The sequence below is a fragment of the Sus scrofa genome, chromosome 17 (genome assembly GCF_000003025.6).
Source record: "Sus scrofa isolate TJ Tabasco breed Duroc chromosome 17, Sscrofa11.1, whole genome shotgun sequence".
Taxonomy (NCBI): Eukaryota; Metazoa; Chordata; class Mammalia; order Artiodactyla; family Suidae; genus Sus; species Sus scrofa.
Genome location: NC_010459.5, coordinates 35355307 through 35425614, shown reverse-complemented (window position 1 = coordinate 35425614; position 70308 = coordinate 35355307). Strand labels below are relative to the sequence as shown.

General features: G+C 48.3%; 1 protein-coding gene and 1 long non-coding RNA gene across 13 annotated transcripts; one reads left to right on the top strand and one right to left on the bottom strand.

Annotated features, from left to right (window-relative positions):
- On the top strand, positions 9817-59476 carry BCL2L1 (BCL2 like 1). 12 transcript variants are annotated; one of them, XM_021077300.1, is made up of 3 exons: positions 9817-9951; positions 11445-11949; positions 57812-59476. In XM_021077300.1, exons 2-3 carry the CDS (start codon positions 11575-11577, stop codon positions 57947-57949), a joined length of 513 nt encoding a protein of 170 aa, XP_020932959.1. In that variant the 5' UTR covers positions 9817-9951; positions 11445-11574; the 3' UTR covers positions 57950-59476.
- On the bottom strand, positions 43998-51075 carry LOC106506650. Its single transcript, XR_001302085.2, has 3 exons — positions 50915-51075; positions 48727-48860; positions 43998-44396 (listed from the first exon to the last, which is right to left on the bottom strand). It is a non-coding gene; the product is annotated as an uncharacterized LOC106506650 (long non-coding RNA).

The following is a 70308-nucleotide window of genomic DNA, read 5'->3' as shown; positions in this document are numbered from 1 at the left end:
CTTATCGGGCATTTACCATACTCCCACCACTGTTTGAAGTACTTTGCACATATTAACTTATTTCATTCTAGCAATAACCCTATGAGGTAGGTAGTGTTATATTTCCATTTTATAGATTGAAGAAATTGAGACTCAGAGAGGTTAGACAACTTCTCTAAAGTCACGCACTTGGTATGTGACAGAGCCAAGATTCGAACCCCAGAAGGCCAGCTCTAGAGGCCAAAACATTAACCATTGCTCTAGATTGCCTCTCCTAAACATGGATGTGTGTATAGAGAGAAAGGTATGGAAGAATTCACAACCATTGGGAACTTCAGAAAGGAAGAGCTAAACAGAACTCATGGATAGAAAGGATAGATAATGTAAGGTTTACCTTTATATTTTTTTAAAGAGGAGTTCCCGTCGTGGCGCAGTGGTTAACGAATCCGACTAGGAACCATGAGGTTGCGGGTTCGGTCCCTGCCCTTGCTCAGTGGGTTAACGATCCGGCGTTGCCATGAGCTGTGGTGTAGGTTGCAGACGCGGCTCGGATCCCGTGTTGCTGTGGCTCTGGCGTAGGCCGGTGGCTACAGCTCCGATTCGACCCCTAGCGTGGGAACCTCCATATGCCGCGGGAGCGGCCCAAAGAAATAGCAAAAAGACAAAAAAAAAAAAAAGAAAAAAAAGAAAAAGAATATATCCATGTATTATTTGTGTGCTTTGAATGTTTTTTTCCACTTTTTTTTCATCTTTTTTTTTAGGGCCGAACCCACGGTATATGGAGGTTCCCAGGCTAGGGGTTGAATCAGAGCTGTAGCTGCTGGCCTACACCGCAGCCACAACAACAAGGGATCCAAGCCGCATCTGCAACCTACACCACAGTTCACAGCAACACTGGATCCTTAACCCACAGAGCAAGGCCAGGGATTGAACCTGCATCCTCATGGATGCTAGTCAGATTCGTTCCCACTGAGCCATGACAGGAACTCCTGTGTGCTTTGAATTTATTATTTCTTCTTTTTCTCTCTCTCTTTTTGGTCACCCCATGGCATTTTTAGTCATTCCCAGGCCAGGGATTGAATCCGAGCCAGAGCTTCAACCTATGCTACAGCTGCAGCAACACCAAACCCACTGTGCCAGGCTGGGGAATCGAACCTGTGTCCCTGCTGCTACAGATCACTGTCGATCCTGTTGTGCCACAGTGGGAGCTCCCAATTTATTATTTCTTATAACAGAAGGGGAGAGGAGGGGGAGCCAGTGGGGTAGAAAGTGATTCCTGCTCTTCAAACTCAATATTTAAAAAGTGAGAGACCTAACCTCTACTCCTGCCCCTTCTAAATCTTCTTCACCCCGTGTCCACTCTCCAACCAGTAGTCACCAGGCCAGAAATCTGGACCTGCTTCCAAATCAATGGAGACCTCCTACTTCATAGAGAACAGAGAGCTGTTGGTCATTGGCTCTGCGGGGCAACAAAACCCACAAACACCTCCAGGTGAGGTGGCCGTGATCACCCAAGGATACCCCTTGGAGAAGGTTGCAAGTGTGAGCCACTGGTGACCATCAAACAGATCTATCTTCTACAATTCCCTTGCAATCAAACACAGGGAGCTCTGCAAGTGTCCTGGTCTCTTTGTGGCTGATGCGGAATCTATTTTGAAATAAGGATTACAGAGATCTCAGCACACAGTGATTAAAAGCAACAGACTATAGCAAACAACCCAAGTATCCACAAGCTGATGAGTGAATAAATAAAATGTTAAGTTCATACGATGGAATAGTATTCTTTAATAAAAGGGATAAAATACTGACACATACAACAACATATATGAACTTGAAACATACTAAATAAAAGAAGCCAGATTCAAAAGAACAAATACTGTATGATTCCATGCATAGGAAATTACCAGAATAGTCAGTAGATTCGAGACAAAATAGGTTAGTGGTTGCCAAGGGCTGGGGGACTAGGGAGATAGTGACTACCGATGCAGGATTCTTTTTTAGGGCCGCATCCACAGCATATGGAGGTTCCCAGGCTAGGGGTCAAACCAGAACTACAACTGCTGGCCACAGCCACAGCAATGCAAGATCCCAGCCATGTCTGCAACCTACACCACAGCTCACATCAATATCGGATCCTTAAACCACTGAGCAAGGCCGGGGATTGAACCTGCAACCTCATGGTTACTAGTGGGATTTGTTTCCGATGTGCCACAATGGGAACCTGCAGGATTCTTTTTTTTTTTCTTTTTCTTCTTTTTAGGGCCGCACCTCTGGCATATGGAAGTTCCCAGGCTAGGGGTTTAATCGGAGCTGCAGCTCCTGGCCTCTGCCACAAACCAGAGCAATGCAGGATTTGAGCCGCATCTGTGACCTACATCACAGCTCATGGCAACACCGGATCAATCCTTAACCCACTCAGCAAAGCCAGGGATCAAACCTTCATTCTCATGGATACTAGTCGGGTTCTTAACCTGTTGAGCCGTTACAGGAACTCCCAGATTCTGTTTTTTTTTTTTTTTCTTCAATAAACTCATCTAAGATCAATGGTATCAGGCTCAAAGATGCCTTTGTCTTCTGGGAGTTGAAAGAAGGAATCTCTTGATATTCCAACTTCTGCATTTGCAGTGGGCCCTGGTCTAGGTCAAGATACTTTAGTACTTTTGATACTTTTCTATTTTTTTAAACTTTTTTGTATTGTAGTATAGTTGACTTAGAATGTCATGTAAGTTTCAGGGGTACAGCACCTGATTCAGTTATACATCTACATATACATGTATTCTTTTTCAGATTCTTTTGCCTCACAGATTATTAATTGAGTAGAGTTCACTGCGCTATACAGTAGGTCTTTATTGGTTATGAGACTTTTCCTATTTTAAAAAAATTTTAGGAGTTCTCTTGTGGTACAGAATTTTAAGGACCCAGCATTGTCACTACTGCAGCTTGGGTTGCTTGCTGTGGCATGGGTTCAGTCTCTGGCTGGGCATTTCCACATGCTGTGGGCACAGCCAAAAAAAGTTGTTAGATTACAAAAATTATACATGCTTATGGCAGAGTGAGAATATATGTGCTATACATTTATTACTTCATTTAATCATTGCGACACCTGGTAAGAGTTTATAAAGGAAAGTGCTATTATTTCCAGTTTCCAGATGGAAAAAAATTCAGGGCTTGAAAGAGGTGACATGACTTAGAGTCACACAGTAAAGATTTACAGCCAGGTCCACCAGGGTTTGTAAATCTATATGAAGTAAAAAGTGAAAATGCCCTGCGCGTCCCACCATACCCCACTGCCTATACAACTCCTCAGTTAATAAATCAGTGTAAAACTAATAAAATAAAATTTTTAAAAATTAGTGTTAAAAGATAAATGTGGGAGTTCCCGTTGTGGCTCATTGGAAATGAATCTGACTAGCATCCATGAGGACGCAGGTTCTTCCCTGGCCTTGCTCAGTGGGTTAAGGATCTGGTGTGGCCATGAGCTGTGGTATAGGTCACAGACGAGGCTCAGATCCCACGTTGCTATGGCTGTGGTGTAGGCTGGCAGCTGTAGCTCCAGTTCAACCCCTAGCCTGGGAACCTCCATATGCCGTGGATGTGGCCCTGAAAAGACAAAAAAAAAAAAAAGTTAATTTAATTTAAAAAAAAGATAAATGTGAATCTTTCCAAGACTTATAATGCAAATACAAATCCTCATATATCTATATCTATACATACATGCATTTGTATATTTGTTTATATGTTTTTAGTTTTCAAGTATTGCTTTCTTATTTATAATATTTAGAAAATAATAAAGAAAAAACAAAAATGACTATAATCTTAGCCTTATCTTTTTCTTTTTTTTTTTTTTTTTTGGCTGTGCCCATGGCATGAAGATATTCCTGGGCCAAGGCTCACACCAGAACCACAGGGAGTTCCCGTTGTGGCCCAGTGGAAACAAATCCGACTAGTGTTCATAAGGATGCGGATTCGATCCTTGGCCTTGCTCAGTGGGTCAGGGATCCAGCGTTGCCATGAGCTGTGGTGTAGGTCACAGACACAGCTCAGATCCTGTGTTGCTGTGGCTGTGGCCTAGGCCGGCAGCTATAGCTCCGATTCGACCCCTAGCCTGGGAACTTCCATATGCTGTGGGTGCAGCCCTAAAAAGGAAAAAAAAAACAAAAACCTGAGCCACAGCAGTGACAATGCCAGATCCTTAACCCCTAGGCCATCAGGGAACTCCCCATAACCTAGCCTTTAGAGGCAACATCTCCACTATTAGCATTTAAGTGTATTTCCTTCCAGTCTTTTAAAAACTGATTTTATTAGATATTGAATAGATACAAACATAAATATATATACGTAAAATATATGAAAAGTATAAAGAATAGTGAGGAAGCACATTCTGTATATATAGATGTACAATTTAATTTAATAAGAACATTTCCATTCTTTTTCAAGCTCCCAATTTTATCCTGTTCCCTGGTTCATCCTCTGTCCTCCCCTGTTAATGTACAAAGGATATCTTGAATTTTGTGTTATTTATGCTTTTCCCACATGGATATATTTCCCTGTTTATTGCTACAAAATATAATGACCCCCAAATTTAGCAGCTTAAAATGACACACATTATTTTATATGGTTTCTAAGTGTTGAGAATTCCGTTTAAGAGAGTGGTTCTGGTTCAGGGTCTCGAATAAAATGTGTAGTTAACTCTTGGGAGTAGTTATCTGAAGCTTGGTGGGACAGGAGTGTCATCACATGAGTGTTGGCTGGAGGCTTTGTTACCGAGACAAACTTGAGTCCACTGACCCACGCTCAGTAAAGCCAATCTACTGACATCGGACTGTGTTGAAGGAAAGTGCAGCATTTATCTCAGGGCACCAAGCAAGGAATCCAGGCAGCTGGTGCCTGAAAGGCCCGAACTTCCAGAAGTCTCTCAGGTAAAGGTTTTTAAAGATAGGATGGGAGACAGAGGTTATAGAGTGGGTGATCAGCTCTACAACCTCTGATTAGCCCAATCTTCTGATTGGTTGTCATTGAGGTAACTGGGGGTCAACATCATTAACCTTATGGTTCCAACCTCAAGAGGTCTGCATGCCTATGGCAGCATAGGTTAAGTTCTTCCACCTGGTAGGGGTTTCAGTATCTGCAAAACAGCTCAAAGGACAAGGCTCAGAATATTATCTTGAGCCCTTGAGGAGGAAAGTCCTTGACCTTGTTTAATGGCTAAACTATTATTATCTTTTTTTTTTAAGGGCTACAGGTGCAGCAAATGGAAGTTCCCAGGCTAAGGATCTAATTGGAGCTGCAGCTGCCAGCCTACACCACAGCCACAGCAATGCCAGATCTGAGCAGCGTATGTGACCTACACCACAGCTCATGGCAATGCCGGATCCTTAACCCATAGAGCAAAGCCAGAGATGGAACCTGCATCCTCATGGATACTAGTTGGGTTCATTTCCACTGAGTCACAACAGGAACTCCTTTTGTCTTTATCATACTGATTTCCCAACCTTTTTTCCTATTTAGAGTTGAGATCATGTCACGCATCTAATTTTGTACACTTTTATTTTCACTTAACATCACACCACCAGCATCTCTTCATCATCTAAATCTCAGCAAACATGTTTTTTAAACAGTGTTTCCTAATTTAAAAAATAGTTATGTTTAGATAATACACAAAAGCATAAAAAAGAAAATCATCCATAATTTGACTAAGCAGATGTAACCAAATTTTTGCATTCTGGTATAATTCTTTCTACTGTATTTTGCATGTAATGTACATTTTAAATAAATTAGAATAATTCTCAGTATAGTTTTCTAACCTTTCTTTTTTACAAACTGTTACGTTTTGAGCCTTTTCCCACATCATTAAATATGTGCGAATTTAACCCATTTAAAGCATCACCCTATTTATTGAACGTCTCAGTTTGAATTTATCTTTTCTGTGTTATAAATAACCTTGTCTGAACATCACTGTGGATAAACTTGGGTTGCATTTCACGTCTTAAATCTGAATCCAAAGATTATTTCTCAATGATCTTTTAAGGCTCTTGATAAGTGTTGCACAATTCCCTTCCCCAAAGGCCCTTTCTATCTCCTCAAATATACATCTCTTTATGTCCTTTCTGTTTAAAGAGGCTGGCTGGCTCCTCCAGTACCTACTTAGTGTCTGCACACGTGGATACACATTTACACTCAGTCCTCTCGCCCAATTTACTTCTATGACACCTCCAAACTTATGTTAACGCTCCATTCCTCTGCTCAGGCAGTGGCTTCCACCTAAAATGCCCCTCACCTGCTTTGTCTCCCAGGCAAAATCCTAATCTCCTTTTAAGGGCCAGTTCACTTAAGCCCAGGTCTCTGGGCAGAGTTGATCCGCCCTTTGCTGGCCTCCCAAAATACATAGTAGACATCCTTGATGAAAATTTTTACATTGAAATGATTGTGACACCACGGGTTTTAAAAATGGAAATCAGATCCTGTCCTGTATCAGTTTAAAATCTTTCCATGGAACATAATAGAAAGTTCAGAAATTGATGTAAATACACTTGGTAATATAGATACTGATAATGGAGACTTAAGTGATTTGGGGAAAGTTGATGATAGTGGGATAACTGGGTAGTTATTTGGAAAAAAAAAGGATGGACTCCTGCCTCACACCTCACACGGAAAGGAATTTATGATGGAACAGAGATTGAAATGTAAACTATGAAACCATGTAAAAAACTAGAAGAAAACAAAGAATTATTTTAATAATATCAAACTAGAGGTTTTCATAAGGATGTTATAGAACCCAGAAACCGCAAATGAAAGGATCATTAATTAAAATACTCAGAAAATAAGTTTTTCAGAGTTCCCGTTGTGGGTTAATGGTCCCGCTTGTCTCTGTGGAGGCCCCAGTTCCATCCCCAGCCACGTGCAATGAGTTAAGGTTCCCATGTTGCTCCAGCTGTGTCTTGGATTTGATCCCTGGCCTGGGAACTTCCATATGCTGTAGGGGCGGCCGAAAAAGAAAAAAATAAATAAATAAAATAAAAGTTTTTCCATAGTAATAATAAGCTGGAAAACCATTTACAACTTATATGCAGGGAAAAAAGGATAAACATACTACAAATCAATGAGAAAAAAGTTCAACAAAGACCAAGTGAAAAAAAGGGCAAATGAACACAGAATCCACCAGGTCAAGACTGCCCCCTTAAAAAGACTCATAAATATGGAAAATTGCTCAACATTACTCTTTTTTTTTTTTTTTCCCTGCCTTTTTAGGGCCGCACCCGAGGCATATGGAGGTTCCTAGTTTAGGGATCCAGAGATGTAGCCGCTGGCCTACGCCACAGCCACAGCAACACCAGATCTGAGCCTTGTCTGCGACCTACATACACCACAGCTCACGACAACGCCAGATCCTTAACCCACTGAGTGAGGCCAGGGATGGAACCTGCATCCTCATGGATACTAGTCAGATTTGTTTCTGCTGAGCCACGACGGGAACTCCCTCAACTTTACTCTTAATAAAAATAAATGAAAAATAAAATCCCTCCCAGCTTTTTGTTTTCCCATCTGATTGGCGAGGATAAAAAGGGTTGATAACACACGGTGTAGTTCAGGATGTGAGGAAATAGGCAGTCTCATACTTTATTGATGGGAGGACAAACTGGTACAACCGCCGTGTGGAGCACTTTGCCAACATCCATTAAAACAAAACAAAAAGAAATTCACATACTCAGTTACCGGTAATTCCACTTCCAGGAATTTACCTAACAGATAAATTCCCACATATGCAAAATAACAAATGGACAAGTTATAGCTTTATTTATAATAAGATAAGATTGGAAACTACCTAAGTGTTCCCAAAAAGGGGATTAGACAAGTAAATTATAGCCTATCTTTATAAAGTGTGTTAATTTAAAAAACTGAGGCCATGGGAGTTCCCATTGTGGCGCAGTGGTTAACGAATCCGACTAGGAACCATGAGATTTTGGGTTTGGCCCCTGGTCTTGCTCAGTGGGTTAAGGATCCGGTATTGCTGTGAGCTACAGTTGTAGGTCGCAGACGCGGCTGGGATCCCGAGTTGCTGTGGCTGTGGTGTAGGCCGGAGGCGACAGCTCCGATTCGACCTCTAGCCTGGGAACCTCCATGTGCTGTGGGAAGTGGCCCTAGAAAAGGCAAAAAGACAAAAACAAAACAAAACAAAACAAAACAAAAAACCCAAAAACTGAGGCCAACTGGAAAAGCAGAGCTCAGCAAAAAAAAGCAAGATGTAGCAGTGTTTATAGCAAGCTACTGTTTGCATACAATATTGAGTCCTATAAATTTGCTTGTGAATACAGTGACCATCTCTGAAAGACTACAGAGGAAAGGGCTTAAGAATGGTGACCTCTGTTAGGGGAACTGGGGATTGGAAAGAAGGGGTGGGAAGAAGACTTTTTGATTCTCTGCTCTGTGGTATATTTTTCATATCTTTTTTATTTTTATTATTATTTTTTCTTTTTAGGGACTCAGCTGCAGCATATGGAAGTTCCCAGGCTCAAGGTCGAATCAGCACTGCAGCTGCCAGCCTATGTTACAGCCGCAGTAATGCCAGATCTGAGCTACATCTGCGACCTACACTGCAGCTCTGGCAATGCCGGATCCTTCACCCATTGACTGAACCCAAATCCTCATGGACGCTTAACCCGCTGAGCCACAGTGGGAACTCCTCCAATATCCTATTTTTAATCAATTAAATTACCACAAAATTAATTGATTAATTCACTTCCATGGTCAACTTTCCAACCAATGACCTCTCATAACACATTTGCCCTCCTTTGGTCACACTGCTTCTCCTTCAGCTTCTAAAACATCCCAAGATCTTCCTGCCTCAGGACACTTTGCGCAAGCTATATCCTCTGCCTAGGCTGATGTTCTCTAAACTCTTCCGACGGGTGGCATTTCCTTACACTTCAGATCTTCGGTTCTAAGTTATCCCTTTGAAGAGGCCATCCCTGGCACCCTACACAAACAATTGAAAGAACACTTGAAAAAAATGACTCTCTTGGAGTTCCCACTGTGGCTGAGTGGCTTAAGAACCTGACTAGTATCTGTGGGAATGGGAGTTGGATCCCTGGTCTCACTCAGGGGGATAAGGATCCAGCATTGCTGTGGCTGTGGCGTAGGCCAGCAGCTGCAGCTCTGATTCGACCCCTAGCCAGGGAACTTCCATATGCTGCAGGTGCGGCTCTAAAAAAAAAAAAAAAGAAAAAAATGTCCCTCTTCCTCACTGGGCAGGGAGGGCGAGGCTTACATCCCTGACCACCCACTCTAAAGGAGCACCTCTTTCTTCACCCTCTTTACGACAATACCCTGATTTGCTTTGTTCAGAGCACTAGTCACTATCTGAAATTACCTTGTTTGTTTTCTTAGTTGTTTACTCTCTCCATCTCAAGGGTTTAAGCCTCTATGAAAACATGGGCCGTGTCTTGTTCCTAACTCCATTTTCAGCAACCCAAACAATAAACATTTGCTAAATGAAATTATGCAGCATGTACCATAGACTTCACAAAGAACAACTCAAATCAATCACAGTAACTCAATGAGGGAGATTGGTTTTTACTCACATTACGTACGGTTAAGGATAATCGAGACACAGCGGTTGAGTAACTTTCCCAGTTAGCAAGGTTGGAATCCCAGACACAAGATTCTTGCCACGACGCGATGCTTTTTCGACATATAAACTAACCAGTGGATGAAACTGGCTAAATGAATGAATGAATGGAAACGTGAATGTAAACGTTTATCCTTTTTTGTCTCCGGATTCCCCAGCTCTACCGCAAGGGGGCGCTCTCGCCAAGGTCTTGACGCCAGTACTTAAAGGCGCGCACTCCCCTTGCGTCTCGGGCTCGCGCGCGCTGCCGCGGCACCGGAAGTGACTGAGGTTGCAAGTTCCCCCGGTCTCTTCAGGGGAAACTGAGGCCGGCTCGTTCGGAAGAGACAGCGCGAGCCACCAGCCAGGTAGGCCGGCCCAGGTCCGCGGCGCAGAACTCTGCCGCGAAGAGCGGTCGCGTCTGGAAACTACCTGGCCGATGAATGGGGGATGTGGCCCCCCATGGCTCGCGGGGCTCGCAGGTGAGAGCGCCGCCTCCCCTGTGCGTGGCAGGCGCTGCGCCCAATGGGAGCCCTCGCCGTCCTGCTTCCGTGCCACCTGGGCTCGCTGATTGGCCGCGCTGGGGCGGGCCGCCGGGGGCGAGACCCCTCCTCCCAGAAAGGTCTAGGGGGCGCCCCAGAGGGAGAGCGGTTGCCTAGCAACGGGGCGGTGGCCGGGCGGGTACCCGGCCTAGCGCGCGGAGGGAGCCGCGAGTCCGCAGCCCACCCACCCTGGGCTCGGGAGAGGTGCAGACCCCTGCCTCTAAACCCTCGCCAGGGCGCGAGGAAGCCACCCTGGGCCTGTCCACAGGAGAACGTGGTTTCAGCTGTGGGGGGGCCTCGAGGAGGCCTCGCCCATTCTCCCTGACCCGAGGAGAGGCCCGGCGCCTCACCCTCGCCCAGTCTTTGTGCCGGGCGCCGGCGGCCATTGTGTCCGTGCGGGGAATGGAGGACCCGGCAGCCCCCCACCGCCACGACCAGGGCCTTTGGGGAATTCAGAGAAAGCCAGCAGCGTTTCTGGGGGGTCCCCGGCTTTCCGCCTCCCTGAAAGGCCCGGGGATGGCCTTTCCGAAGTCAGACCGCAGATACGAGGCAGTTTCCCCCTCCCTCCGTCCCTCATCGAAACCTTGAGCCCCATTGAGAAGTCCCTTTAGGGTTTCAGTAAACCTCACCCTGGGCTGGTACTTAAATAGAAGAAAAACAAAAACTAAATCTCACACCAGCCACCTCCGGGAGAGTTCTCCTGGCTCCCAGTAGGAGGCGGAGAGCCAAGGGGCGTGCAAGAGCAAGGGGGCTGGGCTCCCGGGCCGCGGCTGCTGAAGCGGCCGCCCTCGATCTGGGCGATGGAGGAGGAAGCAGGCGAGGGGGCCGGTTCCTGAGCTTCGTAATTCCTGTATCGCCTTCTGGGCTCTCAGTCTGCCGGGTCGCATGATCCCTCCAGCCGGAGCTGCTTTTTTTGCCAGCCGCCGCGAGGCCGGCTGAGTTACCGGCATCCCGGCTGCCACCTCCTCTCCCGACCTCTGATACAAAAGATCTTCCGGGGGCTGCACCTGCCTGCCGGTCGCCTGAGACGGATTTGAATGTAGGTGGTGCGGGGGTGGGGGGTGGGGGACAGACTGCCCATGGGGGTGACTTTCCGAGGAAGACATTTCGGAGAAAAGGGGGTGGCTGAGGCTTAAAGGCCGGTGTGATGATTCAGAGCCCACTGGTGCTTTCAATTTGACTTTATTGAAGTCCCTTGGAAGCCAGACCCAGACCTTCCTAAGAGCCACAAAAGACCCCATTCTGGTACCTGGAGGGGGAATGGATGTTGCAGGGTAAATGGCATGCATGTTAATTTTTTTTTTTTTTTTTTTCTGAAGCTCTTTCTCTCCCTTCAGAACCTTATCTTGGCTTTGGATCTCAGAAGAGAACCACTAAGCAGAGACCAGACTCAGTGAGTGAGCAGGTGTTTTGGACAATGGACTGGTGGAGCCCATCCCTATTATAAAAATGTCTCAGAGCAACCGGGAGCTGGTGGTTGACTTTCTCTCCTACAAGCTTTCCCAGAAAGGATACAGCTGGAGTCAGTTTACTGATGTGGAAGAGAACAGAACTGAGGCCCCAGAAGGGACTGAATCAGAAGCGGAAACCCCTAGTGCCATCAATGGCAACCCATCCTGGCACCTGGCGGACAGCCCCGCGGTGAATGGAGCCACTGGCCACAGCAGCAGCTTGGATGCCCGGGAGGTGATCCCCATGGCTGCAGTGAAGCAAGCGCTGAGGGAGGCGGGCGATGAGTTTGAACTGAGGTACCGGAGGGCATTCAGTGACCTGACGTCCCAGCTCCACATCACCCCAGGGACAGCGTATCAGAGCTTTGAGCAGGTAGTGAACGAACTCTTCCGGGATGGGGTGAACTGGGGTCGCATTGTGGCCTTTTTCTCCTTCGGTGGGGCACTGTGCGTGGAGAGCGTAGACAAGGAGATGCAGGTATTGGTGAGTCGGATCGCAACTTGGATGGCCACTTACCTGAATGACCACCTAGAGCCTTGGATCCAGGAGAACGGCGGCTGGGTAAGGACCACGCCCCTTGTGGTGTCCCTGTTCCTTGGTCTCAGGTCAGATCCCCAACAGCCTTTCCTCTGTACCTCTTTCTGTCGCGCTGTGTGATTATTGGAGATGTTGTTTGTTAAGGAGATGTGACTGGCCTCACTGCAGCACAAGACGCTAACTGTCCTGAAATACAGATGACCTAGTTCTGCAAGGACCAGACAGCTTCGTTCTGGTCATCCCCATGACCCTACCCTTTCAGACTTGTGTCCAATTTCTCTGCAGAGGAAAACATAGCCTGTGTGTTCATTGGGCCCCAAACCTTTGCGGGTGGCGGGTTAGTCCGGTGTTTCCCTGACCCTGACGTAATGGCTCCCCTCGCTAAGGGTAACACCTGCAGGAGACGGTATCAGTGACCCACCAGTCCCTTCAGTCTTACTCCCCCTGGGATGTCAATCCTGTCCTGGGCTTCCCTCCCCCAGATGGAGTCCCCTGTGTTTCAGAGTTGGCATGACCAGGCAGGGAGTTCCCACTGGCTTAGATGGCTGAGGATTGTCTACTTTTAGGGTGTAAGCTGTGCCAGTGGGCCAGTTGTGTTTGTGCCACACCCCTATGTTCATTGGCTCTGAAGTGTGCAACTTTGGGTATGATTGGACTGTTTGTGGAGCTCTTTGCAGTGTCATGCATTAAGCCCAGGGACTTTGCACCTCACTGCCTGGGGTCGGTTGGGAAGCTCCAGCTGCCTGTTGCTTTCGGGCCAGGGCTCTGGGATCTCTTGCCCGCAAGGCAAGAACCTGGTCCGTGGGGCTCTGTGGGACATTGAGATTCAGTGACAGACTTCGGAAACAAAACTGACACAGGCGTGAGTCCCAGCCCTGTCGCTTAATTAGCCATGTGACCTTGGACAGGCCAGTTTACCTTGAGCCTCAGTTTCTTCCTCTTAAAAAAATGTGACCAGCCCTCCTTGCCCTGCAGGTCTCGTAAATCCTGGAGCGAAGGTGAGCACAGTGACGGACACCAGCCAGTTTGCTGTAGTAGTTGTTCTTGGTCCCAGGTTCTCCATCTGGGCCCAGAAATAGTCATGCCTCATTCCTTTCCCAGGGAGGAGACTTCCCTTGCCCATCACTAAGTCAGGGTGAGCCAGTGGGGAGAGATTCATTGGAGGCAATTTTTGCTCTTCTACAATGAACTCAGTCCTAGCTCCTTCCTTATCTCCCTGCCTAGGGAGGTGGAGGGCTTATGTGAGGTATTCTGTCCCCTCAGAAAACCCAGGAAATCGAGTGGAAAATAAGTCATCTATTGGAGGAGCAGAGGTGGAAAGGGCCGCGCACCACGGACTCAGGAATGTTAAGAATGCAGTTACCCAGAGGCTGGGCCTAGGGCCTAGGGCGTGGCAGGCACTTCAGTTTACCACTGAGCAAGGGAGCTCCTGGAACCCCACCCCCGGTCTTATTTCCCATTTCTTTGCAATTTCATCGACTCTTCCTGCTGCCAGTTCTTGTAAAAGGCAAAGGGGTCAAGTCCGTAGAGGTCAGATGACTGGGGTGGGGTTGGGAAGGGTAAAGGTGGAGGGCTTTCTCTGGCTAAGGCCCACTGGACTAGAAGCCTTTTGGTAAATGAACCCTCTGGGGGGATAAATGATTAAATAGTTCCTGTTGGTTTGTGCCATGACCTCTTTTATTCCCTCCTGCTTTGATTCTCTTTGGGGGCAAATATTTGTTCAGCTTATTACAGGAGGGACAGGATTCCAGTGTTAGACACACCCTCTGAGGCATCTCCACGTAGAGACTTGGGCCATTTGCCCACTCTGCCTGACTGTTGTCTTTGGCCAGTGGTCCTAGTACCAGGTGGGTCGTTGCCAGCTATTAACAAAAGGCAGTGTGGGAGAGGTTCCTGGCCTGCCAGCCAGCCTCTAAAAGGGCTACCTGGATGAGAGAATTGCTAGTCCCCCACTGTTGCACGTGGAAAGAGATTTTAGACACAGCAGCACCAGGCAGGTTTGTTAGATCTTCTGTCTCTTTGCTCAAGAATTATCAGAGTCTGTTGGACAATATACCATATGTTACTTCCTCTTGGTGAACGGAGGGGATGTGTGCCAAAAAGCTAGTTGTGTCAGAACATTTCTCTGCAGGCACGCCTTCTCCCTCAGGCCAGGAGGTAAAGAACATTTGACGGGGGATCCTTTGGGCAGAAGGTACCACTTCTCTCTCAGGTACCATCCTGTTTTGAGCTATAGACTGGCTATGCAGTAGCATCTCATCACCTTCCTGCAGGCTGTGGCTGGGGGATCCACGAGTGTAGGAGTTAGGGGCCATCGCACCCTGGGAACGCTCTAAATTAGGCATCCCTACAGGAAAGGAGAAGGAAGTGAGCCTTTATGGAGTACGTCTTATTCACGAGGCATTGTGTTTGGTCTTCTACTTATGCAACCAAAGTTAACTGAGCAGGTACTGTGAGGCAGGCATGTGCTAGGTGCTGGCCATAAGCCAGACATGGTACTTTCCCTCATGGAAATGACATGCTGCTTCATATGTTCCGTACAATAACCCGTCTAAGGTAGGTGGGTTTATTCCCAGTTTGCATGTGAAGCTAAGTGACTGTCCCAGGTGTTCCTCAGCCAGTTAAGTGACTGAGTGAGAATTTATAACTAGGTGGGGCCTGACCCTAAAGCTTAAACTCTTTCCATCCATATCAGGGGTAATAATGTGAGCCAGAGATGTATTAGGCCAAGCAGAATGTGCCTGTGGGAGGTGCTCATATGAGTCTGTGATGCTGGCCCGGTTCAGCACCTTCGTTGGCAGTAGCAGGTTGCCAAAAGTATGTGTAGCCTCTGTAGATTCTGGCACTGGTAAAACTCAGGTAGGTATCAGGGTTTTGCCCGGTGAGAGTGGGCTTCCTGTTAATTTTTCAGTTGTTCAAGCCTTCTCAGGCCCTACCAGTAGATGAGAATTGTGCATGAGAGGGGAAGACGGCCTGCTCCAAGTGTGTCTACTTAGTTGTGGGTGAGGCTCCAAGGGCTGGAATTCCACACTTCTAGCCACGCCACCGCCTACCTGGAGTCACCTGGCAAGATGCTGAACCTGTTTGTCTGTCTTGTCCAACCATTTCTCTCACCTGTAAAATGAAATAATGATAGCCACCTGCCATAGCTTGACTCTAGTAAAGGATCTAGAACAAAGACTCTTGCTGGGCCTTAATTGTAGGGTGGAAGCACCTCTTTTAATGAATGGGCTACCTGCCTCAGAAAACTGAACTTTGCCCCCAGAGTTTCTCAAGAAACAAAGCCAGCCCCTGAGATACTCACAATGCTCGGGACAGAGTGTTTCTGGAGCTTTCCAGTGGGAATGTGGACTGTTATGCGATGAGGACTGAGGTGGGCCAGGTCCTTTTGGGATTGCTGTCCCCCAGAAGCTCCTTAGCTTGATGGAAACACCATTGTTGAGAGCAGTGAACGGGGGCGGGAGCGGGGTGCAGGAAGAACAACACATAATTTGGCCTTTCCCAGGTTGCAGGGCTCTGCCGTCTTCTAGTTTCTGTAGGTTCTTTCTTGCCTGTTCTGGCTTCTTTGGCAGTGGCATATGCTTCACTAAAGCACCTCAGCGACGTTTGCAGAGCTTAGCAGCTGTTGGCAATTCTGCGGTTTTCTTGGGGAAACCCCATTAGAAACCCCAAACGTGGAAATTTTTAGTAATCTCACTCAGGTCCCAAAGTGAGATAGAAGTGTCTCAGGGGCTCCCCCTCAAAACACCCAGGTCTTCTGGATGTATGTTTGAACTTGCCCTTAAAACTCCATCACCATCACAGGGTTTTCCGGACTTCCTAGGACTAATTTCCCCAGCAACCCCACAAAGCCCTTCAGCCTCTGTAGAGAATTACCCAGGTATTTTTTCAGGGGGCCCCAGCGGAACCCAGAGGGTGTTTTTGGCTTTTGTGTGGGCAGTCACCAGATTTGTTTGGGCTACAGAAAGCAGCAGTTGTTAGCTGTCCCTTTTCTAGTAGGTACTGTCCTCAGACCAGGGCTTGAGCCTCCTCCCTGGGCTTTCCAGCACCCTCACCTTCCATCTTGGGGCTTGCTTTCAGCAGCCACGGTTTTGTCTGGGTTTAGCATGGGATAGATTTAGGGGTAATTCCCAGTGAGCTGCTCTTCTACAGAAACATCATCTCCTAGCACCTTAATTAGCAGGGCCCTGTCTCCACGCCCAACCTCCAGCCTAATTCCATGGTGTCCTCCCCAAGGACTCCCTCTCTTTTCTTTGAAGGAGTCACTCTGCTCCTGGATCTGCTCCTGTTCTGTCTCTCCAGCCAACAGTCTGTCTTCCCTGTTCCCAGTTGGCAGGTTTGAGTCAGACAATCCCACTGGGTCTTTTTGTTTAGCCTGGGGAAGAGAAGACCCAGGAGAGCATGATCCCTGGTTTCAAATGTCTGCAGAAAGAGGGACTAAGCCTTTTTTATTGATATGGGACCCAGCAGAACTTGGCTCCATGAAAGGTAAATCACAGTGGTAGAGTTTAAATTAGCATAAAGAAGACATTTCTACCCCTGCCAGGTTTAGGAGCTTCCTAAGGGTGGAGTCTACATCTTGTACATTCTGGTTTAATCGGCTCTGAACAGAGGGCTTAGGCATAGCAGGTAGCCAATGAAAGAAAAGCCCACTCAATTTCTGAAGAAACAGATATTTATCAAACCAGAATAATAGTAATGGGAATTGCCCTTCAGCTAATCATTCATTCATTGATTCAACTAGTATTAATTGATCTCCTACTCTGTGTCAGGCTGTCCTAGGCACTAGCAGTACAGCATTAAATGAAATTTCTGTATTGTGGAGCTCACATTGTAAAGGGGAGAGACAGACAACATGTAGTTGCATACATAGATAACAAGTATCACCTGATATAAGTGAAGGAAATAAAGCAGGTTGAGGCGTAGGGCATTCCTGGCAAGGGAGAGAGGGCTGCAGTTTTAAAGAGGGGTTAAGGGAGGCATCATGAAGATGTAGTATTTGAGCCAAAATCTGAAGAAGTTAAGGTGGTGGACAAGGTAGGAACTTTCCTGTGGAAAGGGTGTTATAAGCAGAGGGAATGGATTCAGGAGGGAGCATGCTTAGCATGCTCAAGGATGAGCAAGGAGGCCAGTGGAGCTGGAGGAGAAACAGCAAGAAGAAGAGCGGCAGAGGTAAGAGGGGACAGTGGTTGAGATTGATGGGGGAGAGGTAGCCAGGGGGCGGATCACATAGGGCATTACAGGCCACAATGAGGACTTGGCTTTGATTGAATGAGAGAGGCCAGAAGATTTGGAGCAGGGGTGGAATGATCTGAATTCTGCAAAGGTGGCAGCTGGGAGCCCAGTGAAGAGGCTAGTGCAGCTGCCAGGTGAGAAAGAATAGTGACTTGGATCAGGAGGCAGAGGTAGAAATGGTAAAAAGGGATCAGGGAGCAAGACCAGGCTTGCACATGACGCATCAATGAGTCTGGCCACTTTTAAAGCCATGTTTTTTAACCACTTGGAGATCATAAACTCAGCTAAATAAGCTAGATGTTCTTGGGAGTTCCGTTGTGGCGCAGAAGAAACGAATCCAACTAGGAACCATGAGGTTGTGGGTTCGATCCCTGGCCTTGCTCAGTGGGTTAAGGATCCGGCGTTGCCGTGAGATATGGTGTAGGTCGCAGATGTGGCTCGGATCTGGTGTTGCTGTGGTTATGGTGTAGGCCAGCAGCTGTAGCTCTGATTAGACCCCTAGCCTGGGAACCTCCATATGCCAAGGGTGTGGCCCTAAAAAGCAAAAAAAAAAGGCTAGAGGTTCTTCGGGGACAGTCTCTTCAAATGTGGCGTCGTGAGTGGTCTTCCTCTAGTCTAGCACTATTTTTCTCTGAATAACTGCACCATGTCTGGGTTGAGGTCCCAGCTTACTCATGTCTGGCTCTGTTACCTTGGGCAAGCTCTTGAACTCTCTGAACCTTGGGGCAAATATTACCTGCCTCACAAGGTCATGGTGATGTGTAGAGCCTGGCATGGGTTGGTATCATAATTCTGACCATCTTTGCCACAGAACTGATGTCAGAGACCCATTCACAGACTCTTTGTCATCTATTCTTCCTTGTTCGGACTCCTTTATCACGCTCCGGGCACATCCCCAGGGTGGGCAGGAGTTCCATAGTGCTGCTCTGCTGTGTTGGTCAAGCACTGGTCTTAGAATCCCAGTTCTCCTCTCAAATCTGCTTCCGCTCAGTGTCTCACCTTGGCCAAGTCACTTTACCCCCAGGCCCCAGTTTCCCCATCCGTAAGATGAAGGGTTGATGTTGACCATCTAGAAATCCTGCTTCTCACTGGCCGTAGGCCTAGTGAGAGATTCTACCGTTATGTCACATGTCACAATAGTTATGCTTTAGGATGACTCTTTCCTGTCAGCAGCTGCAACACTTTCACTGCTAAAAATTTACTAATTCCAGTGTCTGTGTAGGGTGGCTTGTCGCTGGCCCCGCAGTAATGCTGTTCCACATTTATGTAGCACTGTACTGCTTGGAAAGTGCTTTCATTACCACCCTGCCTTTTTGATGATTATAACCCCAGGGAGGTGAGCAGAGGGAAATAGGTTGAGAAAGATGAAGTGACTTGCCCAAGGTTACATCAGGGGAAAGGTGCAGGGCTAGGGCTTTCAAATCTGGATTTGACCACTGACTTGCTGTCTTGAACTTGTAAATGGCTGTAATAACAGTGCCTTGTTCTAAAGATGCAGTGAGTGTCCAGAAGGCTCTCAGCATAGTGACTGAGAGTATCAGCAGCAAACGGCAGCCGCATCTTTGGACTCCTTTAGTCACATCATCTGGCTTCCCGTTTATTACATATTGATTTTTGTAAATAGTGTTTTTTGCTGAAAGAAACTGCCTTTGGGACCTTCTGCTAATTGGTTTCATCCCCAATGAGACTCTTGGGCCAAGCTGGAGCCTTAAGGCTAGCTCCAAGCTACAGGGCTTTTGGGGCAGGCTCCAGAGCTCCCCTCGGAACTAGAGGTTTTTCTCTCGCTCTTCAGGAAATGCCATTGCAATGACTTCCATGGACTGCTTCCTGTCCCAGCCCTGCAGCCGGATTCTCGCTGGCGAGAGTGTGGAAACTGGAAAGTAATATCCCTAAGGGCTCCCACAACCCTCCTTTTTTTAGCCACATGCCCTCCTGTTCCTCTTGTGGTTACTTTCTTTGCTCCTTTCTCTTCCACCTAGCTTCTCTCTCTAGCCTGTGACCATCCCTATAAAATTTAGAAAGCGCACTTGGCACAACATTGTAAATCCATGATAGTTTTTAAAAATTGGGGGAAAAAATTTAGAAAGTGCATTTCCGCTGAGTTCTGTCAGACCTTTCCACCCCTTGCCCCCCCACTTGGGGGTTGTTCAGAACTCCTGAGTTCTCTCGTGGCTCCACACTAAATAGCAGTTTTGTCTTGGACTCCCCCTAGAGGGACATCAAACCTGTCACTTGCAGTGCCTTATGTCATCCATGAACCCCAAGCTCCCCGGGGGTCCCCACCCCACCCCTGCCCAGGACTGGGACTCCTAAAAGAGGTCTTAGAGGTTTGGCACATAGAAATCCTGCCTCATGGAGACTGACGACAGAGGGTAGCCCGCCACCCCCTCCAGCGGTCACCTTTCAGGAGGAAGCTCGAAAACCTTGTTGGACAGTCATCTGAGGAATGGGAGCTAGCCTGGGAGGGGATTGGAACGCACTCAACTATGCCTCAGATCCTTTGTTCCGCTCTTGAAAGGGAAACATTCCCCTCCCTCCTCCCTGGCCACACACACGTGCCTTTGTTCCCTCTGTCAGGCGGGCCGGGAACACTGTGTCCTTCCAAGGAGCCTGACTTGCCTCCCCAGAGGCTGGCCTCCCGGTCAGCAGGACTGAGATTTTTGCCCAGGAGCCTCCAGCCTCATGGCCTTTCCATAGAAGAGTCTTTTCCCCTGAGGCTGAGGACTTGCCTACAAACAGCTGCCCAGGAACTTCCCTGGAATTCTTCCATGGGATGCTCGTGTCCCAGGATTACACAACCCCTCCCTCTTATTCCACTCGGTGATTAATATTATTGTTAATGTTACTATTAATAGCACCTCACATTTATCAAGTACTTATTCTTTGCCAGGCATTGTTCAGAATGCTTCACATGTATTAACGTATTCCATTCGCAGAGCAGCACTCTGAAGTTGCTGCTATTATTATCCCCATTTTACATATGAGGAAACTGAGGTACAGAGATGTTAGGTGCCTTAGGCAGGGTAGCACAGTTAGTAAGTGGCCAAGCCTGTGAGAGTACCTTCCAAGCTCCCACTTTTTAACACTGTACTGTGCCCCCTCCCCCAACTGTACCAGTGTCTAAATGGTTGTTGGCATTTATCCAGAGCTCCTTCTGTGACAGTGCTTTCACCACACCTTCTCTGTGTTACTGGCCAACAACCTCATCATTATAGGATGGTGAGATTTGGGGGCACTCCTTTAGTGGGAGGCAGAGTCAGAATTTGAAACCAAGTCTGTCTTACTCCCACCCCCCCCACCCCCACCCCCGCCACCATGTTCTTTATCTCTAAGCCTTCCTTAAAAGCTCTACAAGGTAGGTGGTGGTATCTTCAGTTGATGGTTGACAAGACTGAGGCTCAGAGAAAAGTGACGGTGCTCGGGGCCTCACAGGCCAGTAGCTAGATGACGTAGGATTCAGACTTGAGGTGCTTGATCTCACCGCACTGTACTGCCGTGGCCGTGTGCAGAACGATGATATTGCTTTTCTGTGCATGATGATGCTTTCTTGGCTCCCTCATTTCATAGTGAGATGAGTTTGTTCAGTCCCATTTCAGGGAGGAAACTAAGGCAAGGGGCCTTGTCCCACAGTAAATGGCTTAGAATCTGTGTTCTAGCTTTTAGCCCACTGTTCTCCATGTTGCCTGCCTTCCCTGAGGCTGGATTCATTGCTGGAACTGTTCTCAGAGTTTAGTTTCATCTGTTACATCAGCACATACTGATGAATGCTTTATACGTGCTAGGACCTGTGGGTACTGCAGAGGAGGGAACTGAGTCCCCTCCCTCAGTGGCCTGTTGGTGTCATTCTGCCATCTGAGTCAGGCCTCCTGCATCATACGTCCATCCCCTCAGCTCCCAGACACACCCGGCAAAGTTCACTGTAGTATGTATTGATGACTTTCTACACACCCATGGTTAAAACTCTGCACTCAGGTTTGAAACGTACCTTGATTCCTTGCTGGTGGCGTAACTCCAGGCAAATCAGCTTTAAATTCTCATCCACAAATCTAAGAGAATAGTATCAGCCTACCAGAGTAGGCAAGGCTCAAACGAGAAAGTGAAATGCAAAAGTGTTTTTTAGTAATAATGACAGATGCCGGGTGTTGAGTGGTTGCTCTGTGCCAGGCGCTATGTTTATGCTCCTGACACAATCATCCTGTTTGGTACTCGCAACTGCTCTGGTGTGAAGATGGAGAGTCCAGCACTTTAAGAGGCTCTGTAACGTGTCCACAGTAACACCCCTTGTAAGAGGCAGAGTGGGTCTTGCACTCAGCTATATCTGGTGCCAAAGCCTACCCTCAAGCCACCACGTCATTGATTCTTTGCAGGCCCAGACTGGCTTGTTTCACCCTGAGTACTTGGCAGAGGGCCTGTGGTTGGGCAAGGGCTCAGCCAGGATCTGCTCAATGAACATGAAGGGTTGTTATTATTAGATGCAGGTTAGGCTACAGAAACGTCTCTGTCCTTAAGGAAGCAAACTCTTTTAGAGCAGTAGAGATAGAACCACAATACTTGGTGAATGGCTCTAGGCAAACTGTGTCAAATCTGCAGTGTAGACTCCAAAAAATGGAAAAGGACAGACTCCCTGGTGCTCTGGACCTCTGCCAAACTGGCCCACTTCCACCATCAGCTACTCAACTCAATTGGTGACTCGGCCCAGGGGCCTCCACACTCAGCCTGCATCAGCAGTGTGCACCTTCTCCCTCGTCTGGCATTGCCTGCCCAGACCCTCTTCTGTGCCAGTAGTGGAAAGTGTCAGGAAGGGGAAAAGTCTCTAGAGGCTTGAATAATAGCTTTCTCAGCAGTGTGGCTTTGTGCCGTTCACACCGAGGCCTCAGTTTCCTCACCTGTAAAATGAAGGTGATGGTCACTCCTTAATGAAGATGATTGTAGTAATCTCTTTTTCACAGGCTGGCCTAGATCCCTCTTCCCCTAGACCTACTCAAGGCTGTCTTATCATCTACATCTCAAATCAAAATCACACCTCCAGAAGCCACCTATGTTTATGTCTTTACTGTCTCCTCTTGTACAGCTTTAGCTCCTAGAGTGTCGGGGTTTTGTCTCATTTTTCCTTCATCCCCAGCCTCTAGCAGAGTGCCTGGCACATGGGAAGACACTCAGCAAACACTTGCTGAATGAGTCAGAGAGTGCCTCTGAGGGCCCCCCCCCCCCCCCCCGGCACAGCACCTGAATACAGTGTGCTCAGTCAGTGTTAGGCATCATTACCACCTGTTAGGTAGATGTGGACCAGGAAGGCTCTCAGTAGGTAAAAAGAATGTGGCAAAGATAGCCTTGATAAGTCAGAACGACCAGACAGAGCTGGAGGGCGGAATGTGTAGGAAGCATTTGGAAGACTGCAGAGGCAGACTGGCGGAAGAGGGTGCAGGTTGTCAGTGAAGCTGGTCGGGGAGAAGGGAATGGTGACTGATCGTGGAAGCCACTGGGCAGAAGGATAGGGAGGGCTGATGGGAGAAATGGGTCCAATGGGCCCAACACCAGAGGGATGCAGCCCTGTCTCCAGGTGTCCCTGGGAGAGAGATTCCCTTGTCAGCCAGGGCTCAGCAGGCAGAGCTGCAGGGAGGAAAAAGCCAGAGGCACCTGCAACCTCTGGATCAGGTAGGCTGCCCTAGTTGTTATTTTGGGGCTCTGGGCCAGGTGCAGATTCAAAGGCTTGATTGAAGCCTTTTGGCACCTCTGGTCTCAGCAGCGTAAACATCACCTGTCTCCTGCCACCTGTGGCAACAATGCCAGGAAGGTACCCTGTCTAGGCTCTAAGGGGCCCAGCTTTCTTGGTGCCCTCATGGAACAAGAAATACCCCCCAGGAGAGGCCACTCCTTCCCTGCCCCACAGCTCCCTTTCTGAAGGGCTCAGGTGGCAATAAGGTACCTCCTGCCCAAGAGGCCCCAGTGGTTCCAGCCCATGGAAGGCAGGGGTGGGGCATTGGGAGCCGTTGACAGCTGGGCCTCGCTGGGCCTCGCTGGGCCTCGCTGGGGGGAGGGGTCAGCTTGGGAGCAGGTGCAGATTTCGGGGAGGGCGGGGCCTGAAGGGAAGTAGGGATCTTTGTAGGCTGCAAAATTTCCCTTCCCATCCCCCACCCCCCAGCCACAGCTGGCTTCTCCAGGAACCTGATGACCTAGTTACAATGCTTAGAAATTGTTAGCTGAGCTTGCAGTTCAGGGCTGTGCCAGTCTGTCCTCTCAGGCTTCTTAAGTCCCAAAGGTACCCCGGCATTCCCCCATGGAGCTTGTGTGTACAGGATGGGCACCATAGCACATGTCCAGGCCTCTTGTCCAAGAGAGGAAAGAGCCAGTTAAGCTTCTTCTCTGGTGTGCCCCACCCCTCTCCATTCCAGGGGAAAGACTCCCCTGCCCCCTGTCCCCACCCCCTTCTGTCTTTCTCTAGGGGGTTGGTGGGTGGCAGATGGAGGTCAGAGACTTCTTCCCTGGAGGTTCAGCAGAGAAGGAGCGTTCTTCTTGCCCTAGGGATGGCTTGAGCATACCTAACCATTCCCTCATTACCTTCCCATCTCATTGTGATGCTCAGACCTGATAAAAGGGCTAAGAATCTGTTGGGGGCTCTAGAGGCCTCAGCCCTCCCAAGAGAAGCAGCTGCTCTTGGTATTCTTGGTGTTTGCCTTTCCAGTGTCTCCCTGAGAGAAATTCCATCACCGCTAGGAGCCAGGTACAAAATTTGACAAACCAATGCTGAATCCTACTTACTCTATAGTTATCCTTGGACAGATGACTCAATCTCCCTCAACCTTAGTTTCCTCATCTTTTAAAAGGTGAAAATAATGTAGTATTTTTTTTTTTTTTGAAAGACTCTTTTGATCACGAAAGTAACTGGTTGGATACACGGAGCACTTAGCATGGAGCCTGGCATATGTCATTGCTCAGTACGACAGCTACTATTACAGCTATTCTTAGCAGATTGCCCTCGCAGGTGATCAGGAGGCTGTGATCACTACTGGAGCTCTTCTCCAAGAGCGAACTTTTAGGCTGACAGACTTTGTGGGTATCCTTTGAACCAAGAGCTAAAGCTGGGGACTGATTGTAGCTCTTAACTTGTCCCCCACCTTCTTGGCGAGGGCCCCAAGTCATGCCGTACACAGTGGGGGGTCTGGCCAGTGTTGGTGATGCCCATTTGGCAATGAGGCAGATATTCTTCCATCTTTGCAGAGTGCTTCCAAGAAGGCAGGCATCTCTGCCTTACTCACTGCTTTATCCCTAGATTTTGCCACAGAACCTGGAACATAGAAGACAATCATTATTTGTTGACTGAGTGGAAAACTTAATGAGTTGAATACCCAAAAAGCATAGGAGCATGCCTAACACCGAGTAGGTGCCTGACATGCATTTGAATGATTAAACAAGGTGCCGTGGGCGCTCAGGAGTTTTCCAGGATGGCCCCACTCCTTGTTTGTTGCATGGCTTGTAAGTGTGTTGCCTCATCTGCGGAGGAAAGATAACACCCAACTTGCCTCCCTCGTGGGCTTAGCTGAGAGGCCCAAGGAGATGATAGATGAAAAAGCACTTTGAGGACTATAAATGTTTGGTCTTGTTGCTGCTCCTTGACAGAGGTCAAGACCATAACTGTGTCACTCTTTCATTCAACCAACAAGCACTTTTTGACTGGAAACAGTATCCTAGCCCTCTCACTTACCTAGCTTCATGAATTTAGACAAGTTACTTTACTTCTCTAAGCCCTTGGACATCTAGAAAATGGAAATTATACTCGTTTCAGTTGGGAGGAAGACTAAGTGAGGTGCTCTGAGCTTATTGAGGGTGGAAATTGTGTCTTGTTTACTGTCATCAGTTACTTCTGGACCCAGCATGTGGTGGCTGAGTGTTTAGTGTCCGAGGTAATGAACATTCAAAATGATGAACAGTGTATGTCAGGTACCCCCCAGCACAGAGCCCGGTGGGGAGTGGAAGCTCCCCAAATGCTGGGTCTTTCTTTTTCCTCTCTTTTTCCTGTGAAGTTTGGCTATTCATTGATTCAGCCATTGGTTGCCCTCTGCAGTCTAATTACAGCAAGGCCAGACCTCTGAGTATAACTCAGATGGGAAGTAGAAATGACTAGTTAACTCCTCACCCCAGGATGGCCTCACCAACCTCAGCCAGACGCTGAGTGGGAGCTCTGACTGGTCAGGATCAGTGCTACTTAAATGTAAAACTGGGAGGCCTAGCGGGCCTCACCCCACGCTCACCTCTGATTCAGAGCAAGAACAACCACCCCTTGTTCTACCCACTCCCTGTCTGCTACTCAGTGAGAAAAATTTCCCACATTCATATGGAACCCTAGGGGTTACTGTATCAAGGAAGTCCCCAGGGAGTCAGTCAGAAATGGCCCTTTGGGGGAGGGTCCCCTGGGACTGGGTCCAGCAACAGGTGCAGGCCTGAGGCCCCAGGCTGGTGGCTGAGTGATGAAACTGAGAGATGTGTAGGGTCAGACAAGAAGTCAACCCAGAGGAGCCTGCCTGCCTGTCCATGCAGGTGTCTGGGCACCTGGGAGCCTTTCTGGGTCTGATTTAGTGGTGGAAGGTAGGGTTCCAAATTAGGACCCCAAGCTTCAGTGAGTTGAAACACACACACACACACACACACACACACACACACACACACCCACACACCCACACATCCACCCACACACACCTCCAGGACTCCAGAGCATAGCCTGCAGTTGGCCCCAAGTCAGTTTCCTTTGAACCCTTCTCAGACCCTTTCAGGGTGAAAGAGGCACTTCCTGTAGGCTCCACAGCACCTACTACTGGAAAATCTCCAGGCACAATGGAATTATAACCGTAAGCTCCCTTTTGTGGGTCCTCTACTGTGTTTGGGGCACTGTGCTGTGCTAGGGGCCTTTGAAGAGAATGCAATCATTTCATTATTGGAAGTACGGCCTCTAGAGTCTGCATCTGGGCTCCATCATGTACCTTCTCTTTGACCTTGGGCACATTCCAGCCCCTTCCTAAGCCTCAATTCCCCTACCTGAAAAATGGAGATAGTAATACCTGCCTCCTAGGGTTTTTGTAAGAATGAAATGAGATCATTCATGTTAAACTTAGCATAGATGTTATAGTGATTTTAGTAATAGCTAACATTTATAGAGCATTTACCCTTAAGTGTTTCGTATGTGTTAATTGAATTCTCAAAACAATGCCATTGAGGCAGGTAATCTTATTATAATTCTCATTTTTCAGAGGTGAAAAATGAGGTATAGGGAAGTTAAGAAATTTGTCCAAAAATGGTGAAGTGATTTGAACCTCAGTCTGGCTCCAGAGCCCACAGTGTTCTGCTTCTGGAAAGAGGGTCTGGTTAATGTTGGTGCTATTACTTTTGTATCCGGCATTGTAGCTGTCTGTGGTTTTGGTCTATCTGTTGTATTCTGAGCTCAGTGAAGGCAAGAAACCCATCTTAATCACCTTGCATCCCTGGAGGCCAAACTGGTACTCATAGTACTCATTAATATTTGCCTAATGGCTGTGAATCTTCCCTCTCTTCATTAATCAATCAGTAGCTCTTTATCGACCATTTCCTGTAGGCTAGATTTGAGCTAAATCCTGGGAGGAATGCAAAGTACAACTCTGCCTCTGTAGCTGGAAGATTGGGTGTGTGTGTTGGGGGAAGAGGGGCAGGGAACATTCCAGAGCACTGTGTCATTGGCAGAAACTTCCATACAGGAGGCAGAAACAATACAGGTGGCTTGGGGACATTTTCCAAGCTAGGATTCCCACCCCTCCCTGAGTGTGGGCCACTCCCTCCGTCTTCTCCTAGAATGATGGAAAAAATTAGATATTTGGAGCTAAGAATAGGCCTTAATAAATCGGTTCTGCCCCAACACAGCAGGCAGTTTGGTCTTTTGAAAACCGAGTTCAGATCTTGTCACATTCTTACTTAGAATCCCTCACCTACTTTGCATAAAACTGAGTCCATACCAAGGGCTCTAAGGCCTGCCTGATCTGGTACTGGCTGTCTCCATCCATCCTTTTTCACTCCCACCTCCCTCTCTGTACTCCAGCCACACGGCCTCCTGCTGTTCCTGGTTCCTGGCTCACTTGTCCCTGCCTGAAGTTCTTTGTGGTGCTCTGCCCCTGGTGTTTGCCTTGCTGGTTCTTTCAGTTGACTCAGCTCACAGGTCACCTCCTCTGAGAGATTCTCTTTGACCTTTGGTCTAGCATAGCTAAATACTTCTAAATCACGCTAATCTTTTACCTTCTTATATTTTCGACACAGCACCAACCTCTATCTGAAATTTTCTTTGTTTACTTTTTTTTGGTCTTCTACTAAGAGCATAAGCCCCATGCTTATAAGGAGTTTGGTTTGTTCATCGTTTTCTTTCTAGTACCTAGAACTGTTCCTTATAGATAGTAAACATTCAGTGAATGATTTTGGAATGAATGATTGAACAAATGAACAAACCCAAGATGTTTTTATTTTACACATGAGAAAACTGAGTCAGCCTAGAAAAGAGAAGCTAAGAATTGTGAGTGTTCTTTCAAATGAACTTTTGATTGCTAAGTGCCAAGCACTACACTCAGTGATTCACATGCATTCTTTTTGCCATTTAATTGTTATAATGACTTGTTTGGAACATCTTCTTCATACACCACTGCAGCATTTAAAAGAAGACCAACTCATATTTTATTGGAGCCTCACTCTGTTTTACAAAGGGTTGGAGGAAAACTTAGGAAAATTCATGTGATCAAAAGGATAAGATAACAAGGGGAGTCAAGGGAAAGGAAGGTGCAGGTAAGAAGATGAGGGCCAGGACTAAGCTTAGTTCACAGAAGCAGATACCACATGAGTTCCTTTGTACTGAGCAAAGTTTTTCTTTCAGTCATTCTTTGTGGTTGGTAACTGAATTATGCCCACATTCTTGAAAATTATGGTGTTTTAAAAACCCAGTCACACATAGGACCTTGCGATTGCCCCAGACTGCATGTGATAGTCCAGGACTTGTTGGCTCCCTCACTGTGTCATAGCTGGGCTCTTCCATCTCCTTCACCGAAAGGGCAGAGAGGAGCCTGGCCCTCTCCCAGTCCTCTCTGGACCCAGCCAACTTTATTTCAAAAAGAACCTTTTCCCTAGATTTATTCATGGAGATACTGCCTTCAAAACACTTCCAGTTGAATTAGCAGAGACCACATGAAAAGGGATCTTGTGAAAGCCAGCAGTAAATGCCAAATGCCAAATGCCGAATAAGAGAAGCACTTCACAGAAGAGGTGAATTTTGTGCTGGGACTTACCGTGGAGACAGGGGCTGGTGCTCCATGCGAGCTATGTTATGCAGGCTGGGATAGGCTCTCCAGAAGAGACCCATACAAGTGGCTGTTCATTAGGAGTATGTGTGGAAGTGTCACTGACCAGGTGATAAGGCCAGAAAGGTCAGCTGGAACCAGATTTGTGGGAACTTCGTGTGCCAGGAACAGGGTCCTAGGCCCTCCTTGGCAGTCCTGTTATCCCAGTGTTTTGAGTCATTGCCAGGCACGGATTCCCATCCTGGCCTCCTGTCAGTCCACTGATCCCCAAGTAGCAGTGCCAGTATCTGAAATGAGAACCAGGACCTCGAACTGACAGTGAGCAAAGGAATAAGTGTGGGGTCATTGTCGGTTTAGCCTTTGGCCATCCCAGATGCCTTCACTCATCTGTTGACTCAGCATATGTTTATTAAGCACCGGCTCTGTGCCCGCCCCTCACTAAGTGCCCCTCGCTAAGTGCCTAGAGTGTTGTGATGAACTAGACCGTCAAGGACACTGCTCTCATAGAACTACTATATTAGCTGGGGAGACGGTAGGCCCTAGTAACAAATAGGATGATTTCAGATAGAGGGTTAAATGATGTAAAGAGAATGAAACTGAGTAATGCAGTATCTAGGGAAGCAACTTAATACCGAGAGGTCAAGCGGGCCTCTCTGAGGAGGTGACTTTTGACCTGGGAGTAGATTAAGGAGAAAGAGCCAGCCTGGGAAGATTTGAAGCAGAGATTTTGCAAGCAGAAAAGCAAGGCAGATTGAACTTGGCTCCTCCAGGCTTTGGGCCCATGCAGACCTCAGCACTGACACTGGTGGGCCCAGTGTGGGCCTCACGTTAGCCGTACTTCATTCCTCCCTCCCAGGGATCCAGAGGGCGCAGTGCCGACGGCCACCTACTGAGCACCTTCCTCATGTCAGGCTCTCTACCTCCATTTTCTCATTTACTCTCCCACCCAGCCTGTGTCGTGATGGGCTCTTGGCCCCAGTTTCTTTTCTATGAAGAAACTAAGGTTCAGAGAGATGAAGTTCCATGCCCAGGGTCCTGTCCCTTGGAAATGCTTCAGACCCAGATTGGTCTGGCTCTAAAGCCAGACTTCTTTCCAGTGATCCACCCTCAGGATAAGTGAAGCATTGTTCAGTCAGGATGTGCAGAAAGCTGCTGAGCAAAAGGAGAATTGGGGAGCATCTTGGAATGCAGGTCTTGAGGGGCACCTCCTGACCTCTCATCTGAGAGGACTCTTGGCTCAGCTGCAGGAGGATGCCCCCAGAGTCTGGGGTTACTGTTGGCCTCTGCCAGAGGCATGTTCAGGCTTAGCCAACTGAGTATCCCCCAGTTTCCTGCTTTTACCATCTCAGCTGCTGGTCAGGAGGTTTGGGAAGGTGACATCATCTAGCTGAATCAGCTGCTCTTCTAGACATATTAACAGGAACTGAAAGCCATTGCCCCCTTCCTTCCCCCTCTGCAAGTCTCTTCAGAGTGAGGCTGGGGTATGGGCATTCCACCTGTCCACCAGGTGTTAGCTGGAACAGTGCTCCCCACTTTTGACCACCTGGAAGGTGCATTTTTCTGGAGAAGGTTGTCCTCGAGGCATCTCAAACTAAGAGAACGGTGCCCTTGAGGGGTAGGATTCATAGGAGGACCCCATCCTTCTCCTCCACTTTCACCAAGCCCTGTGACTCTGACAAGAATTCCTGACCCTTCTGGTCTTTGCCCAGTCCAAGGCTCAGGCCCAGCACTGTAGGATGGCAAACAAGTGTTACTTGTGAACTTTGACCTTGGCCATTTAGAGTCAGGTCAAGGGGATAAAAAGACAGCTTATGTTTAGAGCAGAGCATCTCTGCCACAGCGTGATCTATTGGATATCACCTCCTTGATCCAGAGACTGAAAAGGAAAAAAATAAGTAAAACACACTTAAAAAAAAAAAGGAAAGGAAGAGAGAGGGAGGAAGGGAGGAATGAAGCAAGGAAAGAATCAAAAGAAAGTAATAAAGGGAATTCCTGTTGTGGCTCAGCAGTTAACAAACCCTACTAGGATCCATGAGGTTGCAAGTTCAATCCCTGGCCTCGCTCAGTAGGTTAAGGATCCGGTGTTTCCGGCAGCCGTGGGTGTAGGCCGGCAGCTGTAGCTCCAATTCAGCCCCTAGCCTGGGAACCTCCATGTGCCGCAGGTGTGGCCCTAAAAAAAAAAAAAAAAGTAATAAAATGACGACTCAGTGCCAGGTGAGTAGGAAATAGCTTGCTTGCTCTGTAACTTTGCCTCTCTCAGCGTCAGTGTTTTCGTGTGTAAAATGGATGTCACCAGGGTATGTGGCTCCTTTGATCATTGGAATATCACATAACACATGTAAAGCATTCAGCGGTGAACCCTGCACCCGGGGAGCACTCACTGAGTGGTAGCCCTGGAGACTGGTTCTCAAAAGAAGGCCATTAAGTAGGCTGAAGAACTGGGCTTTGGTGTCTGGCTAGGCTGTGGATGGGATTCTGGCTGGAATCAGCCTCTTCGAATGGGAAGAGGACAGACTTTGGATGCTGTGGAATCTTTGACAGGTAACTTAATCTCTCAGAGACTCCGTTTTCTGCTCTGTAAAATGTGGGTACTACTAGAATCTGCTTCACAGGACTCTTGAGGGGCTTAACGAAGTGCTATGTTGACAGTGGAACCTGCTGAGGGAGTCCCCAGCATGTGCTGTTGCTGTTTCTCAGTTGGCAGAACTAGCCTGATGAGGGCCGGAGGTGGGATGCGAAAGGGCAGAGCTATTGCTCATTGCCTCGCTCACCTGGACCACTCCACAGCCACCTCCCTGCTTCTGCCCTTGCCCACCCCCGCCCCGTCTGTTAGCCAGGTAGCAACCGGTGATCCTTCTAAAGTAGAGGTCAGATCCTGTCATTCTTCAGTTTGGAGCCCTCCAGTGATTCTTCATTCATGAGAATAGAAACCAAAGTGTATACTGTGCAGGGACAGATAGAGGACAGTCCCCTAGAAATCAGTGCCCTAGCTCATTCCTCCTCAGAAGCAGCCCTGTTCCAGCTCCGGTCCCTGTGTGTGTGTGTGTGTGTGTGTGTGTGTGTGTGTGTGCGCGTGCGTGTGTGTGTGTGTGTGTGTGCATGCACAAGTAGATGACACAGTGGTGATGCTATACACCCAAGACATTTCATAATAGGGAAGGACATTGACCATTGCCTTGGGGGTACTGAAGGTCATCAGGGCTGAGAAAGCTAAAGGCACTTGGGCAGCCCTTCCTCCCTTCTGAATCTGAGTCATTTCCTGGGAGATGGTCATTCATTCATTTGTTCATTAACAAATATTTATTGAGTAGCTGCCATGTGTCAGGCACTGAGCTGTATGTTGGGCATACAGTGTAAACAAACCAAAGTCCCTGTGTTCATTGTATGAACAAGGGTGGGAGCAAGAGACCAGGAAGAAGCTGGGCGGGTGATGAAGGTTTGTATGAGGGTGGAGGCGTGGCCAGAGTAGTGGGCAGTGGTCAGAGCATCAATATAATTTGAAAGTTGGGCCAACTGGATCTGCTGATGATTGGCTAAGGGGTGTGTGAGTCCAGGTTTTTGGCCTGAGCAACTGAAAGGAGCTTGCTGCAGTTTAATGAGAAGGAGAAGGCCATGGCCAGTAGTAGTTTCCTGTAAGGGCTGCCTGTGTTTAAGTCTTAGTTTGTTCACCATGACTTTTGGGCAAGTGTTTAAGTATACAAAGCCTAGTTTTCCTCAAGTGTAAACCTACTCTCTAGGTCATAGGCAGTTGGGTGTTGTGAAAACTAAATGGGGATCATTTATGTCAAGGGTTTAGGAGTTCCCGTCGTGGCGCAGTGGTTAACAAATCCGACTAGGAACCATGAGGTTGCGGGTTTGGTCCCTGCCCTTGCTCAGTGGGTTAACGATCCGGCATTGCCGTGAGCTGTGGTGGAGGTTGCAGACGCGCGGCTCGGATCCCGCATTGCTGTGGCTCTGGTGTAGCCCGGTGGCTACAGCTCCAATTTGACCCCTAGCCTGGGAACCTCCATATGCCGCGGGAGCAGCCCAAGAAATAGCAAAAAGACAAAAAAAAAAAGGGGGGGGGTTAGGAGTGCCTGGCATATCATAAGGCCTCAGAAAGAGCTCTGATCACTATTATTTTGGAAGCCAGGGAATCCCATGACCAAGCAGGCATCAGCTCCCACCCCACCTCCACTACTCCCTCAAGGAGCCCACCCTCCTAGAGGCAGCTCAGACACCATCTGTCCAGCAGAGAAAAGCCAGAGGGAGACAGCTTTTGGGGGGCATTAGATAGATGAGCCCTTCCCAAGAAACCTAATCTCATTCTCAGCAGGTGCTAATCCCAGCAGCCTCCCTTGGTATCTGAGCCCAGTGGACCCAGTTCCTTCCCCACCCCCACCCTGAGTCCCAGACCCTCTTCCCCCTTCTCACCAGCTCTAAGCTGCCACCATCACACTTTCTTAGCAGATGGAGGGGCTTCTAAAGGAGAGGCTCCTATCCATCTGACAGAGCCTGGACCCTCACATGTACAGGTCATCAAGGTCTTCAGGTGCCACCTGTCTGGAGCCCCCCCGCCACTGCAGGTGCCAGTTCCTGGGCGTGGTGCTTGATCCAGGCAGATCTAGTCTGGAGCCAGCTGGAGCCAGGGACTCCCACTGTGCCCAGCTGCTGCCTGCCCTCCCACCCACAGGCAGGGAAACAGGCTTAACTCTTTGGACACCACACATGTAGCCAGTTAGTAGTTGCAGTTCTGGCTCTTGAGTATTGCACTCTTCCAATATCCGCCCCCCCTTTTTTAAGAAATGTATCATAAATACTTTATGCATATGTAAAGTTTCAAGAATAGGAAGATGCTCACCTATAAACTCATAACCCAGTTTAAGAAATCAAGTACAAATACCTTAGAGCCCCCTACACACCCCTCTCCAATTACAGCCACACCCTACCCATTGTCCTGAGATTTGTGTTTATCATTCCCTTGCCTTTTTAAAAAGAATTAGTGTTTTGTTTTTGTTGTTTTAATGGCCACACCCCTGGCATATGGCAGTTCCCCAGGCCAGAGATTGAATCCGAGCTGAAGCTGCAACCTATTCCACAGCTACAGCAACCTCGGATCCTTTAACCCACTATGCTGGGATCAAACCCACACCTCTGCAGAGACCCATGCCACTGTAGTCAGATTGCTTTTTTTTTTTTTTTTTTCTTTGTCTTTTTGACATTTCTTGGGCTGCTCCTGCAGCATATGGAGGTTCCCAGGCTAGGGGGTCGAATTGGAGCTGTAGCCACTGGCCCACACCAGAGCCACAGCAACGCGAGATCCAAGCCGCATCTGCAACCTATACCACAGCTCACGGCAACACCAGATCCTTAACCCACTGAGCAAGGCCAGGGATGTAATCTCCAACCTCATGGTTCCTAGTCAGATTCGTTAACCACTGAGCCACAACGGGAACTCCCAGTAGTCGGGTTCTTAACCCACTGTGCCACAGCAGGAACTCAAAAAAATTAGTTTTACTGTATATGTATGTATACGTATATACACTCTTATACATGCTTTTAAACTTCATTTAAGTATCATACTGTGTGTGTTCATCTGTAGTTTGCTTTTTTCATTCAACATTGTGAGATCCATCCATGTTAAGTGTATAGGTGTAATTCTGTCATTTTCACATCCCTTTGTATGATTATGTCTCAAATTGTGTATCCATTCTACTGTCAGTGGTTATTTGGGTTCCCTTGTTTTTGCTATTTCAAACAATGTGGTCTTGAACATTTTGTGTTTCCTTTGCATGCACATGTTCAAGATTCTCTCCTGGGCAGTGTGGTTCTGAGACTTTAGTGCCCATCGGAATCACTTGGAGGGCTTGTTAAACCACATTGCTCCACAGTGTTTGATTCTGTGTGTCTGGGTTGGGCCCTGAGAATTTGCCTTTCTAACAAGTTCCCAGGTGATTATTGCTCCAGGTCTTGGGACCACACTTTGAGAAACATTGCCATGGGGTTATATACTAAGGAGTGGAATTATTTGGTGGAAGGTATCGCCCAAATATTTCCCTGCGTGCTTGTGAGAATTTATGCTACAAACAGCAGCATGTGAGTTTCCATTGCTTTACAACTTAATACTTGATACTTGATAGGGTCAGACTTTAAAATTTTTAAATAGCTGGTGAGTGTGAGATGGTGTCTTGTGGTTTTAATTTGCATTTCTCAGATTACAGGTGGAGTTGAGAATCTTTCCGTATATCTGCTGGCCATTCATGTTTCCTCTTTTGTGAAATACCTGTACAAGTCTTTGCTCTATTTTCTTTTTCTTTTTGCTTTTTGGGGCCACACTCGTGGCATATGGAGGTTCCCAGGCTAGGGGTCTAATCGGAACTGTAGCTGCTTGCCTACGCCACAGCCATAGCAACATCAGATCCAAGCCGTGTCTGTGACCTACGCCACAGCTCATGGCAACACTAGATCCTAACCCACTGAGAAAGGCCAGGAATCGAACCTGCAAAAATGACGGGAACTCCTGCTCTGTTTTCTTTTGATTTGCCTTTTCCTACAGATTTGTAGGATTTTTGTTGTTGTTGTTGTTATACCCAAGGCCTGCAAAAGTTCCTGGGCCAGGAATCAAATCTGAGCCACACCTGTGACTTATGCCACAGCTGCAGCAATGCTGGATCCTTAACCCACTGTGCCACAGCAGAAACTCTTCACCTTAATATTTTTGTTAATGGAATATCTTTATTTCAACAGATTTTAATGCCTGCAAATCTGAATTATTTATCACAAGTTGTACCTAGAGCTTATTATATACACTGCATTAATATTTCATATTGAACAAAGGTGCCCTCTTTGGGAAAGAGTTTTGATCACATTTAAAACCTTCCAAGACTTTTGTTGGATTTTTCAGGTTTTAGATATGATAATGGTATTGGGGTTATGGCTTGCTTTTTTTTTTTTTTTTCTTTTAGAAATACATACTATGTCCCTAGAATAATACAGGGGTGAGGGAGAGTGGAAACACTTGAAGTCAAATTGGTATTGAGTTGATAGTTCTTGAAGCTGAGTGATGTGGTTCATTTTATCATTCTGTCTACTTTTGTACATGTTTAAATATTTTCGTAATAAAAGCTTAAAATATCTGAGGACTATTTCCAGGGTTACTTATGAGGTAAAGCATCTTTTTTTTAAAATATTTTATTGGCCATATGTATTTCTTCCAAACCCAGCTGAGTCTCCATCTACTTCCAGGAGTCCCCAGCAGAGTGTTCTTAGCACACAGGCAGGAAACAGGAGGAGAAAGCATGGTAGTGGGCTTGAGAGAGGAAAGGTGGAAGAAGGGGTGTTCTCAGGCCTACTTACCAGTCCTTCCCCTAGAGCCTAACGTCCCTACTTACTCCCTCCAGGGCTAGGTTCCCTCCCTTCCCTTTCTTCTTCCAAGACTATCAGTGATACTTGTTACTTTCAACCAGAACCTTCTTTCCAAATTATTCTATCTGGACAGACTTAACCCAGAGGATAGATGTCTTATCCTAGACCCTAGAGCCAAAAGGTCAGAGATGGTGGCAATCCTAGTGCAGTTGGTCACAAGGTAGCGTTGTTATTTTGGTGTCACAGGACGCAAATACCAGAGTTGTCATTTTTTTCTCATGGTGTGATAACTGGCCAAAGGGTCTGTCTTTGGGTTGGTCTCACCTGCGTCTCATGGGAAAGTTAATTTCTCTTTCTCTTTCAACTCCCCCCTGCGCCATTTAACCTATTATTTTTTTTGGAACAGATCATACATTCATAAGGTTATTTTAAAAGGAATAAATGTCTTCCTCCCACTTTTCTCCAAGCCACCCAGTCCCCTTTCTGGGAGAATGGATTCTCTTGACATAAGCAAACACATATATTTCCCCTGGTTTTTACACAGTTGGTTGTGTGCTATACACTATTTGGTGCCTTGATTTTTCTCACTTAACAGTGTCTCCTAGAGATCCTTCTCTATCAGTCCATCATTCTTTTCAATAGTTACATAGTATTCCATACATGGAACTGTCCTCTATTCAACCAGTTCCCAGTGGTAGACACTTTTTTTTTTGCATTCTTTTACCTTTAGAATACTCAACAAACAGCCCTATATATCTGTCATTTGGCCCTTGTGTGACTACAGGGTACCCATGGAGGATAAATCCCTAGAAGTGGAATTTCAGGGTCAAGGGTGGGTGCACTTGTGATTTGATAGGTATCACTACCCTGGGCAGGCAGCAGCAGTGCCAATTTACAGTAGCATCTTTTCTCTCCACACCCCTTGGACTGACAGGGTTGGGTTTAATTTAGGACAGTTTATGAAGTGCTTTTTACTGCCAGGCTCTGGATACAAAGATAATACTTTCATGTATCAAGTGAAATTGTTACTGTGTGCCAAATACAGGCACATTATCTGGTCATACAGCTATCCAACAAGGAAGGTTTTTGGATGAGAAAACTAAAGCTCAGGTTAAATAGTGTGCTGTGGTCACTAACCCAAGCTAGTAAGTGGCAGAGCTGGGGTTTAAACCCAGGTTGGAGTCTTCTAACACCTGTGCTCTTAAAGAACACTCTCGACTGCCTCTTGGGAGGAATAACGTATGGTCTTAGAGTCTAACACAGATGAAGAATTAGACTCAGAGAGAGTAGCTGGCCAGAAGAACACACAGCTAGGAAGCTATGGAGTCCCCAGGGCGGACCTCCATATGTCTGATTTGAGGCCTCTGGTCTACACTGAGCTGCCTGATTTGAGGCCTCTGGTCTACACTGAGCTGCCTCCCCTCCTTTCATAGAGTTTCCAAATCTAATCAGGATCTGTCAGGAGAGCTTTCGCTGTCTGGAGCTCCAGCTGCTATAGAGAGGTCATCCATCCTCCTGGTTCTTGGTGTGTGATCTATTGGCCATCAGGGGCCCCTAGATTTAACCCATCTATGGTTAATATACTGGTGAAACATGTTGCCATTTATTTGAATACTTATTACGTGCAAGGTGCTGTAAGGTCTCTGTGTTTGTTGTTGTTGGTTGTTTGTTTTAGCCATGCCTGCAGCATTCTGTGTTGTATTTTTAACCGTCATAATAATCCTGCTTAGGAAACATATTCTTGTCCCCACTGTCCAGATTAACTGAGAGTAAGGTTTAAACTGAGGGACAGGTTAAATAATGGTCCCAAGGGCAAATGCTAATAAGGACAGAATCCAAATACAATCTGTTAGGCGCAGACACCCTTACTTACTCACTCTGGTGTCCATGGATTTCCTTAGGCTCTCTCTGCCTCTTCCACTTTTCCGTATTGTCTGGTGCCCTCTAGATGGTGAATCTCGCTTCTCCACCTCACACAGACTGCTTCAGGGAGAAGGCCTATAGCTTCCATTTACTTTATATCCCCTCCCCTATCCCTGCTGTTCAGCTCAGAGTAGCAAAGAGTGGACTGCAGTGTGACGCCTAAGGATTGATGGCCCACACTGATACTGCCTCAGAAAGGACCCATCTCCCAGTCATATAACAGGTGCTCTCTTTGAAGATTTGTCATGTGCTGACTACTCCCAAGGGAGAGAGGAGATGTGTAGAGTACAGGCCTCGCTCTCAATAACTTAGGTCACGAGATTGCAAGTACCAAGGCGATGGAAACAACTGCAAGGGTTAGAGGAGCTGAGATGAGAGAGGAAGCATAACATAGCTAGAATAGTAGCAAACATTTATCGAGCACTATGTGGTAGGTCTTATGCCCACTTTATAAACAAGGACCTGAGAGAGACTCAGAATTTAAATGGTTAGCCCAGGAGTTCCCATCATGGCTCAGTGGTTAACGAATCCAACTAGGAACCATGAGGTTTCAGGTTTGAGCCCTGGCCTTGCTCAGTGGGTTAAGGATCTGGCGTTGCTGTGGGCTGTGGTGTAGGTCGCAGACATGGCTCAGATCTGGCGTTGCTGTGGCTCTGGCATAGGCCGGCGGCTGCAGCTCCAATTAGACCCCTAGCCTGGGAACCTCCATATGCCATGGGTGCGGCCCCAGAAAAGACAAAAAAGATAAATGGTCAGCCCAGAGTGCACAACAGTTGTTGTATTTAGGACTCTGAACCCCTCTACAGCCTCTCAGGGAGAGCACTGTGGGCTCTGTACTGAGTGGCCTGGAGACGCCCATGTAAAGGGAGTCTGGAAGAAAAGAGCAGATGCAGACAAGAAGAAAGAGTCCGAGATGTTTAGGACAGAAGACTGAAAACTGTAATACCCCTCAGATAGCACAGCTTGCACCTTCCACTCTCCTTTCTTCTGTGGGGAACCCAGGTCACAAAGTAACAGCACAGGAGCATTGACTAAAGTTTGTCCAGTGCTGCTTCATGTCTATACATTATCTCATTGAGCCTCTGGCTCTGCCAAGAGGTGTAGAGGAGGTCTTCCTGTTACCACAGAGGGAACTGAGATCTTCTGACTCCAAACCCCAAGTCCTTTCCACCATCCAGGCTACCTCCACATTTCCATGGTGCTCTGCGATCAGACAGGCCCCTTCCTCCATTGTGTGTCTCTAGGATCTTGGTTTGCAGGTGAAGAGCACGCCCTTTGGGAGGCAGGCGTATGCTAAGGGGTGAGTGACCTAAGGGAGGTGTAATAGTGCCACAGTCCCCATAGTGCTTTTTTTCAACACACAAGTCTTTGACTTACATATGAAGACAGTGAGGTACCTCCAGAAGCAAAGTGGCTTGCCCAAGACTGCAGAGTGAGTTAATGAACGGCAACACTGGGATTAGAACTCTGGTCTCTTGTGTCCTAAGAGAGTTTATCTTTTCCTTACACAATACTGCTCCCTTGTGGGGGTGCGGGGGTGCCGGAGGAAGGGCCTAAGGACAGGATCCTAGTGCTTTGGAGCTGGAGAGAGGCCCTTAAAGATCCTCTGGTCCATCCTCCATCCTTGACAAGTGAGAAGAGTGAGGCCAAGGTGCTTAACTGACAGGTCCAGAGCCAGACGTGTCTCTGCCACCACAGAGCAGGAGTAAACCCAGTGTCCTTTTTACGCTACCTTGCAAAACTTCCAGATTGCCTTTTTTCTATGCAAGTCTAAAGCATCTTTCCAAATGCCAGCAGTTTACAATTACAACAGCTAAAGGTTTCTGGAGTTTTTTTTCCAATAAAATCTCATTCTCATTTTCTCTCCCTGTCTCAATTCTTAGTAAGGATGATATACTGGAAGGGGTGGGAGGAAGCTTCATGGGAAGACTTTGGTAGAAAAAAAGGTAAAAATTTGATAGCCTCTGAAATCTAGGGAGGTCCTCAAAGTGAGGAAATAATTTAGAGGCCAGCCCCCTAGCCTGTCCCAGCCAGCTCCCCCCTTGTCCTGCCCTACTCACAGTAGGCCCAGCTTTCCCCTGACAGCTGCATCTGGTGAACACCAACGGAAATCCCTGGTATTTTTCTTTGTATGCGGCCAACCATGGAGATGTGGGTCAGGCATTGCTGGCCTGGCAGTTATAACAGCTCTAGCTTTACCCTTGCACCTGCAGCCATGTTTGCTACACCCTGTGGGGCTGGGAAAAGGGTGTTCCCCTCCAAACGGGGATCAAATCCTCCAGGGTCCATGTAGGCCAAGCTAGCTGGGACTTAGGAGAGTGCCGGAAGAGACCATCTGGGATGTGGGGACAAGGAGGTTGGCTCTGTCTTGTTCTCCCTTAATGTCTGATGCTGTGTGGCTAGTAGCAGGGTTGGCAGTGGCTCTGCTCAGCCAACTCAGCCTAGCGACTTCATCACTGACAGAGCAGACCGGGAAGGTCCTACCTTCCCCCTGGGCTCAGATGGGCCCCAGGCCTGCACCTGAACTCTCACGCCTGTCTGGTGTTTACGGGATTGAAACTGCCACCCTTTGGGACCTAGCCTGTTTTCATTTCTGCTCTCAGCTGTCTGGTCTCCACGGACCTCACCTACAGGTTTGTGCGTGCCTGTCCCCCACGATGCAGCCCCACGAGGCTCCTCTAGCCTAGCACACTCTTCTTTGGCCTTTGTTCTCTTCAGCAGAGCTGCCAGTTCTGTGCCTGGCCAAGGGGAAGGCTTTCTTGGCGCCTCAGACAGGCTCTGTTGGTCCAACCTTGCTGTACCTGTCCCAAGATTCGGTCTCTTTGTCTGCACTCTGAGGGGGCAGGGTGGTGGTTCCAAGGCTGGGAGGGGCCACTTGTGTGGCTGCTCTGGACTGGCCTCTAATTGACTGGCTGATTTTGGCCTGAGCTTTCTCCTGCCCTAGGTCACATGTATCTCCTTTGTAAAGATGTGGGACCAAGAGCAGTCTATGTCCCATTGGTCTTCGAGGTAACTTATAGGTGACATACAAATAAACACTTTTAAATTTTAGTAACCAATGTTTTTATTTTACATTGATTTCCATCTCTGGCAAATGATACTGGTTTTCTTTTTATAGTAGTAATAATATTAGTTGCTTTTTCATTCCATTAATTCATTTAGCAATTACTTACTGAGCGACTGTTCTGCCGGGCACCATTCTAGCTACTGGCGATATTTGCCTGCATGAAGCTTACATTCTCTAAGACAGCGAATGATGAGGATGAAGGGTGGATAGGTAACTTTGGGGGTTTATTTTAATCAAGAGTAATTGGGAAAGGCTTATCTGAGGAGGGGTCATGGGTGAGCAGACATCTGCATGACCTGAGAGAGAAAACCGTGTAACACTCTGTAGTAAGAACTTTCCAGACAGAGGGAACAAGTACAGGGGCCCCAGGGTGAGAAGGATGTGCTTGGCGTGTTTGAGGAAGGGCGGAGATGAGTGTGGCTAGAATAGAATGAGCAGAGGGGAAAATGGTCCAAGATGAAGAACATGTCTCAGCCATGGTGAGACACTATAGCTCCTCTGGGTGAGATGGGAATGCAGTGGATGGAGTGTTTTGACTGGACAGAATCTGTCTGCTTTTAGAAGGACCCTTCTGGTTTTTTTGTAGTGAGAGACCAGAGAGGGGAGTAAGAAGCTGGGAGGTTGTTATAACAATACAGGCAGAAGATGATGTTGGCTTGGATGGTCGGGGTGATGAGATGTGGTGAGATTCTGGATAAATTTTGGATATTGATCCAGAGGAACATGCTGACAGATTGGAGCTAGAGAGGACTGAAGGATTACTCCAGGGCGTTCCAGGCTTCCATAGCTGGAGGGATGAAGCTACTACCATTCACTCAAAGGGGGAAAGATGGAGAAAGAACAGGGTAGGGGGTGGGTTTAGAATTTTCAATATATTTATGTTTTTAAGAAATGGGTCACTTGATAGGGAAATGTTGATAATAATGACCAGTGAGGTCAAACCAGTGGTGGCTGAAATTGTGGATAGAGTGCATCAGATGTATCCGTGCTTCTTCCAGCTCTAAAAGTCTGCTTTAGTGATTTGAGACCTCAGAGTCTCCCATTCATGAAGAAGGGGAACTTGACTCAGCCTAGAGTGTAAGGGATGCAGAAGGAATGACAAGAGAGGAGTCCCTTGGGGCAGGCTTACCTCTAGGTAATTTGGAAGGACTTGGAAAGTTCTTGAATGCATCCTGGCCTCGTGGCATTGGCTCACTCACTCATTCACTAAGCACTTTCTGCCTGGCAGGCCTGGACACATATGGTGCAGCTCTAATGCCCCTTGCCTCCCAGTAGAAATTGAGCTGTCCTCTTGCCCACCATGGGCCTGGCTGCTCCTCTGTGATCCTGCACATGCCTGGAGGTCAGGTGAGCAAATGGCTTTGCCTGCATGACAGCAGAAATGGTTTTGTCTCTTTCTTCATCCCAACAGTGTCCCCGTAGTTATCAACCTGGAAAAAAATCCTCAAAGGCCTCTTCTCCTGCCTTTTGTAGATGAGAAATAGGGTCAGAGAAGCAAACAACTCCCACAGTCCACATCCAATCCATTAGCAAATCCCTTCAGCTCTACTTTTAAAAATAAAATCTGAATCTGACTCCTCTCCAGCCTGCTGGGCACCATCGTGGATAAGCCACCCTCATATTTCTCCTGGATGGCTGCGTCAGCTCCCCACCACCTCTCACTTCCACCCTTGCCCCGGAGGTCTTCACCCAGCAGCCAGGACTCGATTAAAATCAAAGTCAGATCATGTCCCTCCCCTGCTCAAAACCCCAAGGTGCTCCCATGTCTTTAAATGGCCTTCAAGGCCCTGCACAGCCTGGCCCTTGGCCACTGCCAGAGCCCATCATTCTCCCCTGACTCACTCAGCTTCAGCCACACTGGCATCTTTCCTGTTCCTGGAGTACCCCGAGTTGCACCTGCCCCAGGGCCTGGCACTTATTCCCTCTGCCTTTCCTCAGACCCTTGCAGTGCCTGTTCCCTCCCTTCATTCAGGGTTCTCTCTGATCAGATGTTACCTCCTGAAGGAGCTTTCCCTGACCACGGGTTCTAATTCTGCCCTCTTCCATATTTCTCTCTAACCCCTTTCTCTCATTTAGTTTTCTTTTTAGCACTTATCACCGTCTGACACATTTGTTTGTTGCCTATCTCTTCCTGTTAAATGATAAACTCATGCAGGTAGGACTTTTTGTCTAACTTAATCACTGCTTTATTCCCTAGCACTTAACATGATGCCTGGCATTTAGTGGGCTCTTAATAAAGATTTATGGAACGAATGAGTGTCCAGCACTAAGCAGAGAGTCCTCCTACAACCTCACAGGTCAGCCCACAAAAGGGTCATGGTCTGTCTTAGAAAAGTCAGCTGACCGCTCCGCCAAAGCTACTTGGCATCACTTTTGTTTCCAAGATAATGACCAGTTGGAGGAACTCTTCTGCAAGGACTGGCCTTGCAGAGGCTGGGTTTGGGGAGCAAAGGGGAGGCACAGAGCCGCCATCCGCATACCCCTCTCCTTCCTACCCCTGAGGCACCCAAGGAGCCAAGGGACATGCCTCAGCCCTGTCCTCAAAGTCCTCTCTGATCCAGGGCCCAAGATCCTCAGTAAGTAGTGGGCAGTGGGTGGGTGAAAGGGGAAGGAAGGAAGAGCTTAGTCACGTCCTTCTGCATCTGTCCTGTTGCGCTGGCAGAGTGAACGTGCTGTGGAGTCAGACACCCTCACTCGGTAACCAGAGATCTCAGGCAGAGTCTCCTCCCCTCTCGGAGTCTTCATTTCCTTGTTGGTAAAGTGGGGACAACACCTACTTGCAAGATGTTGAGAATTCAAGCAGGGGCTAAATCAGTATGAGCTGGGGTTTTTTGTTTGTTTGCAGCTATAAATAATAAGAATACAACATGGGAAGGACAGTGGGGCCATTCATTTTTAGCTATAGAAAAATAATGACAGTTCGCGTGTATTGTGCACTCTCTATGGACCATTTCACTCTTGCTGCTAAGCCTGTGGTATAAGGACAGCGTTCTCACTTTATAGACAGGCCTCTGGGCTTGGTGAGATAAAGGGTCTTGTCCCAGGTCCCACAAGTAGGCAGTCACAGAGCTGGGTCGGAGTCCGCACTGGCAGACTCCAGGGGTCAGGAGGTCTTGTGGGGGAGTCCCTTCACCTCCTAGGGTCTTTTTTAGGGTGGGGGTTGAACTAGACATTGCTGTGAACCACAGGTCATGCCACCTCGGGTGGGATGGTGCGTCGCTTCTCGGCCTCCTGCTGGTGAGGGCGGTGGTCGTCTTCTGCAGTTTATTGGTGTGTGGACGCTGACTGTGAACAGCCCCTCCCTCGGAGTCATCGGCTGCAGACTCAGGCTCTCCCGACACCCTCTCAGCATCTTGCTGTTCTACACCTTGAGAGGGCCAGTGGATTCGGGTGGAGATAAAACACGGGGAAGACTGGAAGGAACCAGAATGTAGGAAATGCAGCATGAGGAAGCCTGCAGCTCTTGAGATTTTGGTTACAAGGGTGTGTGTGTGTGTGTGTGTGTGTGTGTGTGCGCGCACACGCGTGCGCGCACATTCATATGAGGGAGGTGGGGGTTGCAGCGATTTCTTCCCATCCCCAAATCCTCCAGAGCTGTTGCCTTCTGCTGTGGAATTCCAAACATTTCCGATCAGATAAAGGTGGCTGAAAATACCCGGGACTTGTCTGGACTAGTTGGAGGCAGTGCTGGGGTGAGGGGTTGAGGCCACTAGGACAGAGCCCTGCAGGTCTGACCCTCTGAGGAGCTAGCCCTGGTCACAGACAAGCCCCATGCCCTTTTCTTTTGGAATCTGCTGGTTTGAGGGCAAGGCTCAGCAGGCTTTGCAGTGGAGGCAACAAGTTCTTCTACTCAAGAATGCTGCCTCTTGCCTTCCACACTAAATTACAGATCTTTTGGATCCCCTGAGAGAATGCAGGTAGTCACTCATCTGCCCGCATGTGAGTTTTTTGGTTTTTTGGTGGTTTTTTTTGTTTGTTTGTTTGTTTGTTTTTGTCTTTTTGCCTTTCCTTGAACCGCTCCCGAGGCATATGGAGGTTCCCAGGCTAGGGGTCGAATCGGAGCTGTAGCCACCAGCCTACACCAGAGCCACAGCAGTGCGGGATCCGAGCAGCATCTGCAGCCTACGCCACAGCTCACCGCAACACTGGATCCTTAACCCACTGAGCAAGGCCAGGGATGGAATCTCCAACCTCATGGTTCCTAGTCGGATTCGTTAACCACTGCGCCACAACGGGAACTCCCCGCGTATGAGTTATTTTCATCCTCCTCACATTGTAGCACTAGTAAGAGCCCTTTGAGATGATCTTCATTTTACAGATGAGGAAAGTCCCAGACTTCCCCAGCATGCTAGACAGCAGGATGGACTCACCCCAAGCAAGCCAGTGACAGAGCTGGGACACGAAATCCTGCTGATGCTCAGTTCATTGCCCTTCTCGTCACAGCAGGCAGCATTGATCAGCACCAGTCCAGGAGTGGGGGCAGCTTTGGATGGGAAGGAGGAGGGAGTGGCTGCCTTGGACCGTGGAGTGCTTGGAGGCATAGACTCCAGAAGGAGACAGAGTTTTAGGGTTGGCAGAGTTGGCTCCAGAGACCAAGGTCCTGATCCTTGTATATTCCTACCATGGTCTGTCTGGCCTGTAGCCTCAACACAATGCAAAAGATGCCTTTCCAGAACTTTCTCATGAGCCTAGGAGAGCTTGATGTCCTGGGAAGTCCTTGCTACCCTGCCTAATCACCTAGTGTCTTAGGGTTTCCTCCTAGTTTTGCCAGGCAGTGAGGATGGGGATGAAGAGAGAAAAAATTGGCCACTTCCCTTCCCACCAGCCAGTCATACTCATCAGCACTTTCTCTGGGCCCAGCCCTCCGCTAGGCCTGGGGGACAGAGCTCATGGTCAAAAATGAGCAGCTCAGAGTACACATTGTGCCTCAGCGGGTTACCAACCCAACTAGTGTCCATGAGGATATGGGTTTGATCCCTGGCCTTGCTCAGTGGGTTAAGGATCTGGCACAGCTGCAAGCTGTAGCATAGGTCACAGGTGCAGCTCAGATCCCACGTTGCTGTGGCCATGGCATAGGCCTCAGCTGCAGCTCTGATTTGACCCCTAGCCTGGGAACTTCCATATGCTGTATGTGTGGCCCAAAAAAAGAGAGAGAGAGAGAAAGAAAAAATGAGCAGCCCAGAAAACTGGTGAGAGAGCTAAAGGAGACTTGGGGAAGGGGGTAGAGCAGGCAGCCTCCTTGAAGAAGTGGCCTGTTAAAGATTAAGACCTAAGAGGTAAGTAGGAGAGAGCTTGGCAGAGGGACCAACATGAGCAAAGGTCCTGCGGCTGAACAGAACGTAGCATGTGAGGAACAAGCAGCCTGGCCCTAGACAAAGCCGAGGAAACCCTGCAGTGACTTGCAAACCAAGGAGAAGGCCCTTAAGACTCAAGCTGAGCCTTAGTCTAATCGTAAGAACAATAGTAATAGATGGCATTTACTTAAAGTCTGCTATGTGTCAAATACCGTTCTAAGAGCTTTACACATATTACTATTGAATTTTCACAATGTTCTTGTGAAATAAGTACATTTTAATCCCCACTTTATAGATGAGGTCCAAAGCTAAACATCTTAGTCTAATTGCAAGACTTACTGGGTTCCTACCTACTTTTTGCTCTGGCAGCCCAGCTTGGTGGAGAAATACAAGTTAATTTGTCACCAGCCTTGGCCTTATCCAGATAGCACCACCATTTTACAAATGAGGAAGCTGATACTCAGCAGCAGGACCTGGTCCAGGGCCTCAAGTAAGCCTGGTAAAGCTTCCTCTGCAGCTCATGTTGCCTTCTTGGGCAGCCCTTGGGACAGGGTTGGGGGACAGGCACTAGAGGAGAGAGAGAGAGAACTGAGGTAGAGAGAAAGAGGCAGAAGTTTTCCAGTAAAACAGATCAAAGGGAAAGGTTTTCCCAAAGAGCCGTCCAAAGATGAAATGCTCCATACAGAGGGAGCCCTTCTCACTCGTGTGTGAGCAGAGATGACTCCGTGGGTACAGCCCACCTGGAGTGAAACAGACCCAGTGTGTGATCTGGATGTTCCACCTTCCTTCTTGTTTTGTTTTGTTTTGGTTTTTTCCTTTCAGTTTTATTGAAATATATTTAATATACAATACTGTGTTTAAGATTTATAGCATAATTGGACTTACAATATGTCATGAAGTGATTACCACAGTAAGCTCATTGAACATCCATCATCTCATATAGGTACAAAATTAAATAGAAAAAAACTTTTTTTCTTATGATGAGAACCCTTAGGATTTACTCTCTTAACAGCTTCTATGTATAACCCACAGCAGTGTTAATTATACTTATCACGTTATACATTACATCCCTAGTACTCCTGTATCTTTTAGCTGGGAGTTTGTACCTTTTGACCACCTTCCTTCCCCCTCTCCTCACCTCCCTCACCCCTGGCCTCTGGAAACCACAAATCTGATCTCTTTTTTTATGAGTCTTGTTTGTTTGTTTTTGAGGTATAATTGACCTACAACACTGATACTTCCTGTTATACAATGTAGTGATTTCATATTTCTGTACATTTCAAACTGGTCACAATAAATCTAGTTAAGATATGTCACCATACAAAGATATTACAGTTATTGACTATATTCCCCCACACTGTACATTTTATACCCAAGACTTATTTTGCAACTGTAAGTTTGTATCTCTTAATCAAATCTCCCTATGTCTTTCCTCCTCCTCCCCCTCCAGCCCACCCTCTTCAAACACTCGTTTGTTCTCTGTATCTATAACTCTGTTTATGTTTTATGTTTGTTCATTTGTTTTGTTTTAGATTCCACAAATAAGTAAAATCATACAGTATTTGACTTTCTTTGTCTGACTCATTTCACTAAGCCTATATGCTGTCCATGTTGTCCCAAATGGCAAGATTTCATTCTTTTTTATGGCTGATATTCCTCTGTGTGTGTGTGTGTGTGTGTGTGTGAGTGTGCGCGCGCACGCGTGCACGAACATGCCACATCTCCTTTATCCATTCATCTGTTGATGGACACTTAGGTTGCTTCCTTATCTTGGCTATTGTATATAATGCCACAGTGGCCATAGGGGTGCTTGTATCTTTTCAAAGTAGTGTTTTCGTTTTTTTCAGATAAATACCCAGGGAGTGGTAACTCTATTTTTAATTTTTTGAGGAACCGCCCTACTGTTTTCCACAATGGCCGTACCAATTTGCAGTCCCACCAACAGTGCAGAACAGGGTTCCCTTTTCTCCACATCTTCACCAGCACTTGTTATTTGCTGTCTTTTTGACAGCCATTCTCACAGGTGTGAGGTGATATTGTGGAGCATCTTTTCATGTAACTGTTGATCTTCCTTGAGAAAATGTCTATTCAGATCTTCAGCCCATTTTTTAGTCAGGTTGTTTGTTTTTTTGATGTTGAGTTATATGAGTTCTTTGTATTTTTTTTTTTTTTTTTCTTTTTGCCATTTCTTGGGCTGCTCCCGCGGCATATGGAGGTTCCCAGGCTAGGGGTTGAATCGGAGCTGTAGACACTGGCCTACGCCAGAGCCACAGCAACGCAGAATCCGAGCCGCGTCTGCCACCTACACCACAGCTCACCATAACGCCGGATCGTTAACCCACTGAGCAAGGGCAGGGATCGAACCTGCAACCTCATGGTTCCCAGTCAGATTTGTTAACCACTGCGCCACCACGGGAACTCCTGTATATTTTAAATATTAACTGCTTACCGGATATATCATTTGCAGATGTCTTCTCCCATTCAGTAGGCAGCTTTTTGTTTTGTTGATAGTTTCCTTCATATGCAAAAGCTTTTTAGTTTGATGTCATCCCATTTGTTTATGTTTGCTTGTGTTTCCCTTGCCTGAGGAGACACATCCAAAAAAATATTACAGACTGCTGTCAGAGCATACTGCCTGTGTTTTCTTCTAGGAGTTTTATGGTTTCAGGTCTTACATTTAAGTCTTTGATCCATTTTGAATTGTTTTTTATGCATGGTGTGAGAGAATCATCCGGTTTGATTCTTTTGCAGTAGCTGTCCAGTTTTCCCAGCATCATTTGTTGAAGAGGTTGTCTTTTCCCCCATTATATCCTCTTGCCCTTTTATCATAGATTAATTTCCCATTTAAGTTTGGGCTCATTTCTGATCTTTTTGCTCTGTTCCGTTGATCTGTGTGTCTTTTTTTTGGTGCCAATACCACACTGTTTTGATGATTGTAGCTTTGTAGTGTTGTTTGAAATAAGGGCACATGATACCCCCAGCTCTGTTCTTCTTTCTCAAGATTATGCTGGCTATTTGGGGTCTTTTGTGTTTCCATACAAATTTTATAATTATTTGTTCTAGTCCTGTAAAAAATGTTATTGGTATTTTGAAAGGGATTGAACTGAATCTGTAGATTTGTGCTCCACCTATCTAAACTGCACCTGGAAAATGAGGATGTTAGGGGTGAGCTTGAGCATCACGTGCAAGGTTGGATGGGAAAGTCATAAGTTCACTTCTGAGTCTCTGACTCTGTTTCAGGGGTGAGCCTCAGTCCTTCTCACGCTGGACACTGGGAGGAGATTGAAAGGCAGTGGCCATCTCCTCCTTAAAGAATAGGGAGTTGCCAAGGATGAGATGAGAGAGGGTTGAGATGAGGAGAGTCCTCAGAGTTCCGGGGAATGAATGCACATAAGCAGGTGCCAGCTGCCCAGGAGCCATTCACTGGGCTCTGGAGCCAGACTGCCTGGATTCAAATCGCTACTCTGCGGTTGATTAATGTTGTGGCTTTGGGATGTCACTTGACCTCTCAGTGCCTGTTTCCTCATCTGTAACTTGGAGGGTAATGAGAGAGCTCTTACTCATTTCATGGGATTATTATGAGGATTGAGTGAATTTGCATACCCTGCGAAGCTCTTTGCATCATGTCTGGTGTGTGACAAGTGCTCGGTAAATATTGGCCGTCACTCCCTGGGGAGGAGGTTGTGAGCCCCTAAATGTGTATCTGTGCCCCTAGTAAACGCTTTATCTTTCTCTGCCTCCAAGACCAGCAACCCGCTTCTGAGCTGAGGAGGTGAAGAGCCCATGCTCGCTTGCTTGTGCTGCTGGCCAGATAGCTTTCTCAATTCCCCAGTGGAGGTGTTATCTCCTCCCGGCACAACCACTTCCTTTTCTGAGAAAAGAGCACATCTGTCAGGCTTAGCTTCTTAGAACTAATGGTGGGGGAGGAGGCGGGGAGGAGAGGCTGCCTGCTGCCGGGGGCGGAGTTAGAGAAAGATGAACATGAAGTTTGCGGTGAGGATGCCTCCAGACAGTCCCTACAGCCCAGATGGTTTGGGCCCCCTGTGACACCTCTTCAGCCAGTAACACCAAGGCCACCTGGCTTTACCAGGTGCTTTCATCCCCCAGTCTCCACCTTGTGAGGTCAAAGCAGGAGAAACTGAGCTCAGAGGTAGGGCAGCCTGCTGTGCTGCCCAGAGCTGGGTGGGCCAGGCTAGACTGAGGCGTCAGCCCAGCACAGTCTGGCCACCCATCTCTTTGGCCCTGCCCCCTTGAGCTGCTTCTCCAAGTTGTCCGCATCCAGGCCCACATTCCCCAGGGTAGAGGAGAGAGGCTGTTCCTCTGACATTGCTAAGGCCAATGCCCCGCCCCTGGCAAAGCCAAGGGAAGTGGATTCCAACCACAAACCTCACTTCCTCTGAGTCTCCGCCTGCACCTCCCTGCCGAGAGAGTGATAAGGCCTCTTGGTTCGCCTTCCTGCCGTCTTCTTGGGATCTCTTCTCTGTCTACTCAGCTGGCATTTATCAGGGAAACTGAGGCCGGGAGCAGACAGCGACTCAGGGCCTGGCCACGCAGGGCTGTGCTAAGGCTGAGGTACAGTCCTGACATCCTGGCACTTTCCCTGGGCTGTTCAGATCCCCTTCCTCTTCTCCACCTACCTCTTTCCTGAAATAACCAGCAGGAAGGAAGCAATGGGCCTGGGCCCTCCAGAGTCACCCTTGAGGAAGGAAGGACCTGTCTGGCAGAGGTGCTCGTTTCCCACTGAAGCGAGGACGGAAGGGTTTCACTTTCTCTCCTGGCCTTCGTCACATCCTTTTCCTGTGGCACCCAGTTCCCCTCAGCTGGCTGGGGGCCAGAACTCATTCATTCAGCTGATGGCCTTAGGCCACCTTCTTCCTTCTACAGGGACTCAGAGCTATAGGCCTGGCCCAGACTATGAACTGGCTTCTCCACTTATCAACTTGGGGCAGGGCTCTCAGTATTTCTGAGCCTCGGTTTACCTGGGCTTAGAATGAGGACCTCCTTCAGTAGCAGAAGTGCAGGAACCTGGCCCATGACGAGGCCTCAGGAGGAGTTGTCCTTTTGAAAGTGAGCAGGGTGCTGTGTAGAGGTTGGTAGCAAAGGCACCCGAGCCAGATTGTTGGTGCAGGCAACCCAGCCAGATCACCAGGTCACTGTGTGACCTTGGGCAAGTCACACACATCATCTGTGGGCCTCGGATCCATCAGCTATGTGACAGGTTAACAGGAGTGCCCACTGACCGGTAGAGGCAGTTAAATGAAGTCATCCACAGAAAGGGCCAAGAAGAGTGTCCTGTAGGCAGTGTCAGCCACTGCCACTGCCACTGCCACTGAGGAGACAGCAGGGACTGAGATCAGAATGAACGAGAAGCCAAAACTCAGACGAATCCTAGCCCCCCACTTCCTAGATAGAGATTGTGGATGAATGCCGAAGTCCCCATTTTCACATCAGTACAATGAAGCCACGATAAATGTTCTGAGGAGTAACTGAAAGGAGTCATTCACTGGTTCAGTTCAAATAGGTTCATTTAGAACAGCACCTGCTATGTTCCAGGTATCGCACCAGGTTCTTGAGATACAGGTGACAAAAACCACATACAGCCTAGTCGAGGAGACAGGACAGAAAATAGTCACTCAAGGGAGCTCCCATCATGGCTCAGCAGTAACAAACCCGACCAGTATCCATGAGGACTCGGGTTTGATCCCTGGCCTCACTCAGTGGGTTAAGGATCCCGCGTTGCTGTGGCTGTGGTGTAGGCTGGCAGCTGCAGTTATAATTCAGCCCCTAGCCTGGGAACTTCCATATGCCACAGGTACGGCCCTAAAAAGGCAAAAAAAAAAACTAACCAAAAAAAGGCAATAGTCGCTCAAGTGAACATGATTGTGCCTATGATGAGGGAACACGGCCTCCTCAGAGTACAGGGCTTTTTGCTCAGGGCCTGGCACAGGCAGAGCAGTCAGCCACGTGATAAAGGTCCGCAGCCATGATAACAGTTATTGTCGTTTTAACAAGTGAGGGCACTGTGGGCTGGAGAAGTCACCTGCTCCAAGTCACACTGCCAGAAGGAACTGTGAAGAAGTAGGAGGTGAGAAGAGGAGAAGGATGGGAGCAGGAGGACTAACTGGATTCAAGCAGGGACTGCACTCCAGACCCTGGCAGGGCAGGTGGTCCACTCGCACTCGGGGCATTGTTGTGCCAACCTTTTTCCTGATGGGTTGCAGTTGGCCGCAGGGTGACCTGCATTGTGCCCTGAGCTATCTCTGGACAGAGATCTAGCTGAAATCAGTCTGCCTGTCTGGATGGGCCCCTGGCCTCAGACGTGGTCGATCTTGGTCCCTGCCTGCCCTGAGTCCCCAGACTGCTGGGAGAGACTGACACACAGACAGAAGGCCTCGACCTAGGGATGCCCCTGCCCTTTCTTCCCACCTCAGAGCCTTTGCACATGTTATTTCTGCCAGAACATGCTCTTTTTCATCCGATATATATATATATATATATATATATTTTTTTTTTTTTTTTTTTTTTTTTGGGCCGTGCCCACGGCATGCGGAAGTTCCAGCCAGAATTCAAACTCTTACCACAGCAGTAATAACGCCAGATCCTTAACCCACTAGGCCACCAGGGTACTCCATCACCCAACATTTTGGATCCTCCTTTGGCCACTGCCACCGTATCACTCAGGTCTCAGCTCAAATCTCACTTCCCCAGATACACCTTCTTTGACCACTCTACCTTCACCAGTCCCCAGGTATTCTTTATCACCTGCCCAGGTTACTGTCTTCAAATCCTCATCATCTCTGAAATTGTCTTGGCTCCTTTTCTTTCTGCTTCCTACTAGGACAGTGTTATTCAACCTTTTTATGCTTACCACCCCTTCCGCTAAGGAGTATTTTAGACGTTTTTGTCCTTGTTGCTCTGCCATGACTTTGAATACCACAGCTGTAGTGTGTATGGCTTTCTGCCCACCCCACCCCCGATGGAAAATGAGCAGACTAGAACATAAGCTCTGTGAAGGCAGGGCCATCGTTTGTCTTGTTCACCGCTGTGTCTCCAGGGCTGGGCTCGGAGCATGGTAAGGTGCCCAGTAAATAGTTATGGTGTGAATGAAGGTCCAAAACCCCTGGGAGCACAGAGGAGCCGTTCATCCTGGAGTTAAAGGCGGGATGAAAAGGGAGGTCTTCTCGGAAGGCAGGACTCCAAAGTGGGGTCATATAAGCTGAGTAGGGGTGGGCTGACTGGGGAGGGGAGACGTGGGCAGGGTGACTAGTTGGAGGACAGTGTTGGCAAAGAAACACAGGCTTGAGGCCCTCTGGAGTGCAGGGGGCGGCTAGTCCGCACATGTGGCCCGGATTGTTGGAGGCAGCATCTTGAAAGTGATCCCAGCCTTAGCTTCTCCTGGGGACCCTGGTTCTTGTCTCATCGCTTTGAAGGGCCCCAATGTCAAATCAGGAGACCCCGATTCCTAGTCCAAGTTCTGCCACAAATTGGCTATTTGAGACTGTAGTGTGGGTGAGTGGGTTGGCCTTGCTGACTTGGGGTCTGCCTGGCTAGGAGTCCATGGTTCTCTCAGGGAGGTCATTCGCCACTACCCGTCCCCAGTGGTCCTGAAGACCCCACATGGGTGCCGTGGTAGCAGTTGCAGCTGCAAAGAGAAATGCCCCGCTTTGCTCTAATGCACGCTGAGGATGCAGGTAGCCTCTTAGGCCTGGGTCTCCTGAGAGCCTCTGTGACATCGGAAACCTCCCTGAACCCCACCCTTACATCTCACTCCCTGCCCACCATGCCAGCTCTGGCTGAAACCTCTGAGAGCCACTGAGCAGCAGTGGGGGCTGATCTCTGCTTTTCCAGACCAGGGCTGCTCCACAATCTTGTTTATTTATCCAGAGCAGCCGCCCACTGAGAAAATGGCTGTGTTTGTTTCCAAGTGTGTGTGTGTGTGAACCTTGGGCTAAATATACCCACACCACTGCCTCCCCAGCCCCGCCCTGGAACAGCACACCCCATTTTGCTCATGTTGGCTGCAAAAGCAGTCCCCAGAACCCACGGTCCTCTGCCCCCTCCCTCCCTAGGAGAAGGCACTTCTGAAATGGAGATGAAGGTTGTCCAACCGGGACTGCGTGGGTGGGGGCTGGGCAGATCTGAGCCTTGTCTCTGTGGCACCAGCAGGAGAATGTTCCCTCCACCCTGGAATGACTGTTCCTGGACAGTGAGTGCTTTGTGCCCTTGCAGGGACAGGCCCTGTTTACTCCAACTCAGCCCCAGAGCTGAAAATTTCCTGTGGCTGCCAGACCTCTACTTCAGGAAAGTTCCCATCCAGGGAGCCAGGCCTCTCCCACTTTGGCTGCACCCCTGTGTCCTGGGTTCTTGTGGGACATTTAGCCCCTTGGGATAACAAGGGCCTTCTGGCTGTGGCCTCCCTTCTCTTAATGCTCCCCACAGCCCAGGACTCTCCTCCATCACAGATCTTTTCGTGACTTCACCTGAGCCTGCTTCACTTAGGACAAGAAAAATTAAAATTCCTCTAAGAATTTTCTGGTCTGTCAACACCCATGAAGGCTAACCAAGATGGAGGAGGAGAGCCTGGGCAGCAGTGCGGCCAAAGAGTGAGGACACTGGCTGCTGCCACTGTCCTTCTCCCCTCATACCCAAGGCTCTGCCTCCATCCCAGCCTCCCTCTGTGGCAGCACTCTGTTGGGGCCAGGCAGTCCTAGGTTTTGATTCTGGCTCTGCCACCTGTTAGCTGGGTGACCCCAGGCTTTCCTACTTACTCTATCCTCAGTTGTCTGAGAACAGGTAACTGGGGCTCAGAGCTCTACATTCCTTTTTTTTTTTAGGGCCTCACCTGCAGCATATGAAGTTCCCAGGCTAGGGGTCGAATCAGAGCTGTAGCCACCGGCCTACACCACAGCCACAGCAGCATGGGATCCGAGCTGCATCTGTGACCTACGCCACAATCCCGTGAGGGATTGAACCTGCCTCCTCATGGATACTAGTCAAGTTCCTTACTGCTGAGCCACAGTGGGAACTCCAACATCTGGGGATTCTGATGAAGGTAAAGTGGGATGACAATGCCTGGCACTTAGGAGACATGCAAGACCTTTGTTCTACTCATGTATTTATGAAGCACCAACTGTGTGCGAGACGCTGTTCTGGGTACTGGGTATCTAGAAACAAGACAGGCTCTCTGCCTCATCAAGCCACATCTCCTGCAGGAGACAAATCAAAACCAAGACCAAGGGTAGACTCTTCTTTTGCAAGTGCTCAGAAGAAAAATAAGGTAAGGGGATAGGGAGAAAGGGGGTGGGGTGGGGTAGCATTTTAGCCAGGGTGGCCCGGGCAGACTTCTCTGAGGAGATGGCATTTGAGTCGAGTCAGGAGTGAGACAAGGGAGTAAGGGAGGTGAAGACCTGGGGTCGAGTGTTCAGGCAACACAAGGCAGCAAGGTACCAAGCTCAGCGGATATTCCAGGAACAGCAGGGAGGCCAGTGCAGCTGGGGTGGACTGTGTGGTAGGGAGGGGCACGGTCCTGCTGGACTTGCTGGCTGTGGGAAGGACTTTATTCCATGTGTGATGGGGAGTTTCAGAGCATGGAGTGATGTGGTCTGAATGGCGGGGCTTTCCCCACCTGCCTGCCTTCCCCTCCCAATGCCTTTTCCCAAGCAGATGGTGAGCTTTTCTGGAAGGGCTCTGGTTCATTTATCACTGCGACTTCCCTAACGGCTTAATAAGTGTTGAGGATTCTTTGAGTCAAGTTGGCAGCTCAGTGCGCATGGCCCTCTGCTAGGTACCAGGGATATGAACAGACATGATGCTGGCTTTCTGAAAGTTGTTGGTGTGCCGTGATCTGATCTGTGTTGTTTTGGGTGTTTTTTTAGGGTCGCGCTCTCGGCATATGGAGGTTCCCAGGCCAGGAGTCAATCGGAGCTGCAGCTGCCGGCCTATACCACAGCCACAGCAATGCCAGATCCTTAACCCACTGAGCGAGGCCAGGGATTGAACCTACAACCTCATGGTTCCTAGTCGGATTCGTTTCCACTGCACCACGATAGGCGCTCCCTCATCTGTTTGTAAAAACCTCTGCATGGGGCATGGAGTGAGGGGTGTTGTTCAGACTAGATATCACAGCCAGCACAGTAGGGCCAACCGGAAATGGCAGGCACGTCTGAGGGAACAGCCGCCACTCAGCGAGTTGGGCCCAGGTAGAGGTGTGAGCTCTTGATGGGGAGGCAGGAATGCCATCTCTGGAACCAGGCAGTGACCCATTCCCTCCCTCCACACACACAGCATGCTGATTTAACATGTGCGGATTCTGGTTCCACCGCAAAGCTGGGTGACCTGATCAAGTCCCTCTGCACTGAGAGGTCCGGCTTCCTGGTCTGTCAGTGGGGTGAGACAGCATCACACTGCAGTGTTGTTCAGAGAATTAAAGGACAAATGGGGTGCCAAGCTCACTCATTAAAGGGTGCTCCAAGTTCCCCTCTCCCTGCCCACGGGCTGGCTCTACCCTAGGCTGGATAACTTAACCCGCAGCCCCTCCTTCCCCATATCATGTGCTTCCCTCCTGACTAGCTTCAGGGCAGAAGGCTGTTGCTCACCTCCTGGGCCCAGGATCATGCCCCGTGGGGTCCGGGACAGGGCCAGGCCCTCATTCCAGTCCTCCTCATTCCAATCCCCATTCCAGTCCTACATCATTTCTCTCTTTTTTTTTTTTCCTTTTTGTCTTTTTGTCCTTTTAGGGCCGCACCCGCAGCACATGGTGGTTCCCAGGCTAGGGGTCTAATCGGAGCTGCAGCCACCAGCCTACACCACAGCCACAGCAACACCGGTTCCTTAACCCACTGAGCGAGGCCAGGGATTGAACCCACAACCTCATAGTTCCTAGTCGGATTCGCCTCCGCTGTGCCATGATGGGAACTCCCAGTCCTGCATCATTTCTTACTGTCTCTACTCTGCCCTGCTCTGCCCACCCATCCGCCTGTCCTGGTCAGAGCCTCCCTGCAGACCTGCTCTGCCCCTGAATCGCTCTGGGAATTTAGCCCTGTCTCTCCTCTTTCTTTCCCTCCCTCCCTCTGTTGCAGCAGTGGGAAGCCTGAGACCTGGTGGTTCTGCACTGCCCTTGGGCTCAACTCCAAACTCCAGACCACGCGTGGTCCAACTCTCGCTCATCCCACACCCTCAACTCCTTTCTCCCTTCCTCTTGTCATGCTTCTCCGGCCACCTGGCTTCCTGTCAGTCCCCTGCCCCTGGCCATCCCTTTCCCACCCCAGGTTCTGAAGCTGTCTGACCTTGGACAAAACTCTTTCCCACTTTGCACCTATTTTCTCAACAGTAAAATGGGTTGGTTTTTCCCACCCGAGGGTCAGGAGGGAGGGCAGCCCTTAACCCTTTTTCTGGCCAAGAGAGGTCACAGACAGCTACTGTTTCTCAAATCACCAAAGCCACTGCATGCAGACAGCCCCCCTTCGGCCCACCCACCCTCAGCACAGTTTGAGGCCTCAAACCACATGTTCCCTTTCTCTCCTGTCTCCCTGCAGGACACTTTTGTGGAACTCTACGGAAACAATGCAGCAGCTGAGAGCCGGAAGGGCCAGGAGCGCTTCAACCGATGGTTCCTGACGGGCATGACTCTAGCTGGGGTGGTTCTGCTGGGTTCGCTCTTCAGTCGGAAATGACCAGACACTGACCACCTACTCACCTTCTCACACCCCCCCCCGCCCCCACCACGTCCCTCCGTCCAGCCACCATTGCCACCAGGAGAACCACTACGTGCAGCCCACCGCTACCCACCCCTCACAGGGTTGGGCCTAACCTGGTCCCCTGCAGTTAGTTTCTAGAATCTACCATGCTTCTGTGAGAGCCGCCTTCCCCAACACCTCAGTTCTCCTGGCCTCAAAACCCACAAAGTTTCCCCCAAATCTGCCCCATGGAAGCTGGCAGGTGCCAGGGTGGTGGAGGGATTGTGGCAGGGGCCAGAATTCCCTGCCTAATAGGTGGAGCCCCTCCCCCAGCCTCCCAGAGAATGCTCTCCTGCCCAGGACACAGAGAGCTTTCTGACCCTTTTCCCCAGAAAAAGAGACTAGATTGCCTTCGTTTTGATGTTTGTGGCCTCAGAATTGATCATTTCCTGTCTTCCCCCTCCCGGACCTGGGCTCCCCTTCCTTTCATGCCCACCCTCCAAGAGCTACTTAGGGCCACTTCTGACTAATTACGGATTCAGGCTGCTTGGGAGAAAGTAAAAAGGACCAGGACCCTCTCCCCACCTCTGGCCTGGCCAAAGTCCCTACCCCCAAATCCCAGTGTCCACTAGAGGCCTCTGGCTAGAGGTCAGCCCCACCTGGGATGGAGGGGGCTGTAGCTGCAGGAAGCACCCCACGCCAAAGCTCGGGTGGCCCTCGCGGTTTAGCACCACCTCCGCTCCCTTCCCCTTCCTCTTCCCCAGCTCCCATGACCATGACTGAGGGACCAACTGGGCCCTAGACAGGTGCCCCAGAGCTGTTTATGGCCTCAGCTGCCTCACTTCCTGCAAGGAGATCAGCCTGTGGCATCTTTGCCTTGGGCTGCTGCCCATGGGGGTCAGGAGCCTCAGCCAGAGGTGAGGGGAGCTACAGGGAGCAGCTGTGGGAGCCCTAGGGTCTTCCCTACCTCAGGCAAGAAGGGCAGGAAGGAGAGCCTCATGCTGCCGTGAAGGGAGGGCTGCTGGAGGGGCCAGACCTGCCTGCCTGGCCCAAACGATTTGTGCACCACCCTCGTTCAGCCTGGGCAGCCGGGCTGCCGAGGTCAGAGTGGCCTGGCCAGGAGCTCTTCAGGCCTCCTTCTCTCCTCTGCTCCACCCATGGCCTGTCTCATCCCTGGGGGTCCCGGCCTAGCCCCGGCCACCCCGGGCTCTCTGCTGTACATATTTGAGACTAGTTTTTATTCCTTGTGAAGATGATATACTATTTTTGTTAAGCGTGTCTGTATTTATGTGTGAGGAGCTGCTGGCTTGCTGTGCGTGTGCACGTGGAGAGCTGGTGCCCGGAGGTCAAACAGCCTGATGCTCCCTCCCCTGCCCTGGTCCGGGGAAGCCAGCCGGGGGTCCTGGCTCCTGAGGGACACCTGTCCCTCCCCCAACCCCCACCCCACACTTGTTCCAGCTCTTTGAAATAGTCTGTGTGAAGGTGAAAGTGCAGTTCAGTAATAAACTGTGTTGATTCAGTGAACAAAGGGCCCAGGCTTCAGTGTGCTGCGGGACGGGGCCAGCGGGGGGGTGGGGGTGGGGGCTGCTTGGCTGGCAGAGAGGCTGCCAGGGAGGGCAGTGGGGACAGCCAGATGAATATAAGGATGGTGCCAGCTGTTGCAGGGCAGAGGAGGCAACAGGGTGACCCTGAGGAATCATGGCAAGACATAAAGGACCTAATGGGGAAGGAGGTAAGAAGGGGTCAGATTTGAGATAACGTTTTAAAGATAATGCCCCAAGACTGGCTGCTGGATCAGTGAGAGCGCTAGAGAGGTGATTTGAGATTTGGGAATAGGGGTATGATTATAATTACAAAGCGAAGCACATGTCTGAGACCAGTACAACCCAAAAGGCTCGTAACGAGTGTCCAACAGCATTTCACACAGAACCTGAGCTTGTCTGGGATTCAGGGAGGGCTCCCTGGAGGAAGTGACATCAGAGCCAGGGCCTGAACAGGCAGGCTATAAGAATTATCCCAAAGAAGCAGGGAGGCAAGAGTGGCTCTGTTGAAGCAAATGCACAGGAAGAGCAAAGAGTTTTCTTCAGGTTGAAGAAAAGTCGGTGTGTCTGTGGGCTCCTGGGTCAATATGGTGCCAGAGGTGGATTGAGGGGGACCGAACTTGATCTTGAGGGCAGGGAGAGCCAGAGGAAGGTTGTCAGGGAGTGATATACCCCTTATGGCCCCCAAAGCGCCCTCTGGCTGCTGTGTGAAGAAGGTTCTCAAAGGGGAGCAGAGTGGAGAAGCCATGGTTTGGTTAATGCTCCAGTTCTGAGGGTGGACAGGCCAGGTGTGTATCCTGAGTCAGCATTCCTGGTCTTTGGGCAAGTTACCTAGCCTCTCTATGCCCTAGCTTTCCCATCTATGAAATGGGTAGGACGGTAGTGCCCATCTCAAGCAGTTGTCATCAAGATTGAATGAGATAACCTAGCAAAGTTTGGGGGTGCTGGAAGTTGAGGGGGCAGCAGCGATGACCCCACCATCAAGCGGACTCCTAGGAGGAGGAAGGAGGTGCTCCTCATGGAGTTCACGTGGCTGTGGCCAGAGGTCAGGGAGGGGTCTGGGAAAGGGAGCAGAACTCCAGCTAAGGGGGCGGGCCTGGGGGGCAGGACCTGCCTCAGGCTCTCCGCCCCACCACCCTTAAGGACCGAGCTTGACTGCCCCCTGGTGGCCGATGGTTGCCACCTAAAAGCCACTCCCAACCCAGATTCCCTCCCAGAGTGCCCACGACCTCTGTCTGGCCAGATTTCCGTGGTGTCCTCCCCTCCATCCTCTGCCATGTTCACCGGAAGGACGTCTACACTTCCAACTCATGGGTACCAGATTCAGAACTTGCCAAGGGGAGGTCCCGTCATGGCCCAGCGGAGACGAATCTGACCAGGAACCATGAGGCTGCGGGTTCGATCCCTGGCCTCTCTCAGTTAAGGATCCAGCGTTGTCATAACTGTGGCAGATTCCACTCGGATCCAGCGTTGCTGTGGCTGTGGCGTAGGCTGGCAGCTGTAGCTCCGATTAGACCCCTAGCCTGGGAACCTCCACATGCCGCAGATGCGGCCCTAAAAAAAAGAACTTGTCACGGCTCTCCTGGGGCTCAGGGTCACCATTCCCCTTGGTTCAAGACCAAAGCCTCCAGCCTCCTGCTACCCTTAGGCCCACAATGCGTCCCTGACCCCTGTCCCTTAACCTAGCCACTCAAGGTCCCCTCCCCAGATTCTTAATATCCACCCTTCTAGAAACTTCTTTATACAAAGGCTAATACATAAATATAAATATATTCTCGGAGTTTCCATTGTGGCTGAGCAGGTTAAGAACCCAACTATGTGGGGTGGGAGTTTAATCCCTGGCTTTGCTCAGTGGGTTAAGGATCCAGCATTACCGTGCACTGTGGTGTAGGTCACAGACTCGGCTCAGATCCGCATTGCTGTGGCTGTGGCTGTGGCTGTGACTCTGGCTGTGGCGTGGGCCAGCAGCTGCATCTCGGATTTGACCCCTAGCCTGGGAACTTCCATATGCCACTGGTGCGGCCCTGAAAAGACAAAATATATATATATTCTGATCCTTTTTTTTTACACAAATGGTAATATACATACTGTGCCTTGCTTTTTCCACCTTAATAGTGAATCTTAGAGAAGTTTCCATGGTCATACACAAACCCTGGGTACTCATCATAGAGCTTCAACAATTAACTTATGGCAGATTCATTCTTTTCCTATTTTTATCTTTTGTCTTTTTTTTAGGGCTGCACCTGCAGCATGTGGAAGTTCCCAGGCTAGGGGTCGAATTGGAACTGTAGCTGCAGGCCTTCACCACAGCCACAGCAGTACCAGATCCAAGCTGCATTTGCAGCTTGCAACACTGCTGGATCCTTAATCCACTGAGTGAGGCCAGGGATCAAACTTGCATCCACATGGATACTAGTTGGGTTCTTAACCTGCTAAGCCACAATAGGACCTCCCTTGAGTATTTTAAAATAATCAAGGAGTTCCCTGGTGGCTCAGTGAGTTAAAGATTGGCATTATCACTGCTGTGGCTCAGGTTTGATCCCTGGCCCGGGAGCTTCCACATGCCATGGGTAAGGCCAAAAATTTTTTAATTAATTAATTAATCAGTCATGAGTTCCGGAACATAGAAAATGACCTAAAGCTTTCAAATCCTTTTTTTTTAGCCATAACCACGGCATGTAAAAGTTCTGGGGCCAGGGATCAAACCTACACTGTAGTTGGTACTTGCACCATAGCTATAGCAACCGCCAGATCCTTAGCCCGCCTGTACCACATGGGAACTTCCTCAAACTTTTTTTTTTTTTGATAAAATTATATAATGGTTATGAAAACCGTGCAAGGCTGCATAGCACAGAGGAAGAGAGGAAAGGCAAGCAAGAAGGAAGGCAAAGAAGGAAAGGAAAGGGCATTCTAGGCCAATATATTTATGAACACACAAGCCTAAGTTATAACAAACAGGATCTAAAACACATGAGAAGAATAGGGAGTTCCCATCGTGGTGCAGCAGGAACGAATCCGACTAGGAACCAAGAGGTTGCCAGTTCGATCACTGGCCTTGTTCAGTGGGTTAAGGGTCAGGCGTTGCTGTGAGCTGTGGGGCAGGCTAGCAGCTGTAGCTGCGATTAGACCCCTAGCCTGGGAACCTCCATATGTCGCAGGTGCGGCCCTAAAAAGCAAAACTAATAATAATAATAATAGGAGTTCCCGTCGTGGCTCAGCAGTTAAGGAACCCAACTAGTATCCATGAGGACACAGGTTTGATCCCTGGCCTTGCTCAGTGGGCTAAGGATCTGGCTTTGCCAGGAGCTGTGGTGTAGGTCACAGATGCAGCTCAGATCCAGCATTGCTTCGGCTGTGGCGTAAGCCAGCGGCTTCAGCTCTGATTTGACCCCTAGCCTGGGAACCTCCATGTGCAATGGGTACAGCCCTAAAAAGACAAAAAAAAAAAAAAAGAGAGAGAGAGACAAAAAAAAAAGAATAATACATCATGACCTAGTAGGCTTTATTCCAGGTAAACTAGATTGACTCAATATAGGAAAGCTTTTTTTTTTTTTTTTTTTTTTTTGCCACACTTGTGGCATATGGAAATTCCCAGGCTAGGGGTCAAATAAGAGCTGCAGCTGAGGCTTATACCACAGCCATGGGAACGCCAGATCTCAACCACATCTGCGAAATACGACACAGCTTGTGGCAATGCCAGATTCTTACCCCACTGAACAAGGCCAGGGATTGAACCTGCATCTTCACAGAGACAACGTCTTGGGACCTGAACCTGCTGAGTCACAAGGAGAACTCCAGGAAATCTGTTGATATAATTCACTGCATTGAAAACGTTACCAAAGAAAATCCTTATGGTATTTCAGTAGATATCACAATAGTATTTTGTAAAATTCAATACCTATTTATGATAAAAAAAATATTTTAGCAAGCCGAAGGTTGAAACTTTCACTTTTTTCTACCCTTCAGAATTCTATAAAGTTTGTTTAAGACAATGATTGTGTGCATTGCTTGTGCACAAGCTAATGAGTCTTTCAGAAAAACTTATGATCTAATTCATTACATAATATCCAGCGCTCCATTTTTCTCTCTCCACCATCACAGCCTTTGTCATGAGGCAAAAATAACAAGAACCTTTGTCTTTATATACAGACAATAATAGAAATGAGCATATATGATCCCTACAAGTTTATGTCTTTTGATTTTTAATAAATATCCATGTACTAATGTTGGAATTCAAGGCAATAATTCCCTCCTAAATTATTTAAACCATCCCATTTCAGTAACTTCACATATGAATAATTAGTTTGAATATTTCCTTGATAAAAAGCCTTGTGAATTCCTATGAATTTGAGTGGTCTTACTACAGAGTTTTAACAATTCTTTTTTTTTTTTTTTTTGTCTCTTTAGGGCCGCACCCACGGCATATGGAAGTTCCCAGGATGGAGGTTGAATTGGAGCTGTAGCCACCAGCCTACACCACAGCCACAGCCACACCAGATCCGAGTTGTGCCTGCACCCTACACCAGAGCTCACGGCAATGCCGGATCCTTAACCCACTGAGAAAGGCCAGGGATCAAACTTGCAACCTCACGGTTCCTAGTCAGATTCGTTTTCGCTGAGCCACAACGGGAACTCCGTAACAAGTCATTCTTAAAGTTTGAGAGAGTCAGTCTTAAAACACTAAGCTACTAAGAATATAGACATAAAGTAAGAAAACAGCCTTCTAAGAATAAAATTTTAAAGTGTGTAACATAATGCAGTGGCCTAGTGTGGTTTGTAAATTTGTGCTGAGTGTGAAATGGCCAGCGCCCACATCAGAAGGCTTGACTTAAATTGCACTGATGTGGAGTTCCCACTGTGGCTCAGCGGCAACAAACCTGACTAGTATCCATGAGGATGCAAGTTCTATCCCTGGCCTTGCTCAATGGGTTAAGGATTTGGCATTGCCATGAACTGTGGTGAAGGTCCCAGACATGTCTCGGATGTGGCGTCGCTATGGCTGTTTTGTAGGCCAGTGGCTACAGTTCCAATTCGACCCTAGCCTGGGAACTTCCATATGCCGTGGGTGCGGCCCTCAAAAAATAAAAAATAAATATTTATTGAAAAAAAATTGCACTGATGTGAAAAATTCTCCCAACCCTTGACCCCCTACACCCCACCAAGCAAAACAACCGTGCCCCATCCTATTGCATTGTAAAAATAGTAACAATAAACAAAAATAATTATAAGGCCCTCATTTGCAAACCATTTATGTGGCGGAACATCTCCCAGTAGCTGGCTGGCCATCCCTCATAGGCACATCAATCTCCCCCAGCCTTCATGCCAACCTCCTTGGGCACCTGGAAAGTAAACTCCTCCAATGGCTCCATGGACTAGTTGGAGGGTCCTTCTGGAGGGTGGGTGGCCCTCCCAGACGGGTGGCCACATCCTGTGCAGGTGACCACTGCAGTAGATGTCCAGGAAGGAAGAGCCCAAACTTGGCCATGCTTACTCATCCTAGTGGGGCAGGGGGGGCCGGAGGAAAGACAAGCTGTGTGAAGTTAGTGGATAAATACTCAGTGTTCTTGCCCCTAAAACCAGACTGCCTAAAGTAGCTGGGTGCCCTGGGACAAGTGACTTAACCTCTCTGTGCCTCAGTTTCTTCACCTATAAAATGGGGATGGTAATTGTATCTACCTGATGGGTGGTTATGCAAATTTAATGCAAATTTTCTGCTTGTAAAGTGCTTAAGAAGGGTTTCTGGCACCATGATATTATATAAATTTTATTAGGTTATGTCATCAAACCTCCCACCCCTTACCACCAGGACTCTAAGTTCCCCTGAGGGGAATATTCTGGGGGTGCCAACAGTCTCAAACTTTAATCTTAGTATAGCTATCCCTCAATTGCATAGCCTAAAATAAGGATTCAGGTATAAGTAATTTATTTCTCTTTTTTTTTTTTGGCTACACTCATGGCATGTGGAAGTTCCCTGGCCAGAGACAAAACCCTCGCCTCAGCAGTAACCTGCACCACAGCAGTGACAACAGATCCTTAACTGATAGGCCACCAGGGAACTCCAGGTGTAAGTTGTTTAAATGGGGTCCCAGAAGTTCCCGTTGTGCCACAGTGGAAACAAATCCGACTAGGAACCATGAGGTTGCAGGTTCGATCCCTGGCCTTGCTCAGTGGGTTAAGGATCTGGCGTTGCCTTGAGCTTCGATGTAGGTCGCAGACACGGCTTGGATCCTGCATTGCTGTGGCTGTGGTGTAGGCCGGCAGCTACAGCTCCAATTTGACCCCTAGCCTAGGAACCTCCACATGCTGCGGGTGCGGCCCTAAAAAAAAAAAAAAAAAAGAAAGAAAGAAAGAAAAAGAAAAAAAAAAAAATGGTGATCCCAGGACCGTTCTGACAGAGTCAGGGAAGGACAGGAAGTCAACAGAGGTGGCAGTGACGAGTAACCTGCCACCTCAGGTCATGAGGTCCCTCCCCAGAGGATCCATTGAAGGACCTGTGGAACATTCTAGGGACAAGAACACTGAGGTATTTATCCACTAACTCCCACCCCTCGTCAGCTGAGAGCTGCTCTTAGGTCATTTCTCCTCAGTATTTGGCACTTCCTGCCTGCCACATGCTTGGGCCAAGCATAAAGCTATGGTCAAGGAGACACAGTTGCCTGTTTCTTGAGGGAGAACTGTTAGCCAAAGCTGCACACTTTCGAAGGTGGTCTGAAGGCACATGGCAAGGGCACCAACACACCTGCCACAGCTTAGGAAACTGTCGGGCACTAGATGGAAAACTGCTTGAGGAGGGAACAATTGGTAGTTTTCCACTTTTGCTGCTCCAAACAACACTGCAATAAACAACCTCACAGATCCATCATTTTGCACACATGCATGTGTATGCACAGGGTATTTGTAAAAGTAGAATTGCTGGACCAGTACTTCCCACTTTGACTTAGCAGGTTAAGAACCCAACATAGTGTCTGTGAGGATGCAGGTTCCACCCCAGGCTTTGCTCAGTGGCTTAAGTATCCTCAAGCTGCAGTATAGGTCACAGAAGTGGTTCAGATACTGAGTTGCTGTGACTGTGGCATAGGCCCGCAGCTGCAGCTCTGATTTGACCCCTAGCCTGGGGTTATTATCTAAATAATAATAATTTCGATTTTAAACTTTGGAATGGTTTTCATTTTCTTTTATCACCTACTTGAGGTTACAAAGTCTTGTCAGTGCTGCCTACCAGGAATTTGAAGAGGTCATTGTTGGTAAGCCTTGATCAGGAATTGTGTAAATCATTTTGATCATAAAAACCTCATGAAGAGCTCCCACTGTAGCACAATGGGATTGGTGGTCTTGGGAGCACTGGGACTCAGGTTCGATCCCTGGCCTGGCACAGTGGGTTGAGGATCCAATGTTGCCACAGCCTCAGCTTAGGTCATGACTGAGGCTCAGATCTGATCCCTGGCCCAGGAGTTCCATGTGACACAGGGTGGCCAAAAATGAAAAATAAATTAAAAAATAAATAAAACCTCAAGTAAAAAAGCTGCATTCACAGGAAGAGCAAGATCAAGTTTCTTAAGAAATAAATTTTAGGAGTTCCCGTCGTGGCGCAGTGGTTAACGAATCCGACCAGGAACCATGAGGTTGCGGGTTCGATCCCTGGCCTTGCTCAGTGGGTTAAGGATCCGGCGTTGCCGTGAGCTGTGGTGTAGGTTGCAGACGCGGCTCGGATCCCGCGTTGCTGTGGCTCTGGCGTAGGCCAGTGGCTACCGCTCCAATTCAACTCCTAGCCTGGGAACCTCCATATGCCACGGGAGCGGCCCAAGAAATAGCAAAAAGATAAAAAAAAAAAATTATTCTTCATATTCTATGAAATAAGTTGTATTTAATTTCTCTCATCATAAAAATATAGAGAAATGGAATAGGTCACAAATGCGGCTCAGATCCAGTGTTACAGTGGCTGTTGGGTAGGCCGGCAGCTGCAGCTCCAATTTGACCCCCAACCTTCCGTTTGCCACAGGTGTGGCCATAAAAAAAAAAAAAAAAAATTGCTTGGCCATTTATCATTTTGCTCGAGACACCCCAAACTGGCATCCTGTGAAACTGCCTCTCTCCTGCACCCTTGCCACCATCCACGTGAACACTCTTGGATCTCTTTGTCACTTTGGCCGATGAAAAAGTAGTATCCCGTGCTTTAAAATTTCATTTCCAAACTTCTAATTGAAGTTGGCATCTTTTAATCATTTGAAAGCCATCTGTAGCCCTAATAAGTTAATGAATCTACACAAGGACCAACGAAGGCTGCAAAGGGCACGCAGAGACAGGGAGGCGTGGCGTGCCTCCTGGCAAAAGAACATCCACAAAATACTCTTGCCAGAAAGTCAGATCTGAATCTGGCCAAAACCTAGTGGCCACCATTGTCCGAAAACACAGAGGACAGAGGGCCACAGTAACTGACACCTGGGAAAGCAGTCTGTAAAATACAGATGGGGGCAGGGGGACTTCTCAGGACAAATGACCCCCGCTGCCGTCCTTCCACTTCCAGGAAGAGGGAGCAGATGTGCTTTCCCCCATTTCTCCTGCTGAGTAAATCTAAAAGCCCTGGAGAGTGTATAAGCAACGTGCGTAAGACAACTGAAAGGTAAAGAGAAGGCAGACTGGACGGGAAGCTCAGGACCTGAGGAACAACACAGCAGTGGGTTTCCTGGTCTTTCTCTCTGCCTCAGAGATCCCAGACTTCCAGCCAAGAAGGGGAACAGGCTACCCCCAAAAAGCCAATGGCACGGCAAAGGAAAAATAGCCCCAACCAAAACTTGCTCTCTATTCAAAGGATCAGGAAAGGAGCAATCTAGCAAGACAGAAAAGTTTTAGGAGTTCCCATTGTGGCTTAGCGGTTAACGAATCCAACAAGGAACCATGAGGTTGCGGGTTGGATCCCTGGCCTTGCTCAGTGGGTTAAGGATCCGGCATTGCCGTGAGCTGAAGTGGAGGTTGCAGACGTGGCTCGGATCCCGAGTTGCTGTGGCTCTGGTGTAGGCCAGTGGCTACAGCTCCGATTCGACTCCCAGCCTGGGAATCTCCATATGCCACTGGAGTGGCCCTAGAAAAAGGCAAAAAGACAAAACAACAACAACAGCAAAAACAAATCTCAACAAATTTAAAAGAAATGAAGTCATACAAAGTGTATTCTCTGACCACAGTGGGATCAAACTAGAAATTAGTAACAGAATGGTGACGGGAAAATGTCCAAAGACTTGGAAACTGAACAACATAATTCTAAATAATTCATGGGTCAAAGAGGAAGTCTCAAGGGAAATTTAAAAAAAAATACATTGAGCTAAATGAAATGAAAATACAACATAACAAATTTTGTGGAACACAGTTAAAACAGTGCCAAGTGGGAAATTTATGCAATAAATGCATACATGACAAAAGAGAAAAATTCTCAACTCATTCATCATCTAAGTTCCCATCTCAATACACAGAAAAAGAAGAGCAAAGTAAATTCAAGGCAAGCAGAAGGAAGGAAATAACAAAGATAAAAACAAATCAGTGAAATCTGAAGACAAAGAACTCTGACAAAGGCAACTACATAGGTATAAAAGGAGTATTGTATTTTTGGTTCATAATTCTATTTCCTACATGATTTAAAACACAACTGCATTAAAAAATTAGAGGCGTTCCCATCGTGGCGCAGTGGTTAACGAATCCAACGAGGAACCATGAGGTTGTGGGTTCGATCCCTGCCCTTGCTCAGTGGGTTAAGGATCCGGCATTGCTGTGAGCTGTGGTATAGGTCGCAGACGTGGCTCAGATCCCACATTGCTGTGGCTCTGGCATAGGCCAGTGGCTGCAGCTCCGATTAGACCCCTAGCCTGGGAACCTCCACATGCCTCGGGAGTGGCCCAAGAAAAGGCAAAAAGACAAAAAATAAAAATTAAAAAAAAAAAATTAGAAACCAGCATTCCCATAGTGACTCAGCAGGTTAAGTACCCAACATAGCATCCATGAAGTTTCAGTTTAGATCCCTGGCCCTGCTCAGTGGGCTAAAGATCCTGCATTGCTGCAAGCTTCAGCATAGGCTGAGGATGCAGCTCAGATCTGGCATGGCTGTGGCTGTGGTGCAGGCCAGCAGCTCTGATTGTACCCCTAACCTGGGAGCTTCCATATGCCTTGAACGTGGCCCAAAAAAGAAAAAGAAAAAAAAAAAAAAAACACCTATGTTTTTGGGCACGCAATGTATAAAGTTGTGGGTTTTTTGTTTGTTTGTTTGATTGATTGATTTTGGCTGCTGTGTGCAGCAGCTTGATGTGGGATCTCGGTTCCCAGACCAGAGGCCGAACTCAGGGCACAGCATCCAAAGTGCTGTATACTAACCATTAGACCACCAAGGAACTCCCTTAATTTTTGACAAATACTAAGGGGGAGGCACAGAACTATAGAGGAGAAATTTTTATATGTTATTAAAACTGGACTGGTAACCATTCAAACTAGTTAGTTAAAAATTTAAGATGTTAATTATAATCCCCATGGTAACCATTAAGAAAATATTTTTAAAATATACACAAAGACAGAGTTCCCTAGTGGTGCAGCAGGTTAAGGATCTGGCATTGTCACTGCGGTGGCTTGGGTTGCTGCTGTGGCACAGGTTCAATCTCTGGCCTGGGAATTTCTGCATGCCATGGGCAGTGCCAATGCATGCATATATACAAAAGGAAATGAGAAAAAATAGAGGACTTAAGCAAACTACAAACCACTTAGACCAATTAGTGATCTATAGAACACTCTACCAACAACAGCAGACTATACGTTCTTTAGTGCATATGAAATTTTCTT

Coding starts and splice junctions, on each gene's coding strand:
- BCL2L1 (XM_021077294.1), top strand. CDS start 11,575: ATGTCTCAGAGCAACCGGGAGCTGGTGGTTGACTTTCTCTCCTACAAG. Junction 12,139..57,811: donor TCCAGGAGAACGGCGGCTGG/GTAAGGACCACG, acceptor GTCTCCCTGCAG/GACACTTTTGTGGAACTCTA.